We start from the raw sequence: 72,089 nt of genomic DNA, 5'->3' as shown, positions 1-72,089 counted from the left end.
TCGGAATTAGAAGCGAGTGTCCGGAATTAGAAGCGAGTACGAGCTTCAGGAAAAAGGTCATAGAAATATAAATAAAAGATGCTTTTCACTCGAAATAGGTTTAAAAGACGCGTGAAAGTTCAAACTATGGAATACGCTATAAAGTAATTCATATCAAATTAGTTATTGGGTTATGTTTCTATCGATTTTTAAAAAGTGTCCGGAATTACAAGCCACCACCCTATGCCTTTTCTCGTTTTTTCGACGATTTCTTTAAGTGCAGTGATCCAGCGAAATCGATCCCTACGGCTTAATACGGATCCCTTTCTACTAGTCGATCGCTGGGCAAAGGCGCTTCACCCATATGTCCAGGTCTCGCGTTGCTTTACACTGATTTCACTTTTTGGTAACCGGAAATAACCCAGTATCGTTCTCTTAGCTCGGTCACGGTGGTTTGCAGACCAGCGTACATGACGCTATTGTGGCATCTTTCTATCAAGAGCTTAATACGGCAGAATGTTTCTGGTTAAATTCTGAATCCTGTGGGCGCCCACCAACGCTTAATATATCGTTATCGTTAAGAAATGGTTTTAGAGTTTTAATTTTTGATTGATTAGGAGTTGGCTTATGGTTTTCTAAAGCTACTAATTCGCTATAGGAATCTTATTTTTGTATTCTTTTAATTCGACTTCTCTCAATTTTATAGGTTTAAAGGACCTTTTGTTTTATTACTATTTTTCTTTTGGCAAAGCGCTATATGAAAGCTGTTTTTCTGAGAGGTTTAGTTAGATCGCTATGGTCTTTAAAATTTACAAATTTTTGAATTCCCCAATTATCCTCCCTTTCTACAGCTAAAACAATCTTTCTCCTTTCATTGTCAACGAATCATGGTACTTACGCCTGGCAGTTTGTGTACACTTAGACGAATAAATACGGGACGGCTCACACTAACGATATTTCGCTACGAGCTTTGATGCGACCGCTTGGTTACTCTTTTTATCGATTGGCGGCGCGCAGGAAAAACGGGGCAACTTCGTAATAGGCTGTTTGCGTCACGTGCTAGAGTTAAGAATTTCCGTAGTCTGCTAAAAATTCGCAAACAGTTTTTTCGTTACAATGGGATACTTCTTGATGAACTGGGTTTAAACAAAGTAACGGTTTTACCAGCTCCTTCAACGAAATTTCATTTTAAATAAATTTAAGAGGTGACTTATTAAAATTACAATTAAAAGTTACGTTCTGGGGTAAGTGTCAAAGAGGATTTTCAATTTATTATTTATAGTTAATACATGCTTTACATTATAGAATTATAGAACATGGTAAAAAAGTACTGCATATATAAGGGTTGCAAAAGCGATTCGCGCAATGCTCACAAAAAATATTTGCAAAATGTACATTTTATAGCATTTCCAAAGCGTACACGAAATTGTGAGAAATGTCAAAGATGGAGCAAGTGGCTTGGAAGGGATGATTACCAAATTGAACGTGTTAATCCCGCCACCTATTTATGCTCGAAGCACTTTGTTGGTGTGAAATGGGCCTTCAGAGCTTTTCCCAGATCCAGTACATAATCAAACAGTCAGCTAATAGGCAGCCTTCTGTTTCCGTTTGTATATTAAATATGTAAATGTTATTTCCTCAGGAATATGGGTCAATTTTAAAACCACAAGTCAAATGATGAAGTAACTGAGCCAAATATCCAAAGAATTAATAGTTTGATGGTAGTGTTTCATATGTTAAACTGTTTTGTTAGAAATATATCTTTACAATATTTTTACTTAGGACTGTACAAATGATAATTCAACGGCACTAGAATCTTCAAATCAAAATTCAACTAAATTTAAAGCTGAAATGGCAATACGCATGGAATGTCCACACCAGAATTTAGTAGTAGAGAAAGAGACAGTACGATCCATATCTGACGATCCGGAAAATGGACCAGAAATGTTGACGCATTTGAGTATAATGTCTTTTGGGGTGGTCCAATGTACGCTGAGGCTTTCAAAGTTCGCATATTAGAAGAAGAAACTGGTCTACTACTTTTAGGTGTGCCCTTTGAAAAGGATTTTCACACAGAGTACCAAGTCAGTGGGAAAATTTTAACTATCTCGCGAAGGCTCACTTCCCCAGTGAAAAGCTCCAATAACCTCGCAGTGCAGTGGCGTAGCAAAGGGGCGATCTTTCCGGCCGATTTTGCTAGATGAAAGGTTACGCAAAAATAAACCGCCAACATAGGGACCGCCCCGGCAGTGACAAAACTCTAGCTACGGCACAACGTCTTCCCCTAAGCCCAAGAGGGAAGACGACGGAACTGGCGAAGCTATGACGTAAGCGCACAGTAAAAACGAATATAATGGGTACGCTACGTTGGGAGTTAGTGTCGACCGATTCACAAATAACTTACAAAGAAATAAGCACATTAAAAGTTAATGCCTTAGAGATTATATTTTAATTCTTGTATTTATTCAAGATGTCACTAATTTAAACTTTTTAGGACCAAAGGAATAATTACTTACTGTTTTATTGTAATAACACTATTTTAAGAGATGTACAATTTATAAACAGAATTTTTTTCGGCATAAAAACTAACACGAAAAAAATTATATTATTCGATTTCTACGGTTCGGGTATTTAAAATTTGGTATCTAATAGTGTATCTGCCTTTTAAAAATATTACGCGGGGCAAATTTACAAATCATCTTATAACAATCAAGATATCAAAAAAAAGCTGCCTTTTGATTAACGGATTATGTGAAAACCCATTTTAACATATTTTAATTCCTAAGCTGGAGCGTCTAGACTAATTTAATTTCAGTTTGAACTGCTTTCCTCCATGAACATGTTAGTATTTAACAAATAAATTTAAATACATAAGTAAATAAATTAAAATTCTTACTTTGAAAATTAGCCGTCAGTTCTTTGATTGATGATTTAAATCCGAGTAATGTTGAGAGATAATTTTTAGTTTTCTAACTCGAAAAGTACACTTAAAAAAAAATCACACTAAATATCAAATAAAAATAAAAACTCAGTCCAAAAACTCAAATTAGTCGAGGACCACCATTAGAAAATGGCGGTGGTTTAGGAACTCTTCTAAAAGAATAATGTCCAATAAGATCGTATGCGAAGTTTATATATAAGCCCTTTCATGGAACTTCTTTAAAAAGGAGCGAAAGAATAGTGCGATTTTCGCCCAATTTCCATTATAATACATTCTCCTCGGCTCTGGCCAAAACAAATATCGGTGTTCTCTGACCATAATGTAGTACCGCGATGGTGGGGCTTTCCCGCACGAAATCCCTGAGACACCTGTAATTTCCGCTAAAGAAGAGTCAATTTTAGCAGGGCGGTAAATTTTAAATAAAATAATTTTTCGTCTCTTTTTGGTCACTTTCGAGTGTTTTCTGTCCAAATACCGTGCAACTTTTATAAATTATTCAAAAACAGCTATTTTCATAGCTTTAATTAACTTGTTAGCCGTTACGCAACAACTGCTGTTTACAAGCCTTGGGATCAATGTAAGTACCTGTATTGAACAATTTTGTGTCCGTATCGTTATTGTTTTAATGTATAAGATATTTCTAATCAAAACTTTAATGTAGTTTAAGATATTGCATCAGTGGCATAGCCAGGGGGGGCACATGCCCCCTCCCCGAAACGTATGGTTGTACGTACAAATATTTTTATTTTTTGTTTGGGAAGATTTTGTTTTTTTTTAGAGAAATAAACATCAAAATTGGTTCCGTGTGGACTACCGCTAAAGTGGTGGACGACATCAATGGAAATGAAACCACATTGGTAGTCTGGAGAGCGCCGGGGGAAAGTAAACTTTCTCCAAAGGCTCTAACCGGAAATCTCGGTCATCTTGGATGGGCACAGTTTACGGTGACCAGTCCAACCGGACGTAATGTTACCGAACTTCATAAGTAAGACCCATTCCATTTTAAAAAGACAGGTTAAAATAGCGCTTCAAAACATGCGGGGGAAATTTTTGTAGTGTAGCCGTAGTTTCATTGTGTAGAACCTACACTTAGCTACAAGTTATTATCCTACAACTAATTATTAGGCTAAATAGCTTCTAAAATCCAATTAGGTATAATTTAATATTATTAGCAATTAAAAATTAAAAATAATTTATTTAATGTGTTAGGCAAAACTTTGTATATGAAGCTATTCCCACATGAAAAACGAGGATTGGAGCAGAAAGATATGAACGTGCCCAAGAAAGAAATACATCATCAACGTACGTATAAATATATATATATATACTATATATATTTCCTACAAAAACGGGTTTTTTAAAGGGCAAAAACGCGTCAAATTCAATGTTTTTGAAATTTTTATCGAAATAGGTCTTGAATAATTGCTAGTTATTTTCATAAGAAGAGACAATTAATATATGACATTAAACAGAACGTTTATAATGCAGTTAAATGGTAATTAATACGTAAAGTAGTTTATTTAAATTCAAGGGGGCAATGGCCGCCATGCCCCACCGAAATGACGTCCCTGACACTACTGATAATAAAAGTAAAAATATTATAATGATAATAATTTCGTTATATTTAACAGGAAATATACGGATGAAAAGTGTGTTTTAGATTCATTGAATATCAGAAAATCCTTCATCTTAAAAATACAACCAAATTTCTTTCAAGACGAAAATTTAGCACTGTCCTACTATCGTCTTCTTGACAGTTCATTTGCCGAAGAACTTTTTATTTCCCTAGAGAAAGATAACATACTTTAGCGGACGTATGTCGCGAGTCAGAATACGTGGCGAATGGATAAATATCCCACGCCAACAAGTGGCGTTTGGAAATGACGGACTTGAATATAGTTTCTCCGGTAACACGTTTCCAGCCAAGCCATGGCCTTCCGTACTTCGAGAACTATGTCGAATAATTTCTACAATTGTCGGGGCTGATTTCAACTCTGTATTGGTAAATCGATACAAAGATGCGAATAGTTACATAGGGGAGCATCGAGATAACGAACCAGATCTGGATCCGAAAGTACCAATCTCGCCTGTTTAATAAATACTAGAACAATTCTGTAGAAACTTTGCAAATTTTTAAACAATTATATAATTTTAAAATTACGCCCGAAATATGTTTTGGATAAATAAACACTTCTAAATACTCCTGTAAAAATAATGTTTTTATTTTCCAAGAGATAAAATTACGATGGGGAAACAACGACATAAGTAAAATGTCGGACGTGGTCCGCGGCCCGCCTTAAACGCCGTCATCCCGATATTTTAGCGTGGGTTTCAAAATTAATATCCCTTCTGCTGTAGGAGGTGCATTTCTAAATTTTAAAGCAATCGATGGAACACATTGTTGTATCATTGAAGTTAATTTGAATCAGATTGACCGCGTCATAATTTAATTAATTCAAATTAAAATGTCGGACGCGGTCCGCTTTAAACGCGGTCAACGTTTGGTTTATATAGGAGTTGCATATTTACATTTCTAAAATTTGACTGTCATTATACAATGAGAACCAATGAGATTGCAGTATTATTTGATTTTATTAAAGCGGAGGAGCATACCGGGGGGCCCAACGGGTGGAATTGGAGAAACGCTAAAAATAATCTCAACATATTCATTATCCCTGAGAATAAATAAATACATTCTTGGTATTTATCTACCCATCTTTTAATTTGGTAAACGGTAATATTCGGTTTGCTATTATTACCCCCCCCCCAATTAATTAATCATTACCCTTATAATATTAAAATAATATTAATTTCAATCACGTTTCCTATTCATATTTGATTTCAAATTTTAGTCAATTAATGTAAACTTCAAAAAAACGCGGTCGAAAAATATGTTTTAGTTTTCTTTGTAGTTTATGTTTTTCTCCGTATTTTTAGATAACTTTGGCTTTTTTGGTTATATTAATATTAATTTTTCCGTAATATTATTAGAGCTTAAAAGCAGTTTCTAATGTTTTACGTCGTAGTTACAACCGTAGGTTAATTCAGTTTCGTCGGGTACTCCACCGCACCGTAAATATTATATTTTCCATCTTTTAGAATTCCGGCAGATTGACGTCGGTGAAGCAAACGCATAGACGCTAGTATTTAGATTATTCTTCATTCTTTAAAAAGTCTACTAATATAAAATGTTTTAGCTTATTTAAATAAAGGTAGGTAAAATTCTTTTAGTCATTTTGTTTTGTTCAATGAGGAGGTGTATGAAACTAACCTAGGCCACTAAATAATACGTCGCCATTGGAAACTTAGATGATGCCATAATGTCGGAAATAGGCTAGCGACCTAGCGTTAATAGTTTGGGTGAAGTAGAGTACCCGACAAAAGAGAATTAAGCTATGGGCGTTACTACGCCGTGAAACATTAGAAATGCTTTTAAACTATTATGAAATTACTAAAAACAAATTCCTAACGAAAGGTGCATCGGAATGCTTATAGTTTGAATATTGATTATGGCGCCCCCCTTAAATGTAATAAAATTTAAAAAAGATAATATATAGTATATTTTACTTTTCATCAGGTGTCTAAAGACTATACACTTTCAAATTACGGAAATTCTTTACTTAAGCCTCCATTATATTCGAGGGGTTGGTCCCTCCGCGAACTCGGTGTACACTGTTGTACCTCTGACTGTGCTAATAAGAGTTCGTGAACTCTTTAAAATCGTACCTTTAACACTACTAAGTACGCGAACTCGTTGTACAGGTCATCCGAGAGTGACTTAACCCTCGATTATATTACAGTCTATATTAGGAATATCTTGACAATTTTGCATTTGAAGCTGATCTTGATAAAATAGTGTATTGTCCTTATCGGGGACTGCCGCTCGAATTATCGCTAATCATAGTGGATATTTTGATTATGTACCTTCTTTACTATATTAACTTAAGTGTGCAGTCGTGTAACCGACTACACCAAAAAAATGTTTTTCCAAATACTGGAGTATAATAGTTGTTATGAAGACATTGATTTATGCAGAAAGAAAGGGACACTAAAGCATAGCTCCCCATCGAAACAGTGTTTCTTTCAGGTATATCTCCGAGGGGTCGAAGCCCCCCCGGAAAAAGTCCATCGCCCCCCCGGCGCTTCCCCTTTTTCCGACGCCACAGCCAGGCGTGCATGGAGTGCTACGCTCTCCACTGGATACCGGCACCCCCGGATGTCTGGGAAATCCCCCCGAAGAAAATTTTCTGAAAGAAACACTGCATCGAAAACACTTTTATTGTTTAGACAAATATATAAGCTTCATTATTGTTTAAGCAATATTTCAACAAAGGCTAGGGTAAATTAGGTTATGATACGCTGCCGCCGGACCGGCGGCCTTTCCATATCGGTGTAGAGCTTAACTAAAGTGGCACCATTCAACCTACTGAGCCTACTTAGATTTCCTTTAGCCAAGGATAGTGCGAACTTAGCTAACTGATTGTGATAGTTTCTAAAGCATTTCTACGCGAGGTTTATAGAGTTTAACAGAGACCGACCGTAGGCCCTACCAGTGGCCTACTTGACTTGAATAGATTGCATTCCCATTTTAAACGAATTTACCGTTTTTTTTTCTCGAAAAAGGCCTACCTGACGTAAATCGATTATTTTAAGATTTTAAGGTGATTTACGCTTTTTAAGAAAAAGCCTAACTTCGGTTAATCGAATGATTTTCATTTTTAGGCGGATTAACGAAATTGTAGAAAGGGCCTACCGTCGTTTAAGGTTTTTGTATAAGAAACACCAATTAATAAATCCAAAGAGCAGCCGAGAAGAGATGTACAACTGCTCAGAATGCGTCTACGCCACGAACCATAAGAGTCATTTCATACGCCACCGAAGAACTCACACGGGCGAAAAACCCTTCCAGTGTGACCAATGTAGCTACGCGTCTGCTCATAAGGGGCATTTGATTTCCCACAGAAGAACTCACACGGGGGAAAAACCCTTCCAGTGTGACCAGTGTAACTACGCGTCTACAAATAACGGTAGTTTGATTCGCCACATAAGAACCCACACGGGCGAAAAACCATTCCAGTGTGATCAGTGTAACTACACAACTGCATTTAAGGGTTGTTTGATTAGCCACAGAAGAACTCACACGGGCGAAAAACCCTTCCAGTGTGACCAGTGTAATTACGCGGCTGCAAATAATAGTTGTTTGATTCGCCACAGAAGAAAGCACACGGGCGAAAAACCCTTTCAGTGTGACCAGTGTAACTACGCGTCTGCAGATAAGGGTAGTTTGATTCGCCACCGAAGAACTCATACGGCCGAGAAGCCCTTTGGATGTACGAAGTGTGGATATCAGACCAAACATAAGAACTATTTACTTCGCCACGAAAGAACACGTCACTCTCAGGGGACAAAGGCCCCAAAATTCCACAGTAGCGATCAGAACTTATCTACCAATAAAACCCTTCAAGTGCACCATCGAATTCATGGTCTAGCTGGAATCCAATTTGGCACTTCGAACAGTCACCACACAGAACCAGTGCGCCAATCACAGCCTCGTGAATTTCACCTCTCTGGTCCTCAAACTAGAGGTAGGTATTGTTTGGTGCAACTGCGACGTTTAACGGCGGAACAGATTGAATCCCTCACTGAAAAGCGCCACTGCGCCCACGCCGTGAAAGCGGAAGTTGCCCAACCTGACGCAGACACTTCAGCCGTCGAGAGAGGAATGGTGTTTGGCTACAATTGCGTCAACGTCGATGCCAGCTGCGTCAAACAAGAGCCATTTTATGACTTCATCGACCAAGTTCCGATTGCGACAGTCGTAACGAGAGAAGAGTTGGAATATCGTCCAGTTTGGGACAATAAAGAGGGTATCCCAAGGAACCCAGACACCCCGATCAAGATCGAGTTCCCTCACGAAGTTGAAAACATGTGAAGAATGACGTTGTTCATTTTAATGTCATGTTTTAATTTTAGAGAGGTTGAGGAAGCAAATATTTATAAACTTAACACAAGCAGTAAAAGTAGCTTGTACTGTTAGCAAAAGCCTTGAAAAGACTTATTTCGTCTTTAACGATGTATTTTTCATTTTTAAACTTTTTCAGATAGTGTTCGTAAATTGATTGACACTTTATTAATATTGTAATTTTATCACTCTGACCAGTGTAAATATAATTAACTTGATATAAAGTAATTTTCAACGATTGACTTAACACTATAGAACACCAAAATTATAAAGTTTACATTTTGTTTTTAAAAATATAGTGTTCTATAGCGTACAGTCAAATTAAATTTGAGATATTTCTTTATTTTCATTAACATTATTTCTTTTGGTAACGTAAGTGGTATTTACAGGTGTAACTCATTCTGAATTCTTTTGGCGGGTAAAGTGAACTGATGATGAATTGGGTTAACGGTGCACCAATGAAAATAATTATGAAAACACAATTATGACAGGGCGTATCGTACTCAAATGTTGAAATAAAAATTTAGGCTTCAAATTTAAATGCAAAATATTTTGCAGGGGTGATTCTTGTAAAAACATTTGGGTAGTACCAACTTGTTATTTTTCATGACCTATTATTTCAGTGACAAAATGTACGATTTTGTCCTTACCATTTCCATTAAAGGTTTTCGAAAATGCTTTAAAACTTACTCATGGAAACTTTTCGTCTACCACATAGCGTTCAAAATCTACAAATTCTAAAACCGTGAAAAATTTCACAATTTTTCTGAAATTCACAAATAACAACGATCTCCACCGAGAGATTGCAATTTCTAGAAGGTATAGTGTTTGAGAAAAATGCCTGGGCCGATCAAATAAAGACACCCTGTATATCAGTGGCATAGACAGAGGGTTTTCAGTGTCCATAGCTTTGACTGTCCGAGCCCTCCCCCTTTTAATGGTTTCTGACTACGCCATTGTAATATAAGTTATCATTTCTCATGCAAAATGTTTACTGATATAGATGAGTTTATTTTATACCATAATTTAAGTAAATTCATTCTGTCCCAAGACTGAACTGAAAAAATAATGGTGGTGGCGGACTAGTTATTTTCGTAAAACACCATTTTATCGTTACGCAACGTAATATGCCACCATCTAATTGTGAAATATCCGATTACATTTAGATTCCCTCTGGTGTATTCTATGGGAACCAAATTGCAAAGGAGTGGCCAATGGGATTTGTTATATTTCCCCCAATTCCAAACAATAAGAATTCATATTCGGATCTTAAGTTTCAAATAAATAAAAAAACGCTCTGATCAAAATTAGATGTAAATATTAATATTCGGTGATTATAATGCAAATCTACAACCGCCACTGAGTCGAAAGGCAAGAAATATGAATAATTCAAATTATCACTTTACTCAACTCATCACCAACCCAACAATAGTTACTTTAGACACACGAACAGTAATGGAAAATATTTATACAAACTCACCAAAATGAATTATGACTGCAAACATTCCCTTGAGTTAAATCAGATTGTACCCGACAATGAATACTGATCTTTTTGTTAGAGATATCCAAGAAAACGTAAATATATCCGATAAAAGATCCTCAAGTTCTGACGAAATTACTGATATTGACACAGACGTTACCTATTAAACATGGACAATATTAAATTATTTAAATAAACAAGATCCACTTGTAACAAGGCGGATTAGTATTAATAACCCACCGAAATTAAACATTATACGCACCTTTGGGGGTTGGCCATTCAGAGGAGTAGAAACTACTCGAATCTGAACTATAGACAACACTACAAATCGTTTAGGAATACAGCTACCGCCATGATCTTTTTATGAATAATATAACCTACTTTGAGAAAAATCTAAAAAATGTTTGGAAACTCTTAAAACTTTTCCTTAAAAAGAAACCCAAATCTGTCTGGGTAAATTTGAGAGTTAACACTCAAGATTATATAACACCAGGTACAATAGCTGCCATATGAAATGAAATTCTTACAAAATTATTCATCCACCCTTGAAAGATATTTAAATCCAGGCCCGTAGCCAGGATTTTTCAGTTGAGGCTATTACTACTTTAATTGAATATATCGAACCAGATTTGAATACTTGTCAACTTATTAATGGGTAAAAAGGCGCGAAATGCAAATTTGAAAGAAATGACAATAATAATAATAATAAAGGTTGGTCAATGATGCTATCTTTGAAAGACCAGTTATCTCTGGTACTTTGCCACATTAAAGTAGGTCTTTTGGAAGAAGATTAACTTACCGTTTTGGTATTTCACGATCAACTGTTGGTTATGTATTACTTGGTTTGATTTATGATACCACAGGTTATCAAATCTACAATTGGTTCCTTCTCTCGCAGTGTTTGATGAATACATTCCACAAGAGTAAGTTGAAATGTCCTAAAACTAGGGTAATTATAGACGCTTAGGTACTTTTTATTCAAAAACCTGATGACTTTTAAACACAAAACCTATAAAACTCACAATACGGCTAAAGGCTTGATAGGCATTACACCAAAAGGGTTCATAAGCTTTATATCCGATTTAGTTCCTGGTCGGATAAAGAATTGGGAGAAGAATGTGGGATACTGGATCTGTTAGATCCGGGGATTCCGTAATGGGTGATAGGAGATTTCTCATTGAGGATTTACTGAAGCAAAAGAGAGTGGCACTCTATATGCCCCCATTCTTAAATGGAAAACCTCAAAGAGGAAAGAGGTACACGATAAATTCCACATTTTGAATATCGTATTTCCGAACTCTATGAATAATCAACTTAATAAAGTTTCGAAGATATGAGCGTATTTGGTCAACTTTTGTTATTAACCTCTTCTAGATATAAAAAATGAATGTATTCAGCTTTTGTAAAATCTAAACTTTATTTTGAATGAAAATTTGTACTCATCTCACTTTTTCATTTTTTTTAGATATTTTTCTAAATATGACAAACCAAAATCTGCATTAAGGTCAGAAGTTAAGAAACTAATTTGATATTACCAAAATCTTTGTCAAACAAAATCCTTTCACAAAAAGGTTAACTATTCCCACAATCAACTAAGAGATTACACCAGGTTAGATCTGTCAAAACTAACTTACTTTGGATTTGATAAAAGAAATTATGGTTTAAATCCAGTGCTAATTTAACATTTTCTTAATTTTTATTTTATAATTTGTTCCCTTAGATAACAAGCTTCGTCATTACCAATACCCAATTCTTTGCATTAAGCTAATGTTCTTTTTTTTCAAATTAGACTGAAAGCTTAATTTTCTTCATGAACTAGTTTAATCGGTGTAGCCCCAAACATACGAACAGTGAAATTGACGTGTTCTTGAGTATCTGCTTATACTCGTTGGTCGCAATGCTTTCGTTTTGAACACCTACTTGAACGTAATTGTTTTCTGCAAGATCCGCCCCATTGAATATAGTTTTGAGAAAAACACTGTTAACTTCTTTCTTACGTTCCAACTTTAAGCCAAATTTAGTTGCTGTTCTGTGGGATATTCTTTCGGTTTTCCGAAGTAAATGGTTAGATTGTTCACGCGTGTCTTTTTCCAGGTTTATTTTCGCATATAGATAAGAGTTCTGCCTAAAAGAAGTTTGTTACTTTTATCGATTTCCAATAACTTAAAATAAGGGATATCTGCTCAATTCGTGTCTCAGTTGACGCAGAAAAAACAGTTGTGCTCCTGTCTATTACATTATCAGTCCCAGTCGATTAGCGAATAGTATTCGTCTTGTATTGTCCATAGCATTGACATCTTTTTTCCCCTTTTTTACCTCTCAATCGATTTTTGATCCTCTCCAGCATTTTTGTACATCACTGTCACGTCCAATGCTCTGCAGTGAGCAGAATTCTTTTTAATTTTTACTTTCTACCCCGAAGAGCTTTACTTCAATTTCCTGGAATGTGTCGGATAAAATCTAGTTCATTAAAAGTTCTTTTCAATAAAGCTTTTTGATTTGGTGCACTTTACATACTAGTCTTTTGTGCGCATGGTTGATCATCAGACAAAAAATTTTTACCACAGAACTGCTTCAACAGGTTTGCAGGCGTCATCTTCGCCTGTCTTGCATCTACACCAAGCAGATTCCAACATGCCCTTCACGGTGATTAGCGATATAGCAACATTGTACTTCGAGTTAAGCGAAATCATTTAGACTAGATGGTTCAGAATCTTCAGTTAATGGAAGAGATTGAAAATACTTCGGAAACTTTGCGGACCTTAAACATTCTGTAGCCTAGAGTTAGGGATTGTTTGGCCTTTAAGTTGTTATGATGTTTTGTTATAGCACGTTCTTTAAAATTCAGTGGTATATAATCTTTTTTTGTCCGGTTTCCTTTAAGTAATATTTTGTTATTAACAGCTATTCCTTTGGACGCCTTCATTGTTGAAATAATCTTAAGAAAGTTGTGGTATTAGATAAAATTAGAGTAATAGAATATTATTTAAAATTATAACATACTTGTTATTTGTGGACTCTTGGTTTCCAATACGCTTCTATGACTGAAAAGGTTTAACAAGGATTAAAACGCGTCGCCCCTACAAATCCGGAAACGACTCTCCATTAAAGCTTTGAAGTAACGTGAACTCCCGAGAATAAGCAACATTCGAACAAGTCGCTTAAGACCACAAGATATTTATGAACTCAACTATTGACCTGTAGTGAACATATAGAAACGTTAATCTAAATTTCAAATCAACAAAAGGGTGAAATTATAACTCCATATAGTGCTTTAGAGGCAAAAACTGTTCAACTACTCTGTAATTCAATAATTTTACCACTCTACAACTATAGAGTTATTTTCTACAACTCCGCAAACTTGGCGTATTGAAATAATTTTCAAACTGCCCATAATAATGGATGTGGATTCGTCGCTGAAAGGAGTATTATGCCTCTTCAACAAACACTCGTCAAAAACTTAACTGGAAGACTTTGAAATAACAACATACGTTTAATCTATGTATCATGATGTCTCAGATCTTCAACTCCGCCTGCCCTACTTATTTCTTAGAATATTTTAGAAAACCAAGAAACATTCATACATAAATAACACCAACTAGCACTTCTATCTTCTTGGTTGAAGATCTACAGAGCTCGTTGCTTCAAAAGAGTACAAAATATCGCGATGTAGAATATGAATAGTATATGAATTTACAAGCCATTTGCGTTTATATTTCTTAACAAGTTGGAAAGTCAAAATATACCTCTCCTCGGAAGAGTTTGCCCTTGGGCCGAGGGGGTAGCGACTTGCAAAAAAAATTGTACAATAGATATCTGATTTCCAAATATTTTCGATATTTCTTAAATATTTTCGATATTTCTTAAATATTTTCGATATTTCTTAAATATTTTCGATATTTCTTAAATATTTTCGATATTTCTTAAATATTTCCGATATTTCATAAATATTTCCGATATTTCATAAATATTTCCGATATTTCATAAATATTTGCGATATTTCATAAATATTTCCGATATTTCATAAATTTCCGATATTTCTTAAATTTCCGATATTTCTTAAATTTCCGATATTTCTTAAATTTCCGATATTTCTTAAATTTCCGATATTTCTTAAATTTAGGATATTTCTCAAATTTAGGATATTTCTCAAATATTTCCGATATTTTTCATATATTTCCGATATTTTTCATATATTTCCGATATTTCTCAAATATTTCCGATATTTTTCAAATATTTCCGATATTTTTCAAATATTTCCGATATTTCTCAAATATTTCCGATATTTCTCAAATATTTCCGATATTTCTTTGGATTTCTCGAGATTTCTAATTTTCTTGTGGATTTCTAATATTTCCTATATTTCTTGTCGATTTCTAGATTTCCGGAAATAATTGTTTGGATTTCTCGCTCTGTGGAAACAATATTTCTTAAGTGACTACCCCCTCGCCTTGAGCGTATTAACTACTGGACACGGCACTGAACGATATTTCACCATATTCCGAGCTTCCTCCTAAAAACGTAATCCCGGTCCTATCCCGACCGATATAATATTTTTATTATAATTAAAATAAGTATTACAAATGTTATAGCCTTAAAAAAATTGCACTTATAGAACCAAAAACCAACTTTAGACCAAAAACGTTATTAAATTAACGAAGTATGAAGTTTTGGATTGAAATTAGTTTTTTTAATTAATTTTTTAAAATTTGTTTTAGTGTTTTACTTTTTTGTTTAATTTTTGGGGTATGGTGTTTTCTTGAGTATGTTAATTTCTTAATTTAGTTTTCATAAGTTTTATGTTTTTAGTATTTTCAACTTTTTAATATTCCAACTCAATATCCTGTAAAGGTTTAAAGCTGTTTTGTATTCTAAAATTATTTTCCGTTTGTATGATAATAATGTTCTTAGTGCGGGGATTTGGGGCAAAAACCCTAATCCTTTTCAATTGCTGTTGTAGAAAGCCAGGCAGTGACTCAAGCAGTTTCCACGCTTCTTAGGGAAATTGTTTGACATCACTGACAAAACCAATAATTTCGAAATATTGTGAGTAGTAACAAAACCTTCGTGTGAGAAGGTTAGTAGTGCGGGATATTGCGAGTCCGATAGAGTTTTAAAGTGCATTTTTACTTCATTCAATTTCTTTTTATTTCCCTTCCTAATTTTAAGTAAATAGTTTACATTTTTTAACGCGCACTAAAAAACCTTAACCGAATAGTGAAGCCTAAACGTAAACTAACGTAACCACATTAATGAAAATGTATCGCGCATTTAAAGCGGAGAAGAAGACGCGTAAAATAAATTACGAAGTTGCAGACATGGGCAAAATCGTTGGTGATATTTAGAATTCCACTCTCTCACAACAAGTATGAAATATTCATTATAGAATTATCATAATTAAAGATGAAATAATCATCAGATTTTGATTGATGAAAACTTTAAAAAACAAAACTTTTTGGTGAATACCAGAATCTAAAAACGAAATTTCGACGTCTTGATTCTAGTATTCACTTTAAAAGTTAAATTTAATTTTATTCCAGTGATCGAACTGTGCAGCGAAATAATCCCGTTCGTTTCCATCCAAATATAAATTTCCTAGTTCCGACCCAATTTAACTATTTTTCCCTTAAAATAAAGTATAAAATGATTGGATTTATTTATAGCACGTCCTTCTGATAAATGTTTGTATAAATAACTATCGCAAACAGCGTTCCTCAATTTGTGATTGACAATTCCATTTTCCGCGACTTCACAGTTGGTGGCTATGAAAAACACCCTCGTGTGACCTCCATGATTTGTTTATGATAATTATGACTTAAATTAAAGTTATATTTTAAAACAGATGTCTGATCACACTTACGCAAGAACACCAGATGTATTTTGACGACGAAGTATTGAAGCAGAAAATAAAATTCAAAAGCTGAGTAGGCTTCTCAGAAACTGCAACAAACGCTGCAAAGAAAAAAGAAGAGAATTGAATCAATGAAATAGTTAATGGACCTCCTTAAACAAAATGGTTTAAAAGACAGACGCTTCTGATGCAATCGACTCTAGGTTTTCTCCCGGTTTCATAATCTTATTTAATCAATTAGAAAAAATAATTATAATAATAAAAACACTAGCATACCCCGACACACAATTTTCTATGACTATGACTGAATATGTACACTCTAAAAACACAACACTCGAAATTGAATGCATCGGCATTCAATGCCTTGCCACTGTGGTGGAATGCTTTACCATTCAAATGTAAATGCTCACGGGGACGTTCAACTTGGACTGCTAGGTTAACATTCAATATTGAAAGCGACGATTCAATCCTGAATGGGTAAAGCATTCAAAGCCGATAGTCGCACAGTTCATCTTTGATTGCTGAAGTTCCAATTTAAGCGATCCGGCGTTCAAATTTAACTCTTTTGGCGATCATATTTACCTGAAATGGCGTTCAAGTGTGCGTGATTTAATATTCAAATTAAAGTCTTTTGACGATCAAATTTAAGTGTTCCGGCGTTCAAATGTAGGTTTTAGAGTTCATATTTTTAAGTGTTGGGTCGATCATATTTACCTGAAATGGCGTTCAAATATGCGTGACTTTTGATTTATCATTCAAATGTAAGTTTTTAGGCGCTCAAATTTAAGCGTTCCGGCGTTGAAATTTAAGTCTTTTGGCGTTCTGTCTTTTGGCGTTCAAATAAGTCTTTTGCCGTTCAAATAAAAGTCTTTTGCCGTTCAAATAAAAGTCTTTTGCCGTTCAAATAAAAGTCTTTTGCCGTTCAAATAAAAGTCTTTTGCCGTTCAAATAAAAGTCTTTTGGCGTTCAAATTTAAGCGTTCCGGCGTTGAAATTTAAGTCTTTTGGCGTTCTGTCTTTTGCCGTTCAAATAAAAGTCTTTTGCCGTTCAAATATAAGTCTTTTGCCGTTCAAATAAAAGTCTTTTGCCGTTCAAATAAAAGTCTTTTGCCGTTCAAATAAAAGTCTTTTGCCGTTCAAATAAAAGTCTTTTGCCGTTCAAATAAAAGTCTTTTGGCGTTCAAATTTAAGCGTTCCGGCGTTGAAATTTAAGTCTTTTGGCGTTCTGTCTTTTGCCGTTCAAATAAAAGTCTTTTGACGTTCAAATATAAGTCTTTTGCCGTTCAAATAAAAGTATTTGGCGTTCAAATATAAGTCTTTTAGCGTTCAAATATAAGTCTTTTGGCGTTCAAATTTAAGTCTTTTGCCGTTCAAATAAAAGTCTTTTGGCGTTCAAATATAAGTCTTTTAGCGTTCAAATATAAGTATTTGGCGTTCAAATATAAGTCTTTTGGCGTTCAAATATAAGTCTTTTGGCGTTCAAATATAAGTCTTTTGGCGTTCAAATTTAAGTCTTTTGGCGTTCAAATTTAAGTCTTTGGGTCGATCATATTTAAGCGTTCCGGCGTTCAAATTTAAGTATTTAGAAAGGGAACAAGTAAGCTTACAGCATTAATAAGTTCATAGTTTAGAAAATACGTTTTTATTGAAATTTAAACTTTATTCTTTAAAGTAAATTAAAGTGTATTCTAAAGCATGATCAATAAACTCATAGTTATTTTGTAAGTCTATCGACAATGCTTACAACCAGCGACGAAGCATCCGTTGTTACAATTTTAAAAACCACTTTCGGGAAATTCTTGACCATTGTTTTTCTCAAGGAAGTCGGATACTCAAGTTGAAACGTATAGTATCCAGAAAACAAGGATGCGACTGCCATTCTTATAGAGTTGACGTCAAATGAGTCATTTGACGTCAACTCTATAAGTGTTTGAAATGACACCCCGTCAATTTTAACGTACAAGGTAGAATTGAATATTTCTCTAATGTTTTCATTTTGGAATATTATTGTTGGTGTATTCATAATTGGATCCTGTATGAAATATAAAAATATAAATTTTATGAAATATAAAACCGCATGCTTTAAAAAAAATATTCTAACTTTAAACGTGAACCATGAAACTATGTGGTAATTCACCACTTCAGTATTTATTGTGCCATTTACGGCAGTTTTCTATTACTATTTAAATTTTGTAGAAACAGAAGAAGGAAATTGAATACTAAGCAGTTCTCTTCTTTAATAGTAGATGGCGCGTCAGTCACTGCGTTTGCGCAGATCGTGTTACCGAAGTGGTGAATTATCTTGATTTTTATTTAGTGAAGGCTAAAAAGCTCTTTCAAAAAACGCCAACAATTAATTTCGAGTTACCAGGTTTTGGAGATCAGGTAGCGAAATATAATGAAACCTAAATTCCCAATTTAAATTTCTATCAGGTGTATTTCTGTTTAAAATCTGTAGAGTCAATAGTTTTTATTTCAACACTAAACGTTTACTAGTGTTTAAAAAATCTCGTTCCATAAGCTTAACGTAACCATTGTTTGCCAGAAGCGATGAAACCTATATTTTCTTTAAGAAGAAATAATTTCGTTGCTTAATTTTAAGTCAAGAATAATATAAAATTAGAATAGCAAAACCAATTGATATTTACCTGCTTGTTAAAAGGTCCCCTCGTGGAGTGGTGGTAGTTACTAGTTGAAAAGTAGGCCAAGGCTTAATAAGACTGGGGGGTAATGGCCTAGTTCCCACGATGGCATGCTCTAAAGTAAAAGCAGGGTCTTTTTGGAGTGGGTAGCGACGCATCGCTGCCAGGTTTTAAAACGCAAATGATGCCAGGCCGGAGCGCTACCGCAGCCGTTACTAGAAAGCTGGGCTGAATTATTGTAAATAAGCCCACATCGCACCAATTATGGTGCAGCCCAAATTAATTCCTAAAATTATTGATTTGTATTACAATTATGGTACGTCTGGCAGCACTGTAGCGACGACTGCCCTTCAAAAAATTTCGGCATCCGGACCAAAGACCGTAGTTTGGAGTAAGTCTCGACAAAGAATATAGACCCCAGGAAACGAAAGAAAAACCGTTAATGCCTCGCCTCTCGAGTTGACGGGAGAGCTACCGGCTAGGCGAATCAATAGAACCGGAAATAAGCCCGTCAACCTAGGTTTGCCTTTGGAGGCTAGAGACAAGCAAATTATACTAGATAGAGCTGCAGTTTCCATTCCTGGGGTCTAAATTCTTTGGTCTCGACAACAGAAAGGGGGGGGGAGAAAACCTGGCCTTCTTCTTTTGAATCTCCTATCCTCTACTTGTTGGTCAGCGCCTCCTTCCGAAAAATGGTTTTAAATTATAAAATGAATTTCAAATTTTGTAAATGATTTAAATCGTGTAAATTTGTGCTACTATAGGGTTAAAGTAATATCCATTTTAGATTAATTAATCGTTTCGCATTTTAAATAGCTCAGGTCGATCACGTTTTGTATACAATATTAAGGTACCCTGACTGTGGTTTTCGACGGTTACGGTCGCCGTCGGTCGGCAAAAAAAATTTAATTAATTTAATAATAAGGTATATCCGCTATATACAAGTTACTCCACATTGATCTTAGCCAAGAGTCAGAGTTTGTTAATTCTTTAGGCATTATCCGCCAAAATCTAGTGATCCGGGTTCGATTCCAGACCGTTTAAATATTGCTAATTAAAATAAAAAAATTGCACTTAATTTTCTTTAAAAAAGCTCAGCTTAAATTCTATTATTAATTATATAAATATAAATATAAATAATGTATAAAAACTATTAAAGAAACAATTGGCACTTCCATAATTAAAAAGCATAAAGAATGGCAGAGAAACAGGGGCGTAGGAACCGGGGGGGGGACCAGGGGGCAATGGCCCTCCCCAGAATTTTGCTGGGAGGGGCTACTAATGTTATTGCACCCTCCAAGTTTTTGGTCAGTTGAAAAAACGTATACCATGAACGTTTGTTGGAAACCTTGCCATATGAACGTTTAGACGTCCAAAGCATCGCCAAAGATTTTTGCATGCAGAGGCTTATGGGAGTTCGTTATGGTTGAGCAAACCGTCGTTTGCTAAAATTCGGTTGCTCACAAAGTCGTACCGAGATCCGCATGTTACGCGCTTGGATACACTATAACGTTGTAAGTTCACGTAAGCTTCGTCACTTTTTTTACAGCAGCCGAGAGCTCACTCGAAAATATTTTATTTTTGCCGTAGTTCACGAGATCATGTGGCCAACGATCTTCCGTGCAAACAACTGTTAAATTGAATGGATGTAGAACTTGTAGTCAAAATTGAACGCCAGGATGACTGGTGAATCGAACTTGAAAGGCTTTTTATTAAATTTGAACGCCAAGGTGACTGTTTATTCAAAATTGAAAGGAATTAGTAAAATTAGATCTTCAATTTGAAAGCTTTTTTAAAATTGAATGGTAGCGGTTAAATTTGAATGCCTATTTGAAGCGGCATTCAAAATTGAAAAGTGTTATTCAATTTTTAAAGGAAATTGAATGCTATTTTTTAGAGTGTACAGAAGTGTACAGATTTTTAAGAGAACATATTTTCTTAAAAAAAAACCGGGCCTACTCTGAAATATGTCGAATAACTTTAGTTGAGGTGTGTATTATTCATATTGTTACGTCATAAAGGTCTTAGGGCCTGGTGCGGAGACGTAAAACTTGGCGATTCCTTTTATTTTAACAAGTTCTCTATTTAGCGATTCAAATTTAGCGAGCTGTTTATTTCTCGTTCCTATCAATCGAACTCGCGGGGTCCATTAACTTGACCCCCCAGTAACGGGAATTTTAAATTATTACTTATAAACGAATTGCACTCACCTTGCACCACCTTGCACCACAAAAACTCAAGCTTGCACCACTACGAGGCGGACGGTACTGGTAAAACTAAATGGGGGGCCAACTTAATGGTCAGCCCCCCCAGGTAACAAAAACGAAACAAACACGCGTTTCGATACGCACTCGGCTTGCACCATCTTGCACCGTCAAAATTAGAGCTTGCACCGCTTTCATTTAAAAATTATAATATTTTAGTAAATGGGGGGCTAACTTAATGGTCAGCCCCCCAGGTAACCAAAAACGAAACAAACACGCGTTTCTATACGCACTCGGCATGCACCACCTTGCACCGTCAAAATTAGAGCTTGCACCGCTTTCATTTAAAAATTATAATATTTTAGTAAATGGGGGGCTAACTTAATGGTCAGCCCCCCAGGTAACCTAAAACGAAACAAACACGCGTTTCTATACGCACTCGGCTTGCACCACGTTGCACCGTCAAAATTAGAGCTTGCACCGCTTTCATTTAAAAATTATAATATTTTAGTAAATGGGGGGCTAACTTAATGGTCAGCCCCCCAGGTAACCAAAAACGAAACAAACACGCGTTTCTATACGCACTCGGCATGCACCACCTTGCACCGTCAAAATTAGAGCTTGCACCGCTTTCATTTAAAAATTATAATATTTTAGTAAATGGGGGGCTAACTTAATGGTCAGCCCCCCAGGTAACCTAAAACGAAACAAACACGCGTTTCTATACGCACTCGGCTTGCACCACCTTGCACCGTCAAAATTAGAGCTTGCACCGCTTTCATTTAAAAATTATAATATTTTAGTAAATGGGGGGCTAACTTAATGGTCAGCCCCCCAGGTAACCTAAAACGAAACAAACACGCGTTTCTATACGCACTCGGCTTGCACCACCTTGCACCGTCAAAATTAGAGCTTGCACCGCTTTCATTTAAAAATTATAATATTTTAGTAAATGGGGGGCTAACTTAATGGTCAGCCCCCCAGGTAACCTAAAACGAAACAAACACGCGTTTCTATACGCACTCGGCTTGCACCATATTGCACCGTCAAAATTAGAGCTTGCATCGCTTTCATTTAAAAATTATAATATTTTAGTAAATGGGGGGCTAACTTAATGGTCAGCCCCCCAGGTAACCTAAAACGAAACAAACACGCGTTTCTATACGCACTCGGCTTGCACCACCTTGCACCGTCAAAATTAGAGCTTGCACCGCTTTCATTTAAAAATTATAGTATTTTAGTAAATGGGGGGCTAACTTAATGGTCAGCCCCCCAGGTAACCTAAAACGAAACAAACACGCGTTTCTATACGCACTCGGCTTGCACCACCTTGCACCGTCAAAATTATAGCTTGCACCACTACAAGGCGGACAGTACTGGTAAAACTAAATGGGGGCCAACTTAATGACAAGCACCCCAGATTTAACATACACTTCGGATTTCAGCTTTAAAAAATTAAATCTTCCAGACTGAGTTCAGACTTCCTGAAAAGTTTACGTTTGCGTCGGTCGCATCCAGATAAGGCTTTTAAAAGGGTTGGCAACCGCGTTGACAGGCTAGGTCCGTATCCCGGGGAGAAGACATTTGCTTACAAAAATTACGAACGAGTCGGGTCTAAAAATCACACTTTTCAACACGAGTCTCTTCCCCGATTTGTTGTAGGAGGGGAAGACACTCGTACCGGTTTTGAAAAGTAATTTTGTAATTTTTGTAAACAAATGCCGTATCCGCCGGATTTAGCCTGTCAACGCGGTTGGCAGCCACTTTAAGTAAGGGAAGTTTTGGCCATAAAGTTTTTTGAATATCAAATAATCAAACTTTAATCGACACTCCTGAATATTTAACGTTTCCCTTGTTATGTCTAAACAGTGGCCCGACGTGAACGTAAAATTTCAATTGTCTGAAACTAAAAAACAAGTTAACAGAAATTGCTGGCAAATTATTTTCTTCGGACAGATTAATTTATCTTAAAGCAACACGCAACTCTATTGTAGCTCGATTTTCGTATGATAGATGTCGCTACATTTGAAATATTTTGATAAAATGGGTACGTGACGATGTAAAGATCGCTTTGAACAATACTAAAAACCGACATACTTTATTCGTTCTTTATATAGTCTGGTTTGGCCCGCGTGTTGCTATTAATTTTTTCCCCTTATATAAGTTATATATTTATGATCGTGAGAGTTACGTGAGATTCTCTTGTCTACGCTGATAATTTGTATCGTTTTAAGGATTAGTTTCATTTCGAAAGCTAGTATGTACTAGCTAGTGAAACTAGGCCTTTATTGACTCGAGGGAAGTGTAGAGTCTACATTCAGGAGCCACAATTTCCTCCTCTGATCTTGTCTATCTTTTTACTAAACACTGCTATTTTGATTTCCCTAAAGCTTTATGTCCACGCCATTGCCGAATGTTCATTCCCGGCTGGAGAGGAAGAAGGCTACGGGAAAGGTCGTTTCTGCTTCAAGTGCAGTAATAGTGCAGATAATGAAAAGCGGCTAACGCAAGAAATGACCGCTAAGGAAAATTGGAAGGGGTTTGGCGAGGAACCTTTGAAGAAAAGGAGACGCGGATCATATGTAAACCCATTAAGTGAAATGCGAACCGCCAACTATTCATCCCAAAAGAAAATTATGCCGATAGGTTTATTAAAAAACGCCAATCGCGCAGACCTGCGCCCAACAAAAATTAAAGGAGATAGCTGTAGTTTTTCGAATAGTTGCGCCTTCGACTCAATAATTCATTTATTAGCAACATCGATTTGCGATAGCGAGGAAATGAAAAACAAATTAGATATTCTTAAAGAAATTCCCTTGTTTGATTTGGCAAATTCACTAGGCAGCGAAGGCATAAAGGCAACAACATACCAAAAACGAGGACTTATTTTGTCACAGGTGACAGATTTTACAATATTACGAAACAAATTGAAATTCTTCAATTGCAACGAATCGGTTCCTGTGTTGCTAAGGAAACTTTTCCGCGACTATCCTCTGTACACCTATCATAATGTTTGCAGTAACGCTGTTTGCCGAGCACAAAAAATTGAAAAATATCGCGGTATTTTATCCATTGAATGCCCACCACAAAATATTTCACTTCTACAAAATCTTGTGAGTAGACACATCGATGGGCATCAGATTGAATGCTTTAAATGTGGACGAGAAAGAAATATAACAACGAGCAATATTCAATTTTACACATTTGTCGAATTGACTAACTTAGACGAAAGACTTGATTATGAAGGCGTGTACAATGTGAAGTTGAACGACATTCCCACGAAATTGAAAATCAAAGACTATGAAATGAAGCTTCGAGAAGTAATGGGTTACGGAGGAGCAAAAATTACCATCACAATGGCGCAAATGGGGCATTACATTTCGTACGCCTGTCGCGAAGACGGATTAAGAGGAAAGTGGGAAAAATATGACGATTTAGCAAAGTAGAGAGAGGATTGTGTAAATAGCGAAATGGTCTGCGTGCACGCACTTTACTATTCAATTTAAACTCATTTTCCTTAAATTTAAAGTTTTTTCCCTAAAGTATTATTTTAATGTTAAATTTTAAAACAAAAAACCTTTTCGGTTGACTTTTAAATATAAGATATATATCTACATTTCTAAAAAATATTTTCTATTACATTATAATAAAGTTATGAACACAAAAAATGGCACTTTTCTTTCATAAATGTTAAGATCATATTTTAAGATCGGGGGGCTGACCTTTAAATTATCCCCCGATTTATTAAAATATTATAATTTTTAAATGAAAGCGGTGCAAGCTCTAATTTTGACGGTGCAAGGTGGTGCAAGCCGAGTGCGTATAGAAACGCGTGTTTGTTTCGTTTTTGGTTACCTGGGGGGCTGACCATTAAGTTAGCCCTTAATTTACTAAAATATTATAATTTTTAAATGAAAGCGGTGCAAGCTCTAATTTTGACGGTGCAAGGTGGTGCAAGCCGAGTGCGTATAGAAACGCGTGTTTGTTTCGTTTTTGGTTACCTGGGGGGCTGACCATTAAGTTAGCCCTTAATTTACTAAAATATTATAATTTTTAAATGAAAGCGGTGCAAGCTCTAATTTTGACGGTGCAAGGTGGTGCAAGCCGAGTGCGTATAGAAACGCGTGTTTGGTTTCGTTTTTGGTTACCTGGGGGGCTGACCATTAAGTTAGCCCCCCAGTTTGTTTCTCTTGTAACTCCGTAACTATAACGGTGCAAGGTCCAATTTTGGTGGTGCAACATGGTGCAAGAGGGGTGCAATTTATTAAAGCTGAAATTCGAAGTGTATGCTAAATCTGGGGGGCTGGTCATTAAGTTGGCCCCCCATTTAGTTTTACCAGTACCGTCCGCCTCGTAGTGGTGTAAGCTTGAGTTTTTGTGGTGCAAGGTGAGTGCAATTCGTTTATAAGTAATAATTCAAAATTCCCGTTACTGGGGGGTCAAGTTAATGGACCCGAAATGGGTGTGCAGAGACGTAAAAGCGATTCCTGTTAATCGGCGACGCTGTTATTTTTTCTAATTTCTATCCTTAAGTCACGGACCAATGGGAGAGCTCGATTTTCGACGCAAAAAGCTATCACGTGGTTATTGTTGGCTTGCGTTTTGGTGGTGAAAGCCTGCCTCTTCCGATTACTTATTTTCTCACTCGTTTTATTAAGTTTTAAAATTTTATAGTTTAATCCGTTATTTTTTTAATAAAATATATTTTTATAATATAGCCACGTAAGGCAGCACATCAGTTTTTGAAGAATGAGAGGTTATCCAAAACATTTTTACAGCATTAAAACAGTGCATGAAAATTAGTTTCTTCTGATTATATAATTTTCTTACTCTTATTATTTATTAGATTTGATGCATTTATTATACAGTTTTGTTATCTTAAAAATATACTATTATCGTATGGTTGTACAGCAATAAAATATAGAATTAAAAGTAGTTTCATTACTATTGTAAGCCCACATTTTCCCAAATAATTGTCTTTTTGAAAATGAACCATATCATTTTGTTTTAAGGAAAATATTTATTTCAAAACTAAGCTGATAGCAATTAAAATTAATCTAGGAATAAAATAAGTAGGTAAATAAATTGAGAAAGACATTGTAATTTCACGAGTGTACAATTTTTTTTTAATTGTCTAAAGCAATTTCTAGCTAAATATTGATCACACGTATAACAATGGTCCTGTGATTACATCATTAGCTATTTGATATAAATTGTTCTTCTACCTAATTTCCTGGCATTTACACAAATACTATAAGCGTGTACAATTAATTGACAAAAATTTTAAGTTTAATACATCAAATTGGCTCGGTAAACTCTTGATGGATGCCAGATAGACTAAATATTCCAATACATCTTTCATCGCAACTCCTAGTCTACCTGAGGAATGGTTACTTCTCGGTAGATGAAAACTGTTTGAATCGGTATAAACGCTGGTTGATAGCTAAAGATCTTTGATACACTGAACCAATTCACTATGTCATTACTGACTGATTAGTTAAAACCCACTGCATACACTACCAGCAAATAAAGATCTATAAATAAACCAATGCTTAGAAATTCAGAATACACCAAAAGTAGTAATGTATAAGATTCCCTATTTTAATTTATTCTTACCTGTAAAGTTGCTATGAGTGGCGGGCTTATTTTAGTTTTTCGTAATTGATTGTGGTTAGGCCTTGGCTCTGACAATATTTTGACAAAAACATTTTTTGGAAAGCGATGATGAGCTAGAAACTCCAATTAAAATAATTTAAAAGAACTGACCTATCGCGTTATATTATTTACCTTTTCAAAGTAGGTAAAAAGCGTTTACTTGTGTATTTATTTCCCGAGCTCTTTGCGTACCGGCCAAAGAATATACATCCCAAGCATGGAAACTCTAGCTTCCTCTAGTGGAAATTATTTTCCCTAGTCGTTAATTGAGGGAAGGTAATCGAAGTGTAAAAAACACGAGCTAGTGCATTGAGGGCGTGGCGATACGCCATTTTATTTTAATGATAGAGTAGAGACATAATCAATAGAGGCTAGACAAACAAAAATCTGTTTAATTTAATTTTCAAAGACTTATTTGGTCCGACTCTTAAACGAAGATTCCTTTAAAAAAATTATAACAATCGTATAAAACGTTCTTAAGTTAAAAATGCATATTGATTTTGCCATAGCATTCGGTGGAAAAACGGGTTAATTTTTGCATAGCGTTACGGTGGGGGAAGGAAGAGGTTTTAATGTTAAACTCGAGACTACGTACATATACACACAGACGACCGTCTGTGTATCTAATAGGCTCAAAACATGTTTGTTATTTAATTTACTTAATTCCACATGAAAATTCCTTTACATAAAAGATGTACAGAACTTCTATCACAGAAACTTAAGTATGCGAGATTTTGTAATGGGCCGATAATTATAAAATAAGCTAATTTTCAATACTTTCACACCTAAATTATTTCCTTCGGCGGTTTTCGTCAGCTATCTGTCTTGGTTTTTTAAGTTACCTAAAATAAAAGTAAATGAAAAAATATTTCACTCTCAATTTTCTTTATTAATATAAATCAGGTTTAATCAATTTAGTGATTATAAGTAAATAGATATTTCGGCGTTGAAAATGAAAATATCAACCTTTAAAAATGGTCCTCTTGACCTACAAAATGTCTTTCCCTTTAATTTTCTGAAATCTGATGAAATAAAAATCAATGAGACTGTTAAAAATTAAATTCTTGCCCCCTTTCTTGTATATAACAAGTTGGCAAGCCAAAATATACCTCTCCTCGGAAGAGTTTTTGACTGTACCCGTGGTTCTGCGGTAGAACGCTCACCTGTCGTGCGAAAGGGCTCGGGTTCTAATCCCGGCCGTTTAAAAAATTATACTACACCCAATGACAAAAAAAGGTCGCTTTTGGAAAAACCTTTTCCCTGATTCTAAGAAACTGCGTACGCAATGATTACCCTTTGCCCCGAAAATGCGAACGCGTTCGCAGGCCTGACAGACAGACCCACAGACAGAAAGACACGGTGGTTGTATAACCCCTCCTAGGGTACAAAGTCCCCTCGGAGAGGTAAAAATTAATTAACCCATTGTTTAATTGCATTACGTTTAAGTGTATATAATTGTCGTTGTGTAAATTTTGTCATTTGTATTTAAATCTTGTAATTGTATTTTTAGTTTTATATTTTTCAAGTTTCATTTAATTGTTGTATTATGTATTTTGGCTCAGTGTTTTCTTACCCGTTGGAAATCCCTTTCGGAAAACCTCGTATTTTCCATCGCGTCAAGCTATTGTTGGGGTCCCAATCCACTTTCGACGTCACGGTTTCGGAATGTTGGGAAAAATTTCTATTTGAGCGCGGAGTAGCCTCGCTGCCCAAAATTCCGTTTTGTGCTAAAAATTAGCCTCGCGCTTATGACTTTTGTTGAGGCAGTTGTATTTTAGAAAGTGTAAGAAGCGGCGGTTTAAAAATTTCTTAGCTACCTTTATTTTGTGCGCTTTGTTAGGTAGTTGGTTTTGGTTTTCGGTATTGCAAATAAATGCTTTGTGTTGCTTTAAATTGGCGTTGTTTATCAATGGGATTTCTTGATCATCAAGTAACTAGTCTCTCGTTTTTCAGTCGGCGAATGACTTCGCGCGGATCTTTTAACTAATTGCTCTCCCACGGTGATCAAGAAACTGAGTGGTGAGTCGAACGTGCGGTTAAATTAATTTGTTGGAGCGGTATTAACAATAAATAGAACTATGTCGAGTGAAGAAAAAAAAACTAGCGCGCCTTGTTAGCCAGCGGGGCTCCGATGGCGGTTACAAAATACGTGATCTTAGAACACACAACTCCCAAAGGGATTGTGTGAAAATAGTTTAACTTCACGCTCTGTTGAAGCAAATTCCGTAAAATATCCGTTATGGCAAGGAGGGGTCCCAATATTTTAGTAAAGGCCTCTGACCCGTATTTTTGTTTAATGGGAAGATTCTCGCTGCTCCAGCGTTTCCAGAAATGTTGGGGGAGCTGCTGCCTAAGCAGATTAGTTTGGCTTAGAGGAGCGACCCTTGTCTTGTGTGCGATGAGCTGGACGTGGATTTGACCGGTGGATGATATTGACATTAGGTAGATAGTGGCTGAGAATGCCTTTCCGAGGAGTCGCAATACCCATGGACCGACGACTCATGGACGTCTGGCTGTGATACGTTGCGTGGTATGGCAAGCTTTTCGATCAGTGGTAGGTTATCCCTGAAGGACGTCCATTCGGCGGCGAGACGAAACGGCAATGGCTCGTCCCAATCGAGTCTGAGCCGCCACATGGCCTGGAGCAACGTCTTGGCAATAATCGTGATCGGGGTTAGTAGCCCAAGAGGGTCGAAGACCTTAGCCGTGTCTGACAAGATTGTTCTTTTCGTGGTCGAACCTCTCTGTGGCAGTGACGACACCGAAAACGAGAAATGATCCAGAGCTGAAGCCCAAAACCGACCAGGCGTTTCAACAGTCTCGTAATGGTCCATTCCAAGCGGAATCTGGCTTCCTCGAAGTTCAGGCGGCAAGAATTCCAGCAATGCTGACTCGTTAGAAGCCAATTTACGCAGTTGGAACCCAGCTCCATATGTTGGTTTATCAATCTCCGTCAGAAGCTGTAGTCCTTCTGCCATAGTTATCATATCCGTCAGGAGTTCGTCCATATAGAAATCATTGGCCAACGCGGCGAACGCCAGAGGGAAGTCTTTCATCACGCTGAGGGCGAGTTAATGAAGCGTTTTCGTGGCAAGATAGGGAGCCGCTGCGGTGCCGTTGGTGACCGTTAGGAGCCGGTATTCCCCAATGGCTTGGATGGGTTTGCCCGCCAAACAATCCTTTGTCAATCAGATGTACCAGAACTTACAGGTACATTTTCGCTTTGTCGGCTGTCACGACAATTGGGAACCAGCGGAAGCGAATAAGTAGGTTGATGAAATCGTCTTGGATCTTGTGAGATAGTCCGTTCTCTGCCTTGACTGGCGCGTCGAAGACTACCGGTAACTTCGTCGTGGTACTGACTTCTCTGATCATGGCGTGATGAGGCAGGTAATAGGCATGGTGGTGTGTTTATTTGGGTTACCGGTTGCGTTTCATCTGCAGCTCTCCTACCCTATGTTCGGTTATGACAGTTGCTTGGGATGCTGAATCCACAAGAGCTCACAGTGGCCGAAATTGCCCAGTTACGTGTTTGACCTCGATGAGGGCAGTCCGAATAATCACTTGGCCTGCCTTGGTGGAGGGTTCATCTTGAGAAAGATGAGTTTGGACCCTCCCGTCTTCGCCGGTCGGACGTCCTTCCTCTCTACTCGGTGAATAAAGGTATTGTGCTTCTCGCCGCAACGTCGACAGAAACATAGCTTGTAGTCTTGATGCAAAGAGAGTGTCTCTTCACTAGGGCCCATCGTTCTTCGATCGACGACCTGTGGCGCATCGAAACAACGGATGTTTTTCGGAACAAATAACGCATCTCGTCGGAACGAGCCCTTGTGGAGGCCCACGACCACTGCTAAGCCACCAATGCTCTGGCTCGTTGCTCCAGGAAAACTGTTAGGTCCTCGAACTTCGGCCGTGTTGATCCTGTCACCCTTACAAAAACTTTCTCACGAATTCTTTAGAAAAACCTAACGAGCTTGAAGTAGTTTTTGAGAGTTTTAACTATTGGAAAATTTTTCTCAAGAACTCTTTGGGGAAACCAATGGATTTTTTTAAAAAAACCTGTTAAGTAATTGTTGGGAAAAATTTTACTAGGAACTCTTAGGGGGAACCAATGGAATTTGTGGGAAAAACCTGTAAGGTAATTGTTGGGAAAAGATTTCTTAAGGTATCTTTGGAATAACTAAGGTAATGTTTGATAAAGTCTCTTAAGTAGTTATTTGGAAACAATTTCTTACGAACTCTTTGGGGACACCAATGGAATTTTTGAGAAAAACCTGTTAGGTGTTTGTTGGGACAAGTCTTCTCAAAGTCTCTTTGGAAAAACGGAGGGAATATTTGATAAAGTCTGTTAATTAGTTATTTGGAAACAATTTCTTAAGAACTCTTTGGGAAAACCAATGGAATTTGTGATTAAAATCTGTTAGGTAATTGTAGGGAAACATTTTCTTAAGGATTTTTTGGAAAAGCTAAGGGAACTTTTAACAAAAACCTGTTAGGTAGTTATAATGAATCGTTAATAAGATCTGTGTGTAAAGGAAACAATTATTTTGGAGAAAATGTTTCTAAATAATCATTAATAAAATCCAAGGTATCTTATGAGATAATCGTATACGGACATTGTTTGACAATATAAAATTTTTTGAAACTTTAAATAAATTTATGTCATATCACGAAACTTTAATTTCCATCCAAAACCACATTTAATTTAATTAGAAATTGTGTATTACCTTTAAATACCAAAATTCACCATTCGCCAAAGCTACGGTTCTAAACGGCGGGCATTCCGCCATAAGAAAAATCGTTCTAGTTACCTTCTGATTTCTATGTGTAAAACAACTAAACATATCGGGTAGCCCTGTTACATTATCGTCTGCTTCTTCCAAACCGCCGCTTAGAAGAAATATGAAAAACGCACGTTGGTGGTTCGCATTTACTTATACTTTTAGAACGTTAACAATTAACCTTTTACAGTGGCTAAACCCAAACTAACGGACAATACGATAAAAGAAAACCTGAAATCGAAGCAGTCGCTGCTAGTTAGAACGAGTTGAGCGCGTTGAGACTTATTGTTATACAGTGATGTAATATTGGTTTTGGTACCGAAAACGTTAGTTAGAAATTATTAAAATTAATTGGCGGAAGCTATGTCTACAAAAAATACGGAATTAGGGCTATTTTGAAAAATAGGTCCCTCTACTATATATTTGTTTTGATTGTGCAAGGAATCTATTGTCGTTAAAATTAATTGTCAGAAATGAATAGCTAAACTAGTAAAAGAAATGAATAGTTAAGGAGATATAAATATTTTAAAATTATATATAATTTTTCGCGTGCGCATGCGCCGAACGTTGTGGAATTTAATTTGAAAACTTTTTGAAAATCCTTTGGCATTTATAGAAATCCTTGGGAAAACGTGGGAATACTTTAAGAGTTATTTTGGAAATGTCTTGGTAATCTTTGGGAAATTTCTTGGGAATACGTTGGGAAAATGTGGATATGTCTTAGGTATTTCTTTGGGAAAACGTGTAAACATCTTGGGAATTTCATGGGAATGACTTGGTTATAGTTTGGGACTTTCTTAGGAAAAACTTGGGAATTTCTTGGGAATATCGTAGGATTGTATTTGGAAAACCTTGGGGATTTCTTGGGAAAACCGTATGATTTTATTTAGAAAACCATTGGAATACCTAGGGGATTTCTTGGGAATACTCTGGGAATTTCTTGGAAAAACCATGGGAACACCTAGGGCATTTCTTGAGAGTACTTTGGGAATGTCTTTGCGAAACCTTGCAAATACCTTTGGAAAACCTTGGTAATTTCTTGAGAATTTCTGTGTGAAACCGTGGGAATATCTTTAGAAAACCTGGGGAATAACTTTGGGATTTTCTTGGGTATTTGTCTTAAGAATATCTAACGAAGTGCTTGGGAAAAAAGTGCCAAACTTCCCAATATTTCCCAAAAAAATCTCTTACGAAATCCCATAGAATTTCCCTTTACAAATTATTAAGAATCCTTAAGAAAGTTTTTGTAAGGGAGCTCCATGAACGGCACGATTTTTAGTCGAGCTTATCCTTGAAGATCTGAGTCAGGATCGAGTCCCAGTGCTAGACTGGTTCCTGCTGAACCTTGAGAGACCTGACGCACTTCATTGTGGTATCGATCAGCGGCCGTAGGGGTGATGCTTATCCTTCCTTAACTGACGGTTGATAAGAAGTTTTTTCATTAGAGCATCATCGATCTCTCCAGTGTTGTGGAAACGGTTCTTCAAGGTGTCCCTTGCCTCTTTGTAGTTGGCATCTGTGAGTTTCATTGATTGCAAGAGCCGGGTTGCATCACCGGAAATTGCGTGCTTCAGGTAATGTAGCTTTAGAGACCTGGAAAGTTGCTTGTTATTGTGCACCGTGGCTAGGTATAGATCGTGCAACGGCAACCAGTCTGTGGCCTTTCCTCCAAATAGGTGGAAGGCGGATGTTAGATGCTAAATGTGCCGGCTGTAGAAGCAACGCCTATGCGGCGTACAAGCTGCTCTTGGCATTTTGAAGAAGAATGAACAAGGACTCTAGCCTATTGATGAAAGCGACGTACTCCTCTAGATGGCTATCGAAATCTTCGGCCCGGCATTTCGACAGAAGTGATTCGTGAACGCTGTTGACGTCAACTGCTTGCCTTTGAGCTTTCTCGAGGTATAGAGTGATGGCTCCGTCGGACAATGGCAGCAGCCTTTGCGGATTCGATGGGTCGAATACGTTGGAATCTATGCGGGTAACTTGTCCCTTGATGACTATGATTGGAAAATAGCGCATCCATAGTCATAGGAGGTCATGGTGCGAGTGGCAACCTCACGATGCTATTGATGATGGACGTCAGGAGACGCAGTTGTCTGGTCAGGCTTGATGCTCCTCACGAAAGAAAGCGGGAGACATCCGCACTGATTTGTAAGTTCAGGAGATGCGAATCCGGCTCGACGGACCAAAATGATCGTGAGCATTCAAGCGCTAAAATAACTGGACTACTGAATTATTTATTGTTTAAATTAGATTAAAGTCATCGTGATCCAAACTACAACACAACAATGAAATGTTACATATATAAATTATAATAATATATAAAAAACAGAACAGTATAAGAAATATAAGTGCGATAACGTAAAATTGATAAGCTGCCCATTCTGGTCAACGTCCAAACACCTTCTATGATAATAATTAAGACGAAACCTTTTAAGGGTATACCCTGATATGGCCGAGGGAAAATCCTTAATGATATTTATAGGTTTGCGTAAGGGAAACTCTTAAGGAAAGTTTCCTAAATAATCTTTAGTATCATTTTCAGTAAAAGGTGCCCAATTTCCTAAAGATTCTCAAGAAAATCCCATTAGATTTTGTAAGCGATTTGTCCATTCCATTTTCTTAACCATTCCTAAGAATACTTTTTATAAGGGATCGATCCCACACAAGAATCTTATAATCATGGTACCCTTTGCGTTTCAGAGGGTAGCTGGAAAATGGAGGAAAAGCAACAAAAAATAAATACAAGCTCTGCGATTTTAGATTTATCCAAATTGTAGTACCCCAGGGTAGTGCTCGGATTTCGATTGATTTTTATCCATGAATAAAATAAGCCCAGGGTTATTTAATTAATATTTATTTAAATAACCAATAGTTGAATAAAAATGATAAAAAGTTTGAATAATCGCGAGTGAATAAGCCTATTATTTAAATAAAACAAACAATTATTTAAATAAATGCTACTTTTTTCCAAATAAATGCTTGGTTGCGTAAAAAAACATAATTAAATAAGTCAAAATGATATCTTTTTTACCAACGTTTGTTAAATAAATCGGAAAATTTGTGAATAATGAATAAACAATTCCGAGCACTACCCCAGGGCTGGGCTATTTCACCTTTCCTATTCAACCTATATAATTTATATTACTGATAGCCCGATGCTCCGTTAAAAGGGGAAATATAAGCCAGACGTCGACAGTCACTTTGCCAGAGTGACCACGCAGTCTAATGCTTTTACATGTAGCAAATATTTACTAATTTTATTATTTCGTACTACTACACTTTTATTAAAAAGTTTATTGGTCAACATGACCAGTGGCTCAGCAGCTGATTCATATAAATTATTAGGCCGAGATCTCTTCTAAAGCGGGCAACAGGAAAATATTTTACTTTAAACTAAACACCTGGTTCAAAATGTCAAGTTTGGTTAGCTCACGGGTGCTACATTTTGACTTTGGAGGGCCCTTATTAAAACGTTATGGGGGGCCTGACTTTAGATGTCGTAACCACTGTTTTACAGTATAAATTTGGAACATAGCCTGAATCTCTGACTGAAATCTATGCAAAGAGTAACAAATGTTGATTTGAAGATAGTTGACAATAGTTGACAATAGCAACAAAATAAGTCTTACTAATTTTAGTCTTCCTTTTGACACTGGCCGAATTAGTTATATTTTTGTACACCTGGTTAATGATTTTCGAAAAAAAAACATTATCTGATTGCAGTAATTTAACTAATTTATCTCAATGTTCCGTTGATATTTTAACAAGGTTGCCACAAAAATTTCACATTCAAATTCCCTGACCACTTAAAGAAATTTTCCCCGACTTTTTAAGGCCAAAATATTTTTATTTTATCAGAAATTAGTAAATTTAAAAATTGATTTATATTTCAGTAAAATGGTTATTGCAATGTTGACAAATTAGCCAAACTTGTAAGGAAATAAATGATAATCATAGAATTTGTCATAGATCGAGACTGAAATTACCTTCAAAAAGGGTTACGAGCAAAATGAATTCCTTGACGTTTCCCTGAATTTTTAAAAATTCTTATATTTCCCTGAATTTTTAAGCCAATTTTAAAATTCCCTGACTTTTCCCTGATGTGTGGCAAACCTTTTCAAGGGGAAACCATCTGAATCCTTAGTAAAGTTTTCTACCACTAGATGGGTATAGATTCCCTCAGACTCACGCTGCCTTGAGTGAAAAAGGTCCAAATGAATTGTCTCTACTCTCTTACCAGGGAGTACATAACGGGAGTCGTTTTGCCAGATCTTTTAGGGTTCTCAACCAAGAAGCCAGAGAATCGAGGTGGGGTGGGTGGAAAGGTTGGCAAAATACGGGACAAGATACGGCTTTTTGCGCCAGCTACGTAATTTTTGTGGCTATGTTGTTAATGGAGGAAGTGGATGCTGCCGTCTTTCATTAGATAACGTAGATCCTAATTGTTAATATTTAAATTATCTTACGACTGGCAATATTCCAAGTTTCTAGAGTAAAGCGTATCATTTTTAGGATATAATACAACTGAAATAAATTTAAATATAATTTTGTATCATATTTCCAACCTTAAGCCTTTGCAATGATTGGCTAATATATTTCCTATTTTTGCCTTTAACGTGGCCTTTTTAAACACATTCCCTAAAATAGAAAAATAAATTGTATAAAATAATTATAAGATATGTTAAAATAATTACAATTTTATTTTCTTTTGACTTTTGAAAGTCGATTTATGTAATAATGGTCCATGCTTATTTTCACCACGCGTGTAAAATTTGAATTACTCAACAAAAACCGCTTGGCCGCTGATAATAGATGGCGTTAAATAGTCGAGGTGTCCCGTATTTTGCAGAGGCGCCTGCTGAAGTGTAGCTCATTGCAGCAGAACCAAAAAAAACCCCTCTTTTCATCTCCCGTTCTGTACTCCCTGCTCTTACCAGAGTCGAGTAAGATAATACTCGCTTCCAAACATGTTTGAAGTAATTAATATTTAAGGCGTAAAAATAGCTAATTGTAAAATAACAATTGTAGAAATGTTGAAACTTCCAAGAATAAAATCAGATATATTAGGCGCTATAATTATGGCCAAATTTTAATTAAATTAATGGTCTAAATTAGACATGTGCTCAAAGCATATTTTATGAACTTTCTAATTTAACAAAATGAAGCCAATCAAATCCAATTATATTTCACCATTTCTAAAAGAACTGGATTTAAAATTGTCCAAATGTATGATTTTGAGCGCATTCCTTATGTTTTAATTTTTAATAACTAAAGGGTGTAGAATTCTACTTGTAAATAATGCTTAATAAATAGCTTGTTTTGTTTATAAACGTTAATTAATCTCCAACGTACATTACAAAGGGCTATTTAAAAAATTGATCTAAGCAAACTCGGGAATACATATCACAATTAACTTCCACTGGTTAAGTTTATATTTATTTGACAAAGTGAGAACGACTTCATAGTGCTTCTTAATTCAAACGTAACGCGTTTCGGATTTACAAAATTCAAGATCTACTAAAAATTCCGACCACTTACCTCGCAGACATCAACGCTCAATCCAACGTTATCGGCGTAAGCTGCTCCATTTTAGCAACCATGGCATTAAATATCTTAATTAGGAATTAGGATTTGGGATACATAATTTAGTAAATCTTAAGGCGCCAAAATTTAATACACTACAATAGTTCATTAGATTTTAGCTTCCTTTGCCGTTAATAGATGGCACCACGTTCTCCAGTAAGACCATTAAATTTTTCAGTTGAAATTACCTGCCGTCTTTTAGTAGTCTTCAAAGGCGATAATACGGAAAAAGGTGACCTTGGCGGCAGCATTCTATCCTGTGGGATTTCTATGGGCTAATTAGCTTTTTCAGTTTACATATAATCCACGTAGCTGCCCACACGAGAAGTTCATAAACCGCTTGATTTTCGTTTTCCAAAGAGATGAGGAATTACTGAGCGTCAGCACCGATGTGGAAGAATTCTACTCCGACCATGTTGAAGATGGTGCCTCGCAACACTAGGGTGCTTTAACTCTTCTTCTCAATAAAGGCGCGCAACGCCTGCTCCGTAGCCCATACAGTTGACACCTGCCACGGAGAATGTGATCAGTCAGGTGAGCCCTCAGTGTTGTGTAGCGCCATCTTCGGATTAGTCGGAGTAAACATCTTCCTCAATAAAAATCTTGGTCAATGTAGAGACAAGGCGCTTCTCGCTAGTGCGACCAACGGTTTAATTAAATTTATTAGGTTAAATAAAATAATTTCCATGGAAAGACATTTTGCACTTAACTTTGAAGCCTTAAGTTTTATTTCAACATTTGAGTAAGATACACGCTGTCATAATTGAGTTTTCATCATAATTATAATTGGTGCACCGTTACCCCAATTCATCATCAGTTCACTTTACAGATTCAGGCTTTCAGTAGTGCGTCGCGGCCGGAAATGGTAGGGTGGCTTTGTTATTTTTACAGGTTGTCTCTTGGCAGAACTTCATAAAGGCCCACTTTGATGATTTCGAGTTAGGAGTAAATTCCATTATATAGGCGAACACCTACTGGGAAAATTTCCACCCGCAAAAACAATTTCTGAATGAGTTAAACCTGTAAATACCACTTAAGTGCCCAGAAGAAATATTGCTAATGAAAATAAAGAAACTGAAATATCTCTAATGAAATAAAATGTCGTTATTACGACACTATCCGAAAAACGTTTAAATATGGAAATACATCTTTAAAGACGTCTACGTAATGAGTAGCTAACCGTACAAGCTACTTTCACTACTTGTGTTCAGTTTAGAAAAATTTGCTTCCTCAACCTCTCAGGCTCTCACAAGTTTTCTAATTCGTGAGGGAACTCGATCTTGATCGGTGTGTCTGGGTTCCTTGGGACCCCATCGCTACTCTCTCCAACTCCGCGATATTCCAATTCTTCTCTCGTTAAGACTCTTGAAATCGCCACTTGATCGAAGCAGTCATAAAATGGCTCTTGTTTGACGCAGCTGACATCGAGTTTGACGCAATCGGAGCCAAACACCCTTTCTCTCTCGATGGCTGAAGTGTCTGCGTCAGGTTGGGCAACTTCCGTTTTCACGGCGTGGGCGCAGTGGGGCTTTTCAGTGAGAGATTCAATCTGTTCCGTCGTTAAACGTCGTAGTTGCACCAAACAATACCTAACTCCCGTTTGATGACCAGAGCGGTCAAATTCACGAGGCTGTGTTTGGGGCACTGGTTCTGAGTGGTGACTGTTCGAAGCGCCAATTTCGATTCCAGGAGGACCATGAATTCTACGGTGCACTTGGAAGGATTTATTGGTTGGAAAATTCCGGTCACCAATGAAGTTTTTGTGGGCCTTTGTCCCATGAGAGTGACGTGCTCTTTCGTGGCGAAGTAAATGGTACTTATGTTTGGCCCGATATCCACACTTTGTACATCCAAATGGCTTCTCGGCCGTGTGAGTTCTTCTGTGGCAAATCAAACTCCCCTTATTTGCAGACGCGTAGTTGCACTGGTCACACTGGAAGGGTTTTTCGTCCGTGTGGGTTTTTCTGTGGCGAATCAAACAACTCATATATGCAGTTGTGTAGTTACACTGATCACAATGGAAGGGTTTTTCGCCCGTGTGAGTTCTTCTGTGGCTAATCAAACAACCCTTAAATGCAGTTGTGTAGTTACACTGATCACACTGGAAGGGTTTTTCGCCCGTGTGGGTTCTTATGTGGCGAATCAAACTACCGTTATTTGTAGACGCGTAGTTACACTGATCACACTGGAAGGGTTTTTCCCCCGTGTGAGTTCTTCTGTGGGAAATCAAATGCCCCTTATGAGCAGACGCGTAGCTACATTGGTCACACTGGAAGGGTTTTTCGCCCGTGTGAGTTCTTCGGTGGCGTATGAAATGACTCTTATGGTTCGTGGCGTAGACGCATTCTGAGCAGTTGTACATCTCTTCTCGGCTGCTCTTTGGATTTATTAATTGGTGTTTCTTATACAAAAACCTTAAACGACGGTAGGCCCTTTCTACAATTTCGTTAATCCGCCTAAAAATGAAAATCATTCGATTAACCGAAGTTAGGCTTTTTCTTAAAAAGCGTAAATCACCTTAAAATCTTAAAATAATCGATTTACGTCAGATAGGCCTTTTTCGAGAAAAAAACCGGTAAATTCGTTTAAAATGGGAATGCAATCTATTTAAGTCAAGTAGGCCACTGGTAGGGCCTACGGTAGGTCTCTGTTAAACTCTATAAACCTCGCGTAGAAATGCTTTAGAAACTATCACAATCAGTTAGCTAAGTTCGCACTATCCTTGGCTAAAGGAAATCTAAGTAGGCCCAGTAGGTTGGTAGGCCTTATAGCATTGGCCTTCAATTGAATGGTGCCACACCGATATGGAAAGGCCGCCGGTCCGGCGGCAGCGTATCATAACCTAATTTACCCTAGCCTTTGTTGAAATATTGCTTAAACAATAATGACGCTTATATATTTGTCTAAACAATAAAAGTGTTTTCGATGCAGTGTTTCTTTCAGAAAATTTTCTTCGGGGGGATTTCCCAGACATCCGGGGGTGCCGGTATCCAGTGGAGAGCGTAGCACTCCATGCACGCCTGGCTGTGGCGTCGGAAAAAGGGGAAGCGCCGGGGGGGCGATGGACTTTTTCCGGGGGGGCTTCGACCCCTCGGAGATATACCTGAAAGAAACACTGTTTCGATGGGGAGCTATGCTTTAGTGTCCCTTTCTTTCTGCATAAATCAATGTCTTCATAACAACTATTATACTCCAGTATTTGGAAAAACATTTTTTTGGTGTAGTCGGTTACACGACTGCACACTTAAGTTAATATAGTAAAGAAGGTACATAATCAAAATTTCCACTATGATTAGCGATAATTCGAGCGGCAGTCCCCGATAAGGACAATACACTATTTTATCAAGATCAGCTTCAAATGCAAAATTGTCAAGATATTCCTAATATAGACTGTAATATAATCGAGGGTTAAGTCACTCTCGGATGACCTGTACACCGAGTTCGCGTACTTAGTAGTGTTAAAGGTACGATTTTAAAGAGTTCACGAACTCTTATTAGCACAGTCAGAGGTACAACAGTGTACACCGAGTTCGCGGAGGGACCAACCCCTCGAATATAATGGAGGCAGAAGTAAAGAATTTCCGTAATTTGAAAGTGTATAGTCTTTAGACACCTGATGAAAAGTAAAATATACTATATATTATCTTTCTTAAATTTTATTACATTTAAGGGGGGCGCCATAATCAATATTCAAACTATAAGCATTCCGATGCTCCTTTCGTTAGGAATTTGTTTTTAGTAATTTCATAATAGTTTAAAAGCATTTCTAATGTTTCACGGCGTAGTAACGCCCATAGCTTAATTCTGTTTTGTCGGGTACTCTACTTCACCCAAACTATTAACGCTAGGTCGCTAGCCTATTTCCGACATTATGGCATCATCTAAGTTTCCAATGGCGACGTATTATTTAGTGGCCTAGGTTAGTTTCATACACCTCCTCATTGAACAAAACAAAATGACTAAAAGAATTTTACCTACCTTTATTTAAATAAGCTAAAACATTTTATATTAGTAGACTTTTTAAAGAATGAAGAATAATCTAAATACTAGCGTCTATGCGTTTGCTTCACCGACGTCAATCTGCCAGAATTCTAAAAGTTGGAAAATATAATATTTACGGTGCGGTGGAGTACCCGACGAAACTGAATTAACCTACGGTTGTAACTACGACGTAAAACATTAGAAACTGCTTTTAAGCTCTAATAATATTACGGAAAAATTAATATTAATAATAACCAAAAAAGCCAAAGTTATCTAAAAATACGGAGAAAAACATAAACTACAAAGAAAACTAAAACATATTTTTCGACCGCGTTTTTTTGAAGTTTACATTAATTGACTAAAATTTGAAATCAAATATGAATAGGAAACGTGATTGAAATTAATATTATTTTAATATTATAAGGGTAATGATCAATTAATTGGGGGGGGGGGTAATAATAGCAAACCGAATATTACCATTTACCAAATTAAAAGATGGGTAGATAAATACCAAGAATGTATTTATTTATTCTCAGGGAGAATGAATATGTTGAGATTATTTTTTGCGTTTCTCCAATTCCACCCGTTGGGCCCCCCGGTATGCTCCTCCGCTTTAATAAAATCAAATAATACTGCAATCTCATTGGTTCTCATTGTATAATGACAGTCAAATTTTAGAAATGTAAATATGCAACTCCTATATAAACCAAACGTTGACCGCGTTTAAAGCGGACCGCGTCCGACATTTTAATTTGAATTAATTAAATTATGACGCGGTCAATCTGATTCAAATTAACTTCAATGATACAACAATGTGTTCCATCGATTGCTTTAAAATTTAGAAATGCACCTCCTACAGCAGAAGGGATATTAAGGTTGAAACCCACGCTAAAATATCGGGATGACGGCGTTTAAGGCGGGCCGCGGACCACGTCCGACATTTTAATTATGTCGTTGTTTCCCCATCGTAATTTTATCTCTTGGAAAATAAAAACATTATTTTTACAGGAGTATTTAGAAGTGTTTATTTATCCAAAACATATTTCGGGCGTAATTTTAAAATTATATAATTGTTTAAAAATTTGCAAAGTTTCTACAGAATTGTTCTAGTATTTATTAAACAGGCGAGATTGGTACTTTCGGATCCAGATCTGGTTCGTTATCTCGATGCTCCCCTATGTAACTATTCCCATCTTTGTATCGATTTACCAACACAAAGTTGTAATCAGCCCCGACAATTGTGGAAATTATTCGACATAGTTCTCGAAGTACGGAAGGCCATGGCTTGGCTGGAAACGTGTTACCGGATAAACTATATTCAAGTCCGTCATTTCCAAACGTAACTTGTTGGCGTGGGATATTTATCCATTCGCCACGTATTCTGACTCGCGACATACGTCCGCTAAAGTATATTATCTCTTTCTCTAGGAAAATAAAAAGTTCTTCGGCAAATGAACTGTCAAGAAGACGATAGTAGGACCGTGCTAAATTTTCGTCTTGAAAGATATTTGGTTGTATTTTTAAGCTGAAGGATTTTCTGATATTCAATGAATCTAAAACACACTTTTCATCCGTATCTTTCCTGTTAAATATAACGAAATTATAATCATTATAATATTTTTACTTTTATTATCAGTAGTGTCAGGGACGTCATTTCGGTGGGGCAAGGCGGCCATTGCCCCCTTGAATTTAAATAAACTACTTTACGTATTAATTTGCATTTAACTGCATTATAAACGTTCTGTTTAATGTCATGTATTAATTGTCTCTTTTTATGACAATAACTAGCAATTATTCAAGACCTGTTTCGATAACAATTTCAAAAACATTGAATTTGACGCGTTTTTTCCCTTTAAAAAACCCGTTTTCCCAGACCCCCGGACACTAAAGTGTTATTCCTCCCTGAAAAATCCGAAAATGACGTCCCTGAGTTGTGTTTCGGTAAAACCTTAGATGCTGGCTCGAGCCTGTGCTCGTGATTATTACTAAGGTATTCTCACAGATCTCAAAACCAGATAACGACCCGTTTTTGTAGGAAATATATATAGTATATATATATTTATACTTACGTTGATGATGTATTTCTTTCTTGGGCACGTTCATATCTTTCTGCTCAAATCCTCGTTTTTCATGTGGGAATAGCTTCATATACAAAGTTTTGCCTAATACATTAAAGAACTTATTTTTAATATTTAATTGCTAATAATATTAAATTATACCTTATTGGATTTTAGAAGCTATTTAGCCTAATAATTAGTTGTAGGATAATAACTTGTAGCTAAGTGTAGGTTCTACACAATGAAACTACGGCTACACTACTACAATTTCCCCCGCATGTTTTGAAGCGCTATTTTAACCTGTCTTTTTAAAATGGAATGGGTCTTACTTATGAAGTTCGGTGACAAATTAATCAAATCAGTTGTCACCGGTTACATGGGGGGTTTGAAAAACGTTTTTAGTAGAAGCGTTGTTCACGAACAACGGCGTTGAAAAAGCGAAGGGGTTACATTACCGGTTTTGGGGAGAGACCGATGTATTTTTCCACCTAAATTCCATCCTACAATTCATCCTAACTGACCCACACACCCGCGCAGTGACCGGCCGGATTATTTAGATCTAGATTTCGCGAAAAAAAAGGTTAAAAAAATGGAAGAATTTGATAATGTTTTAATATCTGTATTAATTCAAGTTTTACTATCGTTAATTAGCCAGTATAATAATTTACAAATGCTTAGAATTCAACTATTATCGCGAATGATGAATTTTCGAAAAAAAAAAAACGGTCAAACAATTTTAGAAACTGCCTCAAATTACGAAGGAAATTTAATTGATCCCATACCAAATAAAATGAATTGATTGGTTTAGAAGTGAAAAAGGAACCCCTATATTTGGGAATGGTGTTCCACTGAGGCATGGCTCGTTTCTCAAGGGCGTTTCTCTGTGGCCTGGTGAGTTTTGAAATGGTGTTCTGATATGGCTTGGTGAGTTTTGAAAGGTGGTGACGATGTGTTCTGGTGCTTTATGAAGAGGTAATCCGGTGTGGCCGGTTACGTTCTGTGAGGGTAGGTCAGGAGAAGTGCTGCACACAGAAAAATATTATTGTAAATTTTACAGTAAGCTGCGGTCAGCATAGATGCCAGCAGAATGCTGTTAATTTCACAACCAAGTCTGACTGTTTTTTTTTTTATTGTCATGCTTCCTGTTAAATTTACTGGACACTCTGCTGTTTAAAAATACAGCAAGATATAGTTATATTTACAGAGTATTGCTGTTTATTTAACCTTCATTCCTGACGTATTTAATATGGTAAATGCATGCAGTTTTTACAGTAAAACAAAATGTTTGTAAAATTTCAGTGTTTGCCGTAGTTTTAGTTATCAAACGTATTTAGTACAGAATCTATTCACAACCTTAAAATGTCATCAAACATTTTACGGATCAAAGCATTATCATATTGGTTTAATTAAAAAATTTCAAATATGTTATTAATCAATTCATGATAGATATATATAATAAATTTCATCATAGACAATAAACAGAAGGACTAGAAGGTACAGCTTTGGTAGAGCATTGCCCGAAGTCGCGCTTTGGCGGGGGGGGATCGCAATCGAAACTTCTGCAGTTGACTTCCGCTTATCGATGATTGGTTCAGATTTCAAATCGAAACGGCGGTTGCATCATGGCTGCATAGACAGTATATTTGTCTATGGCGGCTGCTACAGTTTTCTCCGAGGCTAAAGAAAAATTTGTTCTTTCATAATTTTATTGAGGTCTCAGAAAATAAAGTTATCTAAATTCGGAAACGTGTATTATTTGCAATAGTAAGTAAATTTTTTCTTTTGTTTATTTAGATCCAAAGATTTTAATATTTTTTTTCTTAGGCCTGTTCTATCGACCATGGTTTATTCGCCAAGGGCTTGTGTTTATGGATCTTGCACATCCAAACAAAATAAGAAGTGTATTGTTGAAACAGGAAGTCTAAAAAGGGAAATTAGTAGCTTGATATTGATACTCAAAGCTAGACTTAAAGGTGAACCAACTGGTTCCTTGATGTCAGTGTTCTTAAGACAACAATAACAAGCCATGCAGAGATCGAAATACTACCAGAGGTGGGATCCAATGTTTATCAAATGGTGCCTTTATCTTAAAAACAAATCGAAATCTACTTACGAAGCTCTTAGAAAATCAAAACTACTAGCGCTTCCCACCACCAGAACGCTGTACAACCATAATCACACTATTAATAGTCAATCTGGATTTACCACTGAAATGTTTGCTGAGATGGCCAAAGTATGTGACCTTGAAAATCTTCCAGATCATCAGAAATATTTTGTTTTATCCCTAGATGAAATGAGTATAAAGGAGGATCTACAACTAAACAAGGGTACTGGCCTTGTAATTGGCTCAATTGACGTAAATGAGAACCATAATCTTTTGGATGACTTGGAACGCAATGTTACTAATTCCTAGAAACCTCCTTTAGCTACGCATATACTGCAGTTAATGATCAGAGGAATCACTAGCAATATAAAACTACCATTTGCGCATTTCCCAACTAAAGGCGCTTCAGCTTCCGAATTAAATAGTGTTATTTGGGAAGCAGTCAGAAGATTAGAAACTAGTGGATTTCGGATAATAGCTATTGTAGGAGACGGAGCTTCAACAAATAGAAAATTTTTCCATGTGTCTCAAACTTATGAATCAAATGAAGCAAAAAATATCCCGCACAAGACTCTAAATCTCTTTTCTATGGATAAAGAAAGATTTATATACTTTTTATCAGATGCTCCACATTTAATAAAAACCGTACGGAATGGATTTGCAAATAGTGGAACAAATCCTAAATCTCGTTTACTTTGGAAGAATGGCGAAGAAATAACTTGGAAAATTATAATAAGACTGTATTATTTTCAACTAAGATCCCAAGGAAAATTTAAGCATCTAAACTAATTGACTTATTCTCACGTATTTTTGAACAGTTATTCCAAGATGAAAGTAAATCTCGCAGCCCAGGTTATGAGCGAAACTGTGGCTAGTGCTATTGAAAACCTTATGTCAACAAATATTAATACGTACAAAGAAACCGTTGAGTTTATTAGAGTTTTCAATAAATTTTTCGACCTTTGCAACGTGAAGAACCGTGTGGAAGGGATTCATCAACGCAATAAAAATAAGCTGCCTTACACTAATGTAAATGATGAAAGATTAAAAGTAAGTTAATCTGATAATTACCATTCTTGGCGTGTAATTGATTTAAATTTTCTCTTAGTGGTTGCAGTACGAATTCATAAACTATCTAGATGACTGGGAAAGCCAAGTAATAAATAGGCCTGGTAAATTTACTAAAACACAAAGGGATTCCATGATGCTGAGCAAGCAAACAATAGAAGGGCTTAAAATAACAGGTAATTTTTGGTAACAAATTCTCAAATGGAATAAATAATCTGATATTTCTGTTTCATAGCTCTTTCAACTGTGGAAATTGTCAAATTCATGATAAATAAAGGAGCAGACTATGTATTAACCCAACACCTGAACCAGGATGCTTTGGAACAATACTTTGGAAGGCATCGTGCAGCTGGGGGAAGAAGTAGTAACCCAACAGTGTGGCATTATGGTGCAAATAAAGATACATTTAAAACTTTGAAAGGAGTAGTTTTGGATGCGGTTGGGGGTAATACTCAAGATCCCACGAAAGAAATTGTAAAGTATATTACTGGCAGGGCCGGCTCAAGAAATTTTATACACCCGGGCAAGGGGGATTTTTGGCGCCCCTTTTATTTTGAGACTAAATTAAACTACCCCCCCCCCCGGTAAAAAACATAACCATGTCCATGTTATAAATTTACCGTTTTCATAACAATAAATAATCCCTTTAATCACTTTCTCAATACTTTGTGTAAATAAGCAAAATACTAGTCTCAAATCCATGGGTTTAAAAAGAAACTTAGATCATGAAAATATTCTTAACCCCAAACGTACTTCAATACCTAGGGTCCCTCCTACAGGCTACCACTCCTAAAAGCATATGTAACATAATTACTCATAAGTATGCCACTAGCATTATTTCTTCACTAACGGTTTGTTTCACAGATATTGCGTCCTACATACCCTTCGTAATATTTGATATCATATTTTATGTCATATTTGACGTCATCGAATCTCAAATGCCGATAATACCGTCGCCCAAATAGCTTTACGTCTGATAAACCGACGGCCATTATTTTAGTAAACAAACCGGTTTGAACAACCAAGGCTTGGGAGCTAAAATATAGTGTCAAGTTCTGCTAATGTAATTATTTTGCCAATTAATTAAGTTCTCGGAGACTCACGTTCTAAAATAAATTTGCATTGTCAAATAAAAGAAGCAGGTTTATTGGAAAAAATAGTTGAAATTCAGGTTGATCTTTTCTGGCGCATCTATAAGGTTGGAGTTTTTGCAGATTCTTTTGAGCCTAGGCCTAACTCTTCTAGGCTTGGTATGGGATTTAATAACGCTGGTGGAATATCCCACTTCGACTACTTATTTCATTTTCGGAAAGTGATCTCTGAACCGAACCGTATTGGTCATTTTCCTTTTATTTTTCTAAACTACTCAGTATTTAACTTCATCCGCACAAACCGAGCGAGTTTATAAATTTCAATAAAGCTACATTGGGCTGACTAAAATTCCGACGCAAAAAATTCCTTCTCAATTTAGAGGTTTTCCATTGGCTTAAATAAATATGTTAGTAGCCAATAGTGTGATTCCCAAAATTACTAGGATGAATAAAAAGGTTAAAATCTAACGTAGTCCACCTTTTTACTGGTTCGTGGTGAAACAAACCGTTAGTGAAGATTTTTGAATGGAATAAAGGTACAGTGGCATACTACTGAGCAATTATGTTACATATGCTTAAAGGTACGTCTCTAAAATATTCATATAAAGACAGGATATAAGCCAAATTCTCTTAAACCAAAGAATAACAAACTTTGTTAGTCCTGATGAACTAGCTCTATAGTCTGTATGAAACGTTTGGCCGGTTTTGGGCCTATTTGATAGAACGCTTTATTGCTTTAACAACTTAATTAAAACAGTATTTGGCGGGATTTTTTAAGGCCTACACTTAAGAACTTTTTTTAAGCTGTCGCTTTCTTTTCTGCTTCAACGGCTTCTCTTAATTTCCTTTTTTTATAATCTTATTTCAATTCAACGTGTCTCTAATTAATATCTATCTAACTAAAACTATTTAACTGAAACTAATAAATGGCTTTCTGCGCGTGCGCTTAAAATAGAAGTGACTAACGCTAACCACGGACACACGACAGATTAAGGGGGAAGAATACAGTAAAAGCCTCTTTTTCGTTCAACGTTTAACAATTACATAATTGAATTATATTTTTATTATTAGGCTGAACCTTCCTCTAGTGCTTAAAATAATTTTGATAATTCTGTTCCTGTTTCTCGGCCTTTTGGAGTCGCACCGGGATCTCCGGTGCCAGCTGTGCCCGTTTTATGTGGACCGCTGTGTTCCCGTCGTTCCCCTTTAGGAGCTCTCTCCAAAGGGTATGACTCTTTACCTACGTAGGTAGGTTGTCGGCTGGAGTTGCTATAGCATCCACTCTTAATCCCACGGCTGTGTGCGAAGTGAGGATTGGTCCACCCATTGCTGCACCTTCTGCTGGGTTGAGTGGTTTGCGTCAAAGGTGCAACCATCAGTAGTAGGGTACTACTACCCGAGGGGCTAACCACTTCCCGTAATCGGTGTTCACCCTAACTGTAATCTTCGGTAATCTTTTGAACTCATTTGTAATCCCGTAATCATTTGTAATTTTCGTACTCATCTGTAATCACGCGTATTAATTGGAATTGCCCCGTACTTAATTACTCATCTGTAACAATTTTAAAGATTTGGGTTGCCTGTTTACTCATCGTAATCATTATGTTCTCATCCTAATCATTCTGTACTCATCGTAATCATGTGTACTCATCTGTACTCATTATTGATTACGTAATTGGTGTACAGGCAAATTCTTACTGGCTAGCCCCTCGCTGGATTTGTCACCTGTCCGGGATTGGGGACGCTGGCGTAGGGCACTATGATGATAGGCTTCCGGTGGTATGGCCCCTGTTGCTAGGTACACCGGGCTAAAAATTCTGACACCCTTCTATTCTTGACTATCGCCCAACCATTTCTTCTTCTTCATATTATATACCCTGGTTTATAATGAAAATACCAGGAAAATGCTTTATCCGTCAAAACTATGCACCGTAATTTTATGGTTTATTTACTATTTAAAAAAATAGTCACAAAAAACGTTCATCGACGATGTTGGACATTTTGGTTGGTAAAACAGTTTGTATTTCCAATTAGCTAAAGATTTTTCAAATTATGTTATGCTTTCATTAAAATTTTTATAAACAAATCCGATTCTTGGTAAACCAAAAAGGCTCACAACTCAATTTCGGCGCCCCTCTCAAACCGGCGCCCCGGGCAGTTGCCCGGGTTGCCCGGCCCTTGAGCCGCCCCTGATTACTGGGATGGATATCGACAATGTTGAAGATCTACAGTGTTGATGTCTGTCAATATTTCAATTAAACCTTCTCTATAATTAAAATAAAAACGTTTTTGAGTGCACTATAAGTTTTAATTTTAAAAACCAACTCGACTAGTTTCAGCGTTGCGTCTTACGCTGTCATCATCAGGAATCCTGATGATGACAGCGTAAGACGCAATGCTGAAACTAGTCGAGTTGGTTTTTAATTTGTTTTTAAAATTAAAACTTATCGCGCACTCAAAAAAAGGTTCTCTTTTTAACAAAACTTTTGCATTTTATTCGTCAGATAATATCACAGTCTTATATATCAGTGTTACACAAATTGTAAATATAAATCTGTGTCTGGATCATTTTGCAAAAAACTTAGATCATTATTTTCGATAGCACGTTGCTTTACAATTTCATGGGTTTCATAGTTATTGTACTTTGGATGTTTCTTCTCAGACTCTTTGGAATGGTATAAATTTGTACAAATGTTCAGGCCTTTTTTCACAATTGCTTCTAATTTGACTAGATTTATTTTCAATATTTAACAAGTTTAACTTTTGGAATTGTTTAGCTTTTGATTGAATTATGAAGTCAGATTTTGGTCGTTCCAAAAATTGCACACTTTGAAACTTATTTGTGATACTGTCCTTCTCCTTTGACGTATCACACTTAGGGATTTTCCTAGCTGGTGATAGAGTTAAAACCTGGGTTTTAGACTGTACCTGTAATTTGGCGGGGCTCGTTTGTTCTTCATCATGTTTTGATTTACTGTTTTTTATTTTTAGGCATTTTCACTGTCTTTTCCAAACTTGTGATTTTGATTTCTCCTTTTTCAAGTTTCTCCTTTTCTTTGAGCTTTTTTCTAAGTGCCTTTTTAGCTCGTATACTTGATTTTGTTATGTGTTGAAATAATTATGTTATATATCTAGTCAGACATTTTCCTCTAGTATTTAGAAAAGTGTCAAGTATTTTGTTTAACCATTTCTCCGAATCATCTCCCTTGTGAAGCTTTGCCCATTCTTTGGAAATTTGTGCATCTGCTATGGCTTCTTTTGTCGCATTCTCTTTGAATTTTTCATTTCAAAGCAATTCATAATTAACACAGTAAAGCTAATCTGATAGTTGTTTAATTTTGAGCACCAACTCGAAAAATTCATCAGAAATGTTTATTAAACCTCCGCGTGATATCTTATGTATCCAAGATTCTGTCTCATCCATAGCTAGTTTACTTTCCTTGGTTAGTTTATCTACTGTTGATTTAGGGCATTTTTTTCTAATCAAACTTCTCACCACAAACCCACCAACATATCGTAGTACATCATTATTGACTCTTCATCGCACTGGAAATGCCGGAACCTCATTTCCATCAATATCAGTATCAACCTTCTTTTTTTTTTAATTTTTAAAATTTATCTAATACTTTTTTTATTCCGATTGGGAACATTGCCATCAAACGACCAAAAACGATTTGTAGAATAGTTTGTATTACAGTTTTCCTGACTGGAATTAGTAGATCTAAAAACTTCCCGGAGGTTTCAAAGAGTGCTGATATTATATAATTTTTTCTTTCAGCGAACAATAACTTGTTTACTGCATCGCAGTAATCCACCTGGGATGGATATTTTTCTAGATTCGAAAAGGTTACTACTTTCAAAAGATGATCCGTAACATTCTTTCTTAACATTACATTTTGTGGTGCCTTTAAATCCATCACAAACTCATTGACCATAGCTCGATTTATAATAAACTCGTTACTGCCATCACTCATTTTGACCATCGTGAAAAGAACGGTTTTTTCTACGATTTCTGATTAAGAAATAAACATTTTTAGAAATTTTGCAACAACATTCATTATTTTGGACAAGGGCTACATTTACTATATTTACCTTTAATTTCTGTTTCCTTGAATAAGGCTAGACCATCGCGATCGCTCGCAAAAAAACGATTTGAGTCGATATTTAAAAGAAAACATCCTAATTTATCAGAATTCAAACTGTTCTCGAGGGTTCGTCCGTTCTCGAATGTTGTTAAATCTTTTAAAGCCATTTCATAACTCCCTAACGCTCTCCTTGCACTCTGAACATTAAGCCTCAGTACGAATGTAAAAGAGCAGACCGTTTGGCTTCGAAACTTAAACAATTTTTAAGCCAATCGTCGCAAGTATTCAAGCGGAAGTCGGCTGCAGAAGTTTGCCCCCCCCCCCCCGCAAAATCGTGGCATGGAGAATTCTACCTTCTAGTCCTTCTGTTTATTGTCTATGATTTCATCAATTATTAAAGTTATTATAACAAAAACTTTGACTAAATATTTTCATTATCTAATAGAAAAATTTAATTGAAAATATCAAAAATTACTACAACTCTAGTTGATCATGTTAAGCTCGAGCCTTTGTACTTTAGAGTTATAGGGAAAACCAAAGGAAAGTAAACTGTTAACTTGGTTTCAAATTATTGAGCACACGATGAACAAGGGTTGTAATTAATATAGCATTTTGCGTGGGGTGCTACTTATACAAAAGAGTATATAAAAATATTTTTATCGGATATTATTATATTTAAAATTAAAATGAAACTTGTGCGATTTAAAAAATGTTTTGACAACTAAATAATAATTAGTTGTTTTATATACTAGCGCTTGCCGTTTATAACAGAAAAAAACAGCAACGTGAGGTAAATTTTACGCATTTTTGAAGTAAAACGTCAACCACGGTTTCATATTGTTAATTTTAATATAACTGTCATTTTAAAAACAGTACGAATATGAATTTTTACAGTCGCTACTGTTTTCTTCAAAATACAGCAGAAAGTAAATTTTACGACAAACTGCTGTTAACCCTCTTCACCTGCACCTTGCTGTAAATTATAAACCGTTATCAGCATTTTCTGAAAATCGGTGATTTTCGACCCTTATTCAGCTTGCGATTGATCTATTTGTTTATTAATCTTTTTCATTTGTTTCTTCTCCCATTTTCGCTGTTTTTTTAAAAGATTTTCTGCCCATTCTTGTTGAAATTTCTGGTTGATTCTCGATTGTTTGGAATGTTCTTCAGCGTAACTAAGTAAAGCCAACTCTTGCTTAGATCTTTTGTCTTTCATGTTAGTCCTGCTGCGTTTATTATTATTATTGGTGGTGGTATTATTTTCACCATCAGTTTCTTGCCCGGTTTGAGAAGATTCGCAAATGTCTGTTATTTCGTCATCTGTTCGTCAAAATAATTTCAATTAACGTTAAGGCCTAATATCAATTGTCCGTCTAAATATGAAACTAAAATCGACGTATTTGTAACCATGTTTTTAAAATATTAGTAAAAGTATGAACACGAATTATTTTGATTATCTTACTTCGCTTAACTATCGGATCGTTAAACGCTACCTAGTTTTGTAATTTATTGAATTTAGATAAAGGAGTTTAATTACATAGTTCATCCCTCGGTTCATCCTGACAATCTTCATTAGATTTTCCGCTTCTTTTTCTGGGGGCGGGAGACTCGTTTTCGCTTTCGGAATCTGGTAAACCATTTTAAATCTTCCGTTATTATAATGGCAAACTATATCCTTAATTACTAATGAAAGAAACTTAAAATAATACGTCACCTACTTGAAATAGACTATCCACGCCTCCTTCGCTGGTTTTGTTGATTGGACGGCACGGTAAAAAGCTATCTAATTACTCGTAATAGGGGGCGATGGCAGGCGCTCTCCCGGAAGTTTTATTATTTTTTTAGCCTCCTGGTATTTTAATCTAAGGAACTTCCACCTACATTTTATTTGCCCCACGGTTTTTTCAACGCCTTTTTTCTCTAACTTTTCTCTAACTTGTTCAAATATTATGGAATCCCTATATCTTTTTCCATCAAATAAGCTCATTACATTTAACTCTTCAATTAAATCAATTAACTGAACCGTGTCCGATACTGTCCACGAAGTCCTTTTTTGCGACATTTTTCACCTTCTAAATTTAAACTAGTTATGTGTGCTTGGAAATTTTGTTTCTTCAATATACCCATCTACAAGTAAATATGCGCCAAAAAACCCAAGATATCGGAAAGTTTTGGAAATGCCCATTTGGTAGGAGCAATGGCCGGAAAACAAACCCCGTTGTTTGCGAACAACGTATCAGAGAGGTTACATGCTGAGCGAAGAATGGCGTAAGCCCTTAAAACGATGGTCCGAGGTAGTTTTCTTAAGAACGTTTTTAGCGCTTTTAACAACGGCGTTAGAGGGTTATATGCGTTTTTCCAACACCGTTCTTCCTTAAAACGTTTTTCAAACCCCTCCGGTTGGACTGGTCACCGTAAACTGTGCCCATCCAAGATGACCGACATTTCCGGTTAGAGCCTTTGGAGAAAGTTTACTTTCCCCCGGCGCTCTCCAGACTCCCAATGTGGTTACATTTCCATTGATGTCGTCCACCACTTTAGCGGTAGTCAACACGGAACCAATTTTGATGTTTATTTCCCTAAAAAAGTGTGCGAATAAAATCGTAACCAAAATCTTCCCAAACAATACGAACGAAAATCGAGGTATACAATTCAGTGGCGTAGCCAGGATTTTATTTCGGGGGGGGGGGGACACCATTGAAAAAAAAGTAAAAAAATAAAAATATTTGTACGTACAACCATACGTTTCGGCTATGCCACTGATACAATATCTTAAACTACATTAAAGTTTTGATTAAAAATATCTTATACATTAAAACAATAACGATACGGACACAAAATTGTTCAATACGGGTACTTACATTGATCCAAAGACTTGTAAACAGCAGTTGTTGCGTAACGGCTAACAAGTTAATTAAAGCTTTGAAAAAAGCTGTTTTTGAATAATTATAATAAATCGCACGGTATTTGTACAGAAAACACTCGAAAGTGACCAAAAAGAGACTAAAAATTATTTTATTTAAAATTTACCGCCCTGTTAAAATTGACTCTTCTTTGGCGGAAATTACAGGTGTCTCAGGGATTTCGTGCGGGAAAACCCCACCATCGCGGTACTACATTATGGCAAGGAAACTGAAGTAAAAGGATAGGAAGTGGCTCGTTTCAGGCGCCGGGAATATAAAGTGCGCATGCGCAGTTACCTCTCTCTAAAATAACCCAGCCAAGGTCGAACCAAGGAGGATAACTACACGGAACCTGTAGAAAAATACTAGTTCATCCATAGTTGATAATCATTTGTCGTCTGCTTTGTCAAGGCCTAACAGTAGTACTGGTGGAAACGTTTGTTTAATCATAACCTTCTATGATATTAATAATTAAATTTCACAACAATGACTCGCGTTTTCAACGATAATAATACGAAAAGTATTAAACGTCAGAAAAACAGCATTCATTTTGATCACACTTTTTTCAGGTAAAAAACATTCATTATATTCAAATATGAATGAAGTTAATAATTGTTTAGGACTAGACTAAATAGAATATCCCCTTTTTAACAGACAGATAATTGAAAATGACGATGAAATTTCCCTGAAGGAACAAATTTTAGAAGTAGAAGAAGGCTTTGATCTACATGTAGAGCTACCCAATGATGATTTGAATAATTCACACTCAAAAGCGAAAACTTTGATTGTACAAATTGAAGAAAACTGTGATAATGAAGAAGTACTGGTAGTTACAACTGCAAAACCAATGCCAGCGACGCTTAAAGTTAGGTTAAGAGGTTGGTAATTTAATAAGAGTATGAAACATTTTGGATTTGATTTTAACTATTTTCTTCCCAGAAATTTGTAGTGTTAATGTTCAGACATCAATTCATTATTCACTCAAGAAATTTTTGACACTCTCAAAATGTGTACCTGAAGATTTATCTGCAATTTTTGAAGAGCTAGGAAAGATCGGTGTTGAATCAAAAGCTCCTATTTGGCAGAAAGCCCAAGAAAATTTAAATGATCTATCAAATGCTACAATATCCAATAACTTTTGGTTCTATGCACAGCCGCTGCTAGATTCCGAGTTATTTATTCAAGAAGCCGTTAATTATCTGTCAGGTCTTGCCCCACCTGTAAGTTTCAATATCGCAACAACTATTCATTTATTATCAATAACACGATAAATGTGCTTTTTTTCAGATATATCTAAGTCTGACTGATTTCCGAAAGAAGTCGGTGGCTAGCGAATTCTTGAGGAACATTTTAAATTATTTTTGGAAACAAGCTGAAACTGTGATTTATAATGACAAAAAAGCACCACCTAACCAAGAGATCACAACCTCGGTACCTGACAAAAAAGAAGAAGCAATTTTTTACTACATAGTGGGAGCAGCTGTACATTCTGTCTGCGGAATAAAAAAAAAATGGCGTAAAAGAAGCTTCGATATTAAAAGCTCTCGCTGTTACAGGGGTTAGTTCCAAGGATATTGGACCTTACATTGGAGTTATTATACCAGATGTTGTTAGCTGGATTATAAAACAAAACAGGGGTGGATTAACTTTTGTTAAAATTAAATGTTTTAAACTATTTAAACTTATTGATGCAGTCGTAGAAATGTTTTACAATAAAAAAAAACCATTTACCACTCAAGACGAAAATGCTAATCGTAAAGAACTAGTTTTAAATCAAATTTCTAGTAATGATCAAATAGGTAGTTTATGGGTAAAGATTTTAGATGAAGAATCTGAGGTAACCAATGATAAAAATTTCAGACAGAAAATATTTGGCAGATTAATAGAGAGTTTTCTAAAAACTAGAGGCAAAGGCCTTAAATTATATTTAACGGGGAAACATTTTGGTGAAAAGGCACAAAAATCTCAGCCGGGACTAAGAAAAGGCTTAAAAAAATATAAGGAAAAATCCAAGTGATTAAAGTGGTATATTTTGTTTCACCAAGTACAAATGTTCCTACAATTTAAAATGTATTTCATAGACAATTAGTGAAATTAAAACAGTTCCTATTTTAAAAAGGTCTTAGTTTAATTTACTAATGTGTTTCCAGTTTTGGGTGCCTTGATGACATCAAATCTTTTATTTTTGTCAACTCCCAAACCAAACTGATAGGCATTTGGTGCATCGTTGTTGCCAAAGGATCTTCGCTGTTTTCCAAATTCTTGCTCGAAAGTGTCTTGGTTAAGACGATTGGTCATAACGAATGAAGCGCCTTTCCTGGGCAGTAAAAATCTCACAACTTCAGGTACTGATCTTGCTAATAAATGACCAAGCATTGTGAAAACTCACAGAATAGAGTATAACAATTTTTTGTATAATTAATCATTCCTTTTGTAATAATAAAATAAAACTTGCTCATGTATAAAATCAACAATAACCATAAAAGTAACAGTAACTATAAATTTAACCAAAATGTAAAATATCTTATAAAAGTGTATCTGAAATAGTGCCTACGAAATAAAATGTAACAAAAGAAGAATTTCACGGGAAACCGTTGAAATTCAAAAGTACCCATTGTAAGGAGAGAAAGCCGGCGCCGGACAGTCGGCGACAGGGATTATCTTTCGATCTTTCGGGACGGTTCGTACCATCCTAAAATATTGACCACGCTGAACTGCCCGCTGGCACTTGATGGCCTTGAAGCAGGGAGCCATAAATTCCTGACCTACTGTCCGTTGCTAGCGTTCTCTCTATCCCCAAAGAAAGCAAATGATTGGCTGAGCCTTTTCAAACAAAAAGAAAACTTTATTTGGAGAGGGGACCGTTGGAAATTCACTCTTCAGTTATTCTTTGGGTCCCAGAACGGAAACATCCCAAGCTTAACCGAAAATAAAATAAAATAAGTTTAGAGCAAAAGAAAGTCTAATACTTTAATTTTTAGAAAATAAGTTTTCAATAAAATAAAATAAGATTAGCTATTAACATTTTTTCAGTCGGTGTTAATTAGCGTTAGTCTCTCCCAAGAGCGCGAACCTTAAAACTTTAGAATAAAATAGAATAAATTTAATAGGCGGGTTTCAACATGGTGCCGAAACCCGGGAGCCAATAGCGGAGTAAAAGAATAGTTAGAACAATACTCGTAGGCGTAAAAACAAAAGAAATTCAATTCTCATCATGGCCGAAGAACAAGCACGCGCCCTAGAAAGTAAAATTAAAAAATTGAAGGCGTTGAGGACACCTGTAAGAACAAATACAACATATGCCGTTACGGCGTTGACGAACTTGTTGAAGGCCGGACCGGCAGATTTGAGGACAGACGATGTCGAAGACCAACTATCCATTCTCCAACTAAAAGAAGCAAGTCTACTGGAGTTAGACAACCAAATATACGAGATGATGACCGGCGATGACGCGGAACTAAACAAGGAGTGCGAATCAGTGGAGAAGTACCGACAAGAAATCTAAGCCGTGAGGGTGAAAGCTACAAGACAACTTCGAGAGGCTGGGGTCGTCGCGGATGATAACAGTCGCACGAGAGGATCAACGGCATCAAACGGTGACATTCTTAACTTGTTAAACGCGGCGAATTCAGACTCAAAACTACCAACTTTAGTTATTCCGAAATTTAGTGGTGAATATACAGAATTTAAGGGATTTTGGAATCAGTTTGAAACAATGGTTGCATCTAAAAAAGGTTTGAGTAAAACACAATTATTTTTCTATTTAAAGTCGTATTTGAAAGGCGAAGCGCTAAATGTAATTTCTGGTTTGCATCCGTCGGATAGTAATTATGACGAAGCCGTCAGAATTTTAAAATTAAGATTTGATCGCGATGATTTAATTGCGCAGGAGCATCTTAGGAGATTGCATGAGATAGCGTTACAACCTATGACGAATTCGAGGGAGCTGGTCGCTCTCCGAAAATTGCATGACGAATGTCAGATCAATATCAGAAGTCTTAAAAATTTAGGCTATGACACGGCAAAAAATGGCGCATTTCTTTGCCCAAAATTAGTCGAATGTCTTCCGAGAGACATAAGGTTAGATTATGCAAAACAAAAGGGTATCGCGGGTGACTTGGATATCGATGCCTTTATTGAGTTTTTACGAAAGGAATTAGAGTACAGGGAAACCTGCGAGTTTATGGGTAAAAAACCCGTGAAACAACCCGAAACAGAGCGTGCCCAAGAAAAGCAAGCTCATCGGAATGATTCAAAATCGAAATCGAAGTCCAATTCTAGTTTTAATGATAATAAGGACAAAACGCCCAGCGCGTCAGTATTTCAAGCAAACGCCAATGTTAATAAGGGAAAAAATATATTTTGTATTTTTTGTAAAAATACATCGCATCCCACTTATAACTGCAGAAGCTTTAGTTTAGAAGAAAAGAAACGGATGGTAAATGACGCCAACAGGTGCTACATTTGCACGCGGTTCGGACACGAAATTAAGGACTGTCCATCGCCTTATTATCTTTGTAAGATATGTACTAAAAAACATAATATAGCTTTATGCCCAGACAACGAAGCAAACAAGTATAAGCCTAATAAAACTAATCAAAAGGAAAATCAAGGTACCCCAAAAGAAAACTCAAAAGACGATAAATTAAAGGTCGGAAATAATTTAGTAAGCTGCGGAGAAACCGTTTTACTACAGACAGCTCGAGCTTTAGCTAAAAATCCAAATAGTGACAAGGGCGAAGAAATTAGATGCTTGCTAGATACAGGAAGTCAGGCGAGTTTCGTAAGAGAAGATATCTCGAAAAGATTAGATTTACCCATCGTGGGAGTGTGCCCCGTCGAAATAACCAATTTTGGAAATCAAATGCCGTCTAAAGCCGTAAGAAAATTAGTGAAGATAACTTTAGAAAACGCAGCCAAACCAAGCAAAATAATTGAGATTACGGCAGTCGAGGTTCCCTATTTATGCGAAGCTGTAACAATTTCACAATGTAAGGATATCGAAAATTTAATGAGCAACAGGGGATTTCAGATAGCGGACAAGGCCATTTTGGGGGACCCAGCTGACCAAGGCATTGGAGTTCTCATAGGGGGCGTTCCATATTATGATTTCACTACAGGAAATTTGGATCGGCTATCAAAATCTTTAACCGCCGTAGAGACCACGCTAGGTTGGGTGGTACAAGGGCCGGCACAGATCGGTGAAAGGACCGTTAGAACCTACGCCATTAGCGTTTCACGAGTTAACGTTGACATGCTTACAATAAACAAAAGATTAGAATCATTCTTCACCCTCGAAGGAATGGGTATTCACGAGGAAGCAGAAAACGATCCCACACCGGAAGATTTTCTGAACAAGTTTAAAAAAGAAATAAAAATAATCGACGACAGATACAGCGTCGGATTCCCGTGGATTACAGATAAAAGAAACCTCCCAAACAACCACGTAGTAGCCAAGAACCGGATGGACGGATTAGTCCGAAGATTTCAAAGAGAGCCAGAACTCTACCAAGATTATAAAGCGGTAATTGAAGGGCAGCTCGTGGACGGGGTCGTCGAAAGGGTCGATCATCCCGAAGTAGCGCCAGAAGGAACCTATTATATCCCTCACCAGGCGGTGGTTCGAGAGTCCAGCTCTACTACGAAGTTAAGAGTTGTATTCGACGCTAGTTCCAGTGTAAAAGGAAGTCCGTCGCTAAATGACTGCATGTCGAGCGGACCAAAATTGAACCCCAACCTGCTAATTTTACTCTTAAAATTCCGAGGTCATAGAGTAGCGGTAGCTGCTGACATCCAAAAGGCTTTTTTACAAGTGGGGCTGGAGCCCGACGATAGAAATTCAGCGCGGTTCCTCTGGACCATTGAAGATAAGGAAGGAAAAATAATAGAAGGATTATATCAAGTTTTGAGAATGGCCCGAATACCTTTTGGAGCCAAGGCATCGCCATGCCTATTAGCCGCTGTGGTAAAAACTCATATCGAAAAATATAAAACAAAATATCCGGAAGCCTATGAAGTAATAAATGAGCAGCTTTACGTGGATGATCTACTCGGAGGAAAGGACGACGTTCAAGGAGCGTACGATCTTATTCAACATTGTGCAATAATATTCGGAGAAGCGAATATGCGCTTACAAAAATTACAAACAAATTCACAGAAATTGAGAAGGTTATGGGCAGAAAAGTCATCGGAGGAAAACTCCATTATCAAGTTCGACGGTGCAGCCGAACACACCGAACAAAAGGTTCTAGGATTAATTTGGAATCCGGTAACGGATGAGTTATCAGTAGACTTTTCAAACTTACTAATCGTCGTTAAAGCCAACCAAAATACCAAAAGGTTCTCACTGAGCACTCTGGCCCAAATATTTGACCCGGTAGGAATCCTTACACCGTTTACGATAAGGGCAAAAATCATGTTTCAAAAGCTGTGGAAGTGCCAGGAAGATTTAAGAAAGGAAAAGAAGAGCCTAGCGTGGGACGATTCGCTACCAGAAGACATTAGTAAAGAATTTAAATCCTGGTGTGAAGAAATGGATGAAATACAAGAAATAAAAATTCCGAGAAGTATTTATCAAAATCCGAAAGAAGAAATAGTCGAAAGGGAGTTACATTGTTTCACTGATGCAAGTCAAAGGGCATTCTCGGCAGTAGTATATCTACGCTACGTCACCAACGACGAAGAAGTTAAGGTCGTATTCGTCACTTCAAAAACAAGGGTGTGCCCTACAAAAGAGCTCTCGCTCCCAAGATTGGAACTAATGGGGTGTCTCCTCGGGGCTCGATTAGTCGCAAAAGTGAAAGAAATATTCAAAAAAGAAAATCTGTCAATCAAAATGTGGTCAGATTCGAAAATTGCAATTTATTGGGTAACAAATCCTCCCAAAGAAAATAAACCATTTGTTCAGAACAGAGCAGCGGAAATAAATAAACTAGTCGACCCCGAAAACTGGTCGCACTGTCCGGGCTTCAAAAATCCCGCAGATTTGCCATCGCGGGGGGTCACCGCGATAAATTTGAAGAATAATCGTCTATGGTTCCAAGGACCTACATGGTTGACGGGGGAAAAAGAACAATGGCCCCACGAAAAAATAAGTGAACACGAAATCTCCGAGCTCGTCGAAGTCCAGCGCGAGAAAAGAAAAGTAGTCCTCGCCGTAAAAATAAAAGAACGGATCGGTATTCATAGAGTAATCGATTTGAACAGATTTGGCAAATTTAATAAAGTCTTGAGAACCATAGCCTACGTCTATCGGTTTATTAACAAAACAAGGAAAATAAAAGTAGAAGAAGGGGCAATTAGCGCTGATGAATTAACCCAAGCGGAGATCAAATTAATAAAAGATATACAATCAGAAGATTACGAACGAGAAATAAAAACATTAATTGAAAAGAAAGAGATATCAAAAGACTCTAGTATAGCGACTTTAAAGCCACAACTAAATGACGAAGGGATTCTCTGTTTGGGTGGAAGATTAGACGAAGGGAGTTTTAGTTATGAGCGAAAACACCCCATAATTGTAAACAGGAAACAAGAATTAGCGAAACATTTAATGACACGAAGTCATGAAGAGGTTAAGCACTGTGGAATTCAAGCAACGGCTAGTCAATCTCGAGAAAGGTACTGGATAACCGCGGGAAGGCAGCTAGCGCGAAATATCGTCCGCCATTGTTATCACTGCAAGAGGCACAATGCCCAGCCTTGCGACGCCCCAACCGGGCTACTACCTTTAGATAGAATCACGGAAGCTGATGCTTTCTCTGCCGTGGGGGTGGATTTCGCGGGCCCTCTTTTTGCAACAATAGGGAAGGAGGAAGGGAAGGTCTACGTCTGCCTATTTACGTGTAATGTAACGCGAGCTTGTCATTTGGAACTCGTTTCGTCTCTGACCACATTTGAGTTTCTCTTGGCATTTCGGCGTCTGATTGCGCGGCGGGGGTGCCCTTCCGTCGTGTATTGCACAATGCCAAAAGTTTTAAGCGGGCAAAAGAAGACTTGAACTCTATGTGGGAGAATATTAATGAAGAGCAAGTGCGCCAATTTTTCGGAAACAAGGGAATAAGGTGGAAATTTATCGTAGAGAAGGCCCCGTGGGTTGGCGGGTACTACGAGCGCATGGTAAAAACAACCAAAAACATTTTAAGAAAAATAATAGGAAAGGCGTCTCTAAGTTATCAAGAAATGGAAACGGTCCTCCAAGAAACCGAAGCTGTTATAAACTCAAGGCCCATCACGTATTTATACAATGATGCAAATGAACCTGAACCATTGTCACCCGCGTACTTCTTAACTGGTAGGCGGTTAACCTGTCTTCCACCCCAAAAAATAAATGTCGCGGCGCTTCCTAAAACACAGGTTGAGTTTGCCGAAAGAGTTAGACACAGGGAAGCGTTGATGCAAAGACTATGGAAAAGATGGAGGGAGGAATACCTCTTAGAATTGAGGACGGCCCACCACATACAATTAGAAAAGCGAAAGACTAATATTCAAGTGGGGGACGTAATGATAATACACGAGGATAAGATCCCAAAGCACATGTGGAAGTTAGGGGTGGTGGAAGAAGTTAATATAGGGCGGGATGGCAAGATCAGATCTTGTTTGATGAAATTAGGGAAAAATGCTAGAATAAGGCGACCAGTCCAACATCTCTACGCGTTGGAAATTAATAGATTTCAAAATGTTTAAAAAAAAACAAAAAAACAATTGTATTTTGGGAAAATACTACGTATTTTCGCCGGGAGTGTGAAAACTCACAGAATAGAGTATAACAATTTTTTGTATAATTAATCATTCCTTTTGTAATAATAAAATAAAACTTGCTCATGTATAAAATCAACAATAACCATAAAAGTAACAGTAACTATAAATTTAACCAAAATGTAAAATATCTTATAAAAGTGTATCTGAAATAGTGCCTACGAAATAAAATGTAACAAAAGAAGAATTTCACGGGAAACCGTTGAAATTCAAAAGTACCCATTGTAAGGAGAGAAGGCCGGCGCCGGACAGTCGGCGACAGGGATTATCTTTCGATCTTTCGGGACGGTTCGTACCATCCTAAAATATTGACCACGCTGAACTGCCCGCTGGCACTTGATGGCCTTGAAGCAGGGAGCCATAAATTCCTGACCTACTGTCCGTTGCTAGCGTTCTCTCTATCCCCAAAGAAAGCAAATGATTGGCTGAGCCTTTTCAAACAAAAAGAAAACTTTATTTGGAGAGGGGACCGTTGGAAATTCATTCTTCAGTTATTCTTTGGGTCCCAGAACGGAAACATCCCAGAACGGAAACATCCCAAGCTTAACCGAAAATAAAATAAAATAAGTTTAGAGCAAAAGAAAGTCTAATACTTTAATTTTAAGAAAATAAGTTTTCAATAAAATAAAATAAGATTAGCTATTAACATTTTTTCAGTCGGTGTTAATTAGCGTTAGTCTCTCCCAAGAGCGCGAACCTTAAAACTTTAGAATAAAATAGAATAAATTTAATAGGCGGGTTTCAACAAGCATGTACCAACATATTAATTTTTGTACTCGTAAACAAACAAATTCATAAAATAGACATTTAAACATACCTGTTGTTATTAAACCTTCTACTGTTTCTCGGCTCAACATCATCATTTGTCTTTGATTAGGGGTAAAATCACCTGGTCTTTTGGTAACTTGATTTTCCCAATCTTGAAAATAGTTTATAAAGTCATTTTCCAACCACTACAAAATAGTTAATTTGTGTCAGAGTTAAAATCTACATGCCCAGTCAAAAAAGTTAAATTACTTATAGGTAAAATATTAAAAAATTATAAAATAATATTAGACAAATATTTATAAAATATAGGATATTATAAGGGAAATTTGTGAAAAGCATTGAAAATGCGAGAACTTGTAATGTTTAGCAATTAGAAATGAAAGCAGACGAGGTGTTCTAACGTTATTTCAGAACTAAAAGGGCTGAATATAAGCTAAGAGAAGAGTTTGGGTGTAAGGATTATTTGGACAGAAAGTAAAAACGAGTATAGCAATACTATTCACCCATCACGAATTCTGAAAAATAATATATTAATAAATATTTCTTACTGCCAGCCTAGGATCGTCAACAGATTTGTACGGGTGGAGATTTGGATTTCTTTTCCGGTGTCCTTCATTTAAATTTCTGGTTATTAATAAGTCGAAAAATTTGTCCATCAACCTGATGAATTTAACTGTTTCTGGATAATTATTTCCATACTCCTCCTCGAGCGCATTTGCTACAGTTGTACTAAGAACTTGCGTGGCCAACCTTACTCTCATACGTGCAAATGAGGTTAAGTTAACATGATCGCTGCAGATTTTTGGCATTAGTTTTATGGAGCGGTTGAAATCTTTTTCGTAGAGAGTCAAAATCTGTGTCCATAAAATATATCTTCCATCTTTCCATAAGTACCGTGTTTTTAAGTGGTAGTTACTATGAGAAAAACAGTTTCGAGCTGTTTTTATGAGATGAGGGGGATCACAAATAAAGTAAACAAATCTCTCTTCATCAGTGGCAAATACATTTCTCCATTTGTATCCATTTCGCCCAACACAGTTTTTCATAACTTTTCGGTTAACACTTGCACCATCGAAAATGGTGGCTAAAATACGGACTCCATTCATTTCTAATTTGCTGATAGCTTCCATGACGATGCTATGAAGCGTATCACTTGACATATTGTGAGATGGGAAGTACGCAACTGTGTATTTCAAAGTACCTGTAATACTTCTCACCATTATTTGCAAAACATGAGATGCTAACTGTGGACCATTTTTTTTATTTTAAGCTCTTCAATCTCATTACCGATGTCATTTAAATTGACAAATCCTACCAATTCACCAGAGTTCGCTTTATATACCACATCCTCCTTAATCTTCATTTCATCAAACATTAAGGTGAAGTAGTTCTGGTGATTATTTTTACCAGCGATTGTTAACCTGTGTCTAAGGTCCCGCAATATTTCTTCAGAAAATCCAGCAGTCTGGCCAATGTGAGAGCCAAAATTGTACAATGTTCGCTTTGAAGGTAGTTCTAAGAAGCCTGAAGGTTGTTTTAAATGTAGACATAGTTGTAATATTTTTGGGTGCCACCTCCTGTTTGATTTATATTTGGCCTTTAAAACTGAGAACTGTTGTTCAATAAAAATCCTTTGTTGCGATTCTTTTGGTAGACTTTGATTTCTTTCACGTAAAATATTTTTAAAATAATTTGTGTCTTCATTAGTCATATTTTGACCTGTCTTTTTTATATCAGCCAAAAACTTTCTTTTTGAACGCTTGAGTTTTTTTTGTAAATTCTCGTTCTTCCTAGTAATTTTTTTAATTTTCATTTGAAGAGCTGCTCGCGACATATAACTGTGTCTTCTTTGCCTCTTTTTTCTTTTCCTCTGTAGTTGTTCACGAAGGCCTTTTCTAAATTTTGCACAATTAAAGCACACATATTTTTGTCGTTTCTGTTTCCTTAAAAGTGAATTGCAATTAACCGAATGAACGTGACTCGTGAAGAATGAAACAATTCCTTTTCTCTTATTGAACTCTTGAGTCATAAATTGGTTCTTCAATAATTCTTCTTTAATCCCAACACAAAGGGATCAGGCATTAATAAGTTTAACTGCTAATAAAACTGAGCGTATGCTTGTGAATAATGGCAAATCCTTAAAAATGAGATGGGTATTTTGAAGAGGCTTGCCGTATACTTTAATCAAAGGTGTTTGACTTTCAAGAGAAACTGTTAAAGAAAATGATATAGACGATGTTTCAACATTTGACTTAAAAATTGATAAATGTGTTTCCGAAGTCGTGTAGCTCCATTCTTTGGGCAAAACAATTTGGGCTCTCCTGAGCGCCAAACTTAATTTTCTAAAATCTAATATATCAGTCTCCTGGAGGAATTTTTCATGGGAATCAGTCTGTGTAAAATTGTTGTTTTCGGGTGCTGAATCAAAATTAATTTCGGAGTTTAAAACTTCATAGGTATTGATCCCCTAAATAAGCAGAAGTGGTTTAGTCTTTACTGTTTATAATTCTTAATTTGCAAAACTTACCATTAGATTAAGGGTATCTTGGTTCTCAGTAAATGGTATCGGATCAGGGTGTTCAATTGTTGGTCCATTTTGTCCAACAAAATGTAGAGAACAAATATGGATAGTACGTTTTTTTTAATGTGGAGAGTAAATCTAAGTCATATCTACCACAAGCATTTATCCAATTCTGACACTTTTTAGGATCTTTGTTAGGCCTTGGAAACCGCAAAAAAAAATACATTTTCGCCACAATTTTCGGCACTATTTTCGCATAAAGAGAAAACACAGCGATTCTTTTTCCCCATTTTAGCTATTTAATTTCAGTTTTAAATCATCATCATTAAATATGTAGCAAAGCAAGGAATCTTAGCTACCAATCAATATAATTTTAATCAGCGACGAATTCAAACAACGAACCGCGAGCGCGCGCGTTTTTGCCAAGAACGATTTGGCCTTGGAGGCGATAAAAAATGACGTCACTTTGAAGTTCTATCTTCTAAATCTCCACGCTCTTCCCGCCAAACCGGATTGTACGGTAGAGCCTAACCACTTCCTATCCTTTTACTTCAGTTTCCTTGATTATGGTCAGAGAACACCGATATTTGTTTTGAGTGGAATGTATTATAATGGAAATTGGGCGGAAATCGCACTATTTTTTCGCGCCTTTTTAAAGAAGTTCCATGAAAGGGCTTATATATAAACTTCGCATACGATCTTATTGGACATAATTCTTTTAGAAGAGTTCCTAAACAACCGCCATTTTCTAATGGTGGTCCTCGACTAATTTGAGTTTTTGGACTGAGTTTTTATTTTTATTTGATATTTAGTGTGATTTTTTATTAAGTGTACTTTTCGAGTTGGAAAACTAAAAGTTATCTCTCAACATTACTCGGATTTAAATCATCAATCAAAGAACTGACAGATAATTTTCAAAGTAAGAATTTTAATTTATTTACTTATGTATTTAAATTTATTTGTTAAATACTAACATGTTCATGGAGGAAAGTCGTTCAAACTGAAATTAAATTAGTCTAGACGCTCCAGCTTAGGAATTAAAATATGTTAAAATGTGTTTTCACGTAATCCGTTAATCAAAAGGCAGCTTCTTTTGATATCTTGATTGTTATAAGATGATTTGTAAATTTGCCCCGCGTAATTTTTTCTAAAAGGCTGATACACTATTAGATACCAAATTTTAAATACCCGAACCGTAGAAATCGAATAATATAATTTTTTTTCGTGTTAGTTTTTATGCCGAAATTTTCCCGAGTTGAAATTCTGTTTATAAATTGTACATCACTTAAAATAGTGCTATTACAATAAAACAGTAAGTAATTATTCCTTTGGTCCTAAAAAGTTTAAATTAGTGACATCTTGAATAAATACAAGAATTAAAATATAATCTCTAAGGCATTAACTTTTAATGTGCTTATTTCTTTGTAAGTTATTTGTGAATCGGTCGACACTAACTCCCAACGTAGCGTACCCATTATATTCGTTTTTACTGAGCGCTTACGTCATAGCTTCGCCTGTTCCGTCGTCTTCCGTCTTGGGCTTAGGGGAAGACGCTGTGCCGTAGCTAGAGTTTTGTCACTGCCGGGGCGGTCCCTATGTTGGCGGTTTATTTTTGCGTAACCTTTCATCTAGCAAAATCGGCCGGAAAGACCGCCCCTTTGCTACGCCACTGCACTGCGAGGTTATTGGAGCTTTTCACTGGGGAAGTGAGCCTTCGCGAGATAGTTAAAATTTTCCCACTGACTTGGTACTCTGTGTGAAAATCCTTTTCAAAGGGCACACCTAAAAGTAGTAGACCAGTTTCTTCTTCTAATATGCGAACTTTGAAAGCCTCAGCGTACATTGGACCACCCCAAAAGACATTATACTCAAATGCGTCAACGTTTCTGGTCCATTTTCCGGATCGTCAGATATGGATCGTACTGTCTCTTTCTCTACTACTAAATTCTGGTGTGGACATTCCATGCGTATTGCCATTTCAGCTTTAAATTTAGTTGAATTTTGATTTGAAGATTCTAGTGCCGTTGAATTATCATTTGTACAGTCCTAAGTAAAAATATTGTAAAGATATATTTCTAACAAAACAGTTTAACATATGAAACACTACCATCAAACTATTAATTCTTTGGATATTTGGCTCAGTTACTGCATCATTTGACTTGTGGTTTTAAAATTGACCCATATTCCTGAGGAAATAACATTTACATATTTAATATACAAACGGAAACAGAAGGCTGCCTATTAGCTGACTGTTTGATTATGTACTGGATCTGGGAAAAGCTCTGAAGGCCCATTTCCACCAACAAAGTGCTTCGAGCATAAATAGGTGGCGGGATTAACACGTTCAATTTGGTAATCATCCCTTCCAAGCCACTTGCTCCATCTTTGACATTTCTCAAAATTCCGTGTACGCTTTGGAAATGCTATAAAATGTACATTTTGCAAATATTTTTTGTGAGCATTGCGCGAATCGCTTTTGCAACCTTTATATATGCAGTACTTTTTTACCATGTTCTATAATTCTATAATGTAAAGCATGTATTAACTATAAATAATAAATTGAAAATCCTCTTTGACACTTACCCCAGAACGTAACTTTTAATTGTAATTTTAATAAGTCACCTCTTAAATTTATTTAAAATGAAATTTCGTTGAAGGAGCTGGTAAAACCGTTACTTTGTTTAAACCCAGTTCATCAAGAAGTATCCCATTGTAACGAAAAAACTGTTTGCGAATTTTTAGCAGACTACGGAAATTCTTAACTCTAGCACGTGACGCAAACAGCCTATTACGAAGTTGCCCCGTTTTTCCTGCGCGCCGCCAATCGATAAAAAGAGTAACCAAGCGGTCGCATCAAAGCTCGTAGCGAAATATCGTTAGTGTGAGCCGTCCCGTATTTATTCGTCTAAGTGTACACAAACTGCCAGGCGTAAGTACCATGATTCGTTGACAATGAAAGGAGAAAGATTGTTTTAGCTGTAGAAAGGGAGGATAATTGGGGAATTCAAAAATTTGTAAATTTTAAAGACCATAGCGATCTAACTAAACCTCTCAGAAAAACAGCTTTCATATAGCGCTTTGCCAAAAGAAAAATAGTAATAAAACAAAAGGTCCTTTAAACCTATAAAATTGAGAGAAGTCGAATTAAAAGAATACAAAAATAAGATTCCTATAGCGAATTAGTAGCTTTAGAAAACCATAAGCCAACTCCTAATCAATCAAAAATTAAAACTCTAAAACCATTTCTTAACGATAACGATATATTAAGCGTTGGTGGGCGCCCACAGGATTCAGAATTTAACCAGAAACATTCTGCCGTATTAAGCTCTTGATAGAAAGATGCCACAATAGCGTCATGTACGCTGGTCTGCAAACCACCGTGACCGAGCTAAGAGAACGATACTGGGTTATTTCCGGTTACCAAAAAGTGAAATCAGTGTAAAGCAACGCGAGACCTGGACATATGGGTGAAGCGCCTTTGCCCAGCGATCGACTAGTAGGGATCGATTTCGCTGGATCACTGCACTTAAAGAAATCGTCGAGAAAACGAGAAAAGGCATAGGGTGGTGGCTTGTAATTCCGGACACTTTTTAAAAATCGATAGAAACATAACCCAATAACTAATTTGATATGAATTACTTTATAGCGTATTCCATAGTTTGAACTTTCACGCGTCTTTTAAACCTATTTCGAGTGAAAAGCATCTGTTATTTATATTTCTATGACCTTTTTCCTGAAGCTCGTACTCGCTTCTAATTCCGGACACTCGCTTCTAATTCCGACCTAGAGGGTTTTAATTCCGACCACTGGCTTCTAATTTCCGACCATCGGCTTCTAATTGTCCGACCGCCCTCTTCAAATTCTGGACACGCTCTATAATATTATAATTTACATATTTAAAAATTACCTAGACTATAATAAAAATTTAAAATTATAATAAAAAATATAACACAAATTAAATAATTAAATTAAAAATATATAATACAAATGAAAAAATTATAACACAAATTAAAATATAATACACGATATAAATATAAATATAAATATAAAAGATATTTAAATAAATTAATAATTACCAATTAAAAAATATATTATAAATTATAAATAAAGTTACAAATTAAAAATTATAATGCAAAAATTTATAAAAATTCCAATTTAAAAAATAAATTAAATATTAGCATGCAAATTAAAAAATATAAAGGTACCTAATAATATATATAAATATTTTAATAAATATATAAAAAAATATAATATAAATTAAAAATTTGTAATGATAAATAAAAACTAGTAATTAAAATTATTGATAACTTTACCAAAATAACTTTTTTAATTAACAAATAAAATTAATTAGGTAGGTAGGGCCTATAAAAAATAAACAAACATTTTTAGATTATTTTGATCGTGAAATTCTTTTTTTTTATTAATGATCGTGAATAGAGAGATTGAATCGTAGAACGAACGACAAATTTCCAACTTCGCGCGTTGCTTGGGAGGCGACGTCTTAGGGTTAAGGAGAGGCTTATTTCTAGCCGTGTTTGGGAAAAAATGAGGGGGCAAAAGGGAGGTGAAATAACGCGTCGTCCGCTCTTAAAGTGCGGAACAATTGTGGTTGTATTATTGCGGATATAATAACGTTCTAAAATCGTTTAATTTAATTTTATTCTCTATAAATTACGAATGAACGAGTGACCTTTCAAGGTGTCCAGAATTAGCTGCTACATAAAGTTTTTTATAATTACTTGTAAATAACTAAATTTTTGGACAAAATGACCCCGCAAATGTTAGTTTTGTAAGTAAAAAGTTGAATTTTTAGCAGAAATAAAGGTTTTTATCACCCGTTCACTGTGGACGAGATGAGAGCTTATTTCGAGAGGCACATGGGGCGGCATTCCCACAAATTGGTATTAACTTAATCGGGCGTTTTAGGACTGTCGTTTAATCACAATAATATAATATCAGGAACGTTTTACACGATTTTGAAATTGTGTTCTACGTATAGCCCGGTTCTCGGGGCTTAAAATACATCCTTTTAAGAAGGCCTACAGCCATGAAAATTAAATATAATATATGTCCACCCTACATCTGCTTCTTTACGTGCGCCGTTACGCGAGCAATTCATCTGAAGCTTTGATTTTATCATAGCATTTCGCCCCCTGATAGCCAGAAGAGGTCTTCCGCGGGTGGAATATAACGATAACGGGGCCACATTTCGAAGATTCAACCAATAGATCAAAGAGATATGGAGCCATCTAAAATCTGAGGAAGTACAAAACTACCTAGGAAGGCAGGGGGTTCTTTGGAAATTCATCACGGATTGAAGTCCCTGAACTGGCGGGTGCTATGAACGGCAGGTTCAAAGCACCAAGCGCGCGCTTAAAAAAGGGTTGGGTAAAGGCGGGTTTATAAAGGAGCGAGAAAATCCAAAGAATCTTGTGCATGAAGCTGAAAGCTGATCGACGCTATCGGAAAAAGCTTTCGGAATCTGCCTCTGCGCAGTAAGCTACTGTTTACAAAAGCGCTTGTCGTACTGAGCCCGTTCCTGAACTTGACGTGATCACGTGGTTGGTTTAGAATAAATGGCAGCTACGAAAGAAAGGCGAAATATTGCTGTGCTGAATTAATTTTTTTTTATTATTGCTTCAAAAACGAAAATTGCTAATTTTTAAAAAAA

General features: G+C 36.4%; 3 protein-coding genes across 3 annotated transcripts; 1 reads left to right on the top strand and 2 right to left on the bottom strand.

The window, feature by feature from the left end:
• The first annotated feature begins 6,044 nt into the window (after positions 1-6,044).
• LOC149968646 (uncharacterized) lies at positions 6,045-8,988 on the top strand. The gene is made up of 2 exons (XM_090173172.1): positions 6,045-6,132; positions 7,643-8,988. The coding sequence occupies exon 2, from the start codon at positions 7,737-7,739 to the stop codon at positions 8,850-8,852; it is 1,116 nt and encodes a 371-aa protein (XP_090029298.1). The 5' UTR covers positions 6,045-6,132; positions 7,643-7,736; the 3' UTR covers positions 8,853-8,988.
• A 28,817-nt stretch (positions 8,989-37,805) lies between these two features.
• LOC149968645 (uncharacterized) lies at positions 37,806-41,150 on the bottom strand. Its single transcript, XM_090173161.1, has 2 exons — positions 41,062-41,150; positions 37,806-39,539 (listed from the first exon to the last, which is right to left on the bottom strand). Exon 2 carries the CDS (start codon positions 39,443-39,445, stop codon positions 38,330-38,332), a length of 1,116 nt encoding a protein of 371 aa, XP_090029287.1. The 5' UTR covers positions 39,446-39,539; positions 41,062-41,150; the 3' UTR covers positions 37,806-38,329.
• A 15,239-nt stretch (positions 41,151-56,389) lies between these two features.
• LOC149968644 (uncharacterized) lies at positions 56,390-64,982 on the bottom strand. The gene is made up of 5 exons (XM_090168304.1): positions 64,572-64,982; positions 64,446-64,507; positions 63,947-64,082; positions 56,509-56,729; positions 56,390-56,428 (listed from the first exon to the last, which is right to left on the bottom strand). The coding sequence occupies exons 3-5, from the start codon at positions 63,990-63,992 to the stop codon at positions 56,390-56,392; spliced, it is 306 nt and encodes a 101-aa protein (XP_090024430.1). The 5' UTR covers positions 63,993-64,082; positions 64,446-64,507; positions 64,572-64,982.
• Positions 64,983-72,089: the final 7,107 nt, after the last annotated feature.

Source organism: Leiobunum rupestre, chromosome 1, assembly GCF_980474605.1.
Source record: "Leiobunum rupestre chromosome 1, qqLeiRupe1.1.hap1, whole genome shotgun sequence".
Classification (NCBI taxonomy): Eukaryota; Metazoa; Arthropoda; class Arachnida; order Opiliones; family Sclerosomatidae; genus Leiobunum; species Leiobunum rupestre.
Note: the sequence above shows the minus strand (reverse complement) of the source record. Positions and strands in the feature narration are given on the sequence as shown.

Coding starts and splice junctions, on each gene's coding strand:
- LOC149968646 (XM_090173172.1), top strand. CDS start 7,737: ATGTACAACTGCTCAGAATGCGTCTACGCCACGAACCATAAGAGTCAT.
- LOC149968645 (XM_090173161.1), bottom strand. CDS start 39,445: ATGTACAACTGCTCAGAATGCGTCTACGCCACGAACCATAAGAGTCAT.
- LOC149968644 (XM_090168304.1), bottom strand. CDS start 63,992: ATGATGATGTTGAGCCGAGAAACAGTAGAAGGTTTAATAACAACAG. Junction 56,730..63,946: donor AGAAGGTTTAATAACAACAG/GTATGTTTAAAT, acceptor GTCATTTATTAG/CAAGATCAGTACCTGAAGTT. Junction 56,429..56,508: donor CCAAAACTGGAAACACATTA/GTAAATTAAACT, acceptor TTTAAATTGTAG/GAACATTTGTACTTGGTGAA.